The sequence below is a fragment of the Phyllobates terribilis genome, unplaced genomic scaffold, assembly GCF_046119375.1.
Source record: "Phyllobates terribilis strain yellow unplaced genomic scaffold, ASM4611937v1 Scaffold_2__4_contigs__length_985480577, whole genome shotgun sequence".
NCBI lineage: Eukaryota > Metazoa > Chordata > Amphibia > Anura > Dendrobatidae > Phyllobates > Phyllobates terribilis.
Window position 1 is genome coordinate 231,885,283 of NW_027362762.1, and position 72,089 is coordinate 231,957,371.

Below are 72,089 nucleotides of genomic sequence, written 5' to 3' on the forward strand. Positions count from 1 at the left end.
CACCCGGCCGTGGGGCGGCTGAGGACCGAGTGTGGACACCCGGCCGCCCCTTTGCGGCTGGGGACCGTGTGTGGACACAAGGCCGAGGGGCAACTGGGGACCGAGTGTGGACACCCGGCCGCCCCCTGGTGGCTGGGGACCGTGCTTGGACACCCGGCCGCCTGGCGGCTGGGGACTGAGTATGGATACCTCGCTGCCAAAGCAGCCATGAGGTAGTGGCCAGCTTTGGCCTCCTCAAAACTAAAAGGCCCCATTTCAAATTCAAGCTAGCAGTATGGTATTGCATCCTGGGAGTGGGTGGGTGGTTGGCTGCATATTTGCGCTTGCATTGCAAGGAATGGGGGAGATACAATTGAACACTGCCCTGAGACAAGGACTTGCACGGGGATAGTTGCAAGTCTGCATCTTCTGATGCGGCAAGGATCACTTCTGATGGGCACACTTTTAGGCAGTGACCTGGGAGTCAGACATGCTTCCAGGGGTCTTCCCCATGCTGTCCCCATGTCTTTTCAGCACTGTATGCATGTGTCACACAGCACATGGCCAGATAAGGTTGTAAAATGTTAAAATGACATTTCCCAGTGAATGCATTTGTCACAGTTGAAAGCAATACAAAAGTGCAAAACTGCATAAAAAATGCTACTTGTGAACATAGCCCAAGGTGTGGAGGAGTATTTTTGTTTTTGGTTATTTATTTTACCTTATACACAAGTCTTTACCCTGGAAAAGAAATTCCTTAACATATTTCACAGGAAAAAAGTTTCACTTTCGTTTTTGAATGTTTTATTATGAGCCTGTAAAAGTGGCTTAATACCTCTGAACACGTTGTTAACAACAGTGACCTGGGGGTCAGAAATGCTTCCTTGGGCGATCCCCATGCTGTTCCCATGTCATTTGAGCACTGTCACTATCTTTTTGGGCACTTTTTAGGCTTTCTACAGACTGCCAGGGGGTGCCGCCGCAAAAATGCTCGGGTCTCCCATTGACTAACATTGGGCTCGATGCTCGGGTCGAGCACCCGAGTATCACGGCGAGCTCGGGTGGAGCTTCGAGCGCCCAAGCATTTTAGTGCTCGCTCAACACTAGTATTCAGTAATGCAGGCAAAAGTGGCTTCAACGTGACCTAGATAAACCCTGAAGGTAAAAACTAGAGAAGACAACTTGGATCTAGCTCCCTGAAAGTTGTCGAGTGTATCACGTATCCTCCTAGGGAAACGAGGGAGAGGGCAGCATAACAAAGAAATCCCAGCAATACACTTATCTAAATGGCCTAGATACTCAGTAGAAGGACTAGAACTCCAAGCAGAATCTACTAAAGATTATCACCAGCTGAGAAGACCAGCAGGGGGTAGATTTAAATAGTAACACCTGCAGTGTAATAGGACAGGCTAGATAACAAATGAAAAACACCTTCTGTCTTAAAAGAATGGACAATAGCACGCGGACAGCGACAGAACCTGCTGTGGCTCAGCGGGCAGAGATGCCGACAGAAGAGCACCGGACCGCCGGATGTAATCCCGAGCCATGACAAAAATTTTGCTTTGGCCCCCAAGTTTTTAATTTTCAAAAGGGATTATAGTAGAAAATGAACCATACAATTTGTTATGCATTTTTTCCTGAGTATTCCAATACCCCATATGTGATCAGAAACTAATTTTTAGCAACAGTGCAATGCTCAGAAGGGAAGAAGTGCCATATTGGAGTTCAGATTTTGCTGGAATGGTTTGAGAGTGCCATGTGACATTGGCAGAGCCCTTGAGGTGCCAGAACAGCAGAACCCATCCATAAGTAATCCCATTTTACAAACTACACGCCAATGAATTCATCTAGGGGTGCAATGAGCATGTTGACACCACATGTGCCCCACAGAATTTTATCCCATTGGGTGGTGAAGAAAGAATAATTACATTTTCACCACCAAAATGTTGTTTTAGCCCCAAGTTTTTAATTTTTAAAAGGGAAAAAATGGACCACACAGTTTGTTGTGCAATTACACCTGAGTGCGCCAATTCCCTACATGTAATTGGGAAATACTTTTCAGACACAGCGGACAGCTTAGAAGAGAAGGAGTGTCATATTTTAGTGCAGATTTTGTTGTTATGGTTTGAGGGTGCGATGACCCACTGGAAGAGGCCCTGCGTTGCTAGAACGGCAGTAACCCCCCCTTATAAGTGACCTCATTTTACAAACTACACCTCTCAATAAATTAATCTAACAGTCAGTGCAATGATCATATTAAAACCAGGAGTGTGTCACAAAACTTTATACATTTTTACCAAAAAAAATTTATTTTAACCCCAAATTTTACATTTTCACACTGGGAAACTGGTAAAAATCTTACCAAAATTTGTCACACAATTTCTGCTAAAATGTCAATACCCCATATGTACAGTACTGCTTAGCCACATGATGAGACTTGGGCCAGAAGGAGCACTATTTGACTCTTGGAGAACAAATTATAATAGTATAGTTTGCAGAATTCATATACAGAGCCTTTAAGTGCGTGCCAGAGTAGCAGAATTCCCTCTCACAAGACCCCATTTTGAAAATTACTGTCCTCTTGCAGTTAATCTACAGGTTTTTTGATGATTTTGACTCCATGTGTGTTTTCCAGAAACAAGCAGCAGTGGATATTGCCTTGTGAAAATTGCAAATCTGCCAGTGCAGTGCCCAGCACATTGCAGCTCAGTACCTTATGCCAAGCTTGTGCTTTTGGAGACATGTAACCATAAATTAAGAGGGCTCAATGTGGTTTAGGCACACTGTGGGGCTCAGAAGGGAGAGGGATATTTCGGAGTGCAAAATTCACTGGATTTCCTTTGGGGAACGAGGAGCCATAGCGTAGTTCTAGAGCCTTTGTACTACCAGTAATGTGGAAGGCCCCTATATTTCCTTTGATGGATGATGGACCTGAGGGGGACTTGCATTTTTTTGTGGATTGAATTGAAGCTTTTATTGGGAACATTATACTTAACATTTTGGATCACATTTATCCTGCACTGAGCACTTACATTGAGGCTTCCATCTAAATCACTGAAACCCCTGAGGGATCCCTTCACTATAATGAAGCAGCAGAATTACTCTGGACTCCGTCTGGCCTCTGTTCAGCGGTGTCCTTCTTTTCAAAATTATGGCTGACTATAGTTTTATGCATAATTAAAAAGACGGACACTGCTGGATCATATGCCAAATGGCATTCACAGTGTCTCCATCTGCCTCATTACAGAGAATCTTCTGCTAGAAGTTCCGTCGGAATCACGTGTTTCTGAGATTTTCACAGAAATCCTGATGTAAGAGCTCAGTGTAGAGTGCAGTATAAATATGCGCCGAGCCTTACTGTGATCTTTGGGAGACAGAATTAACAAATCAACAGCAGATCAATAATTTCTATTATTTATTTTTTACGCTGATCCTTGTGCGGTATAAGTGATTAAAAGGCTTTATTCTTTGGGTCGGTGCAATTGCAGCGATGCCAGATTTATTACAGATTTCAGTCTTTTTTATGTTTGGCCCTCTCCTTCTTACAGCCTTCTATGTATTTTGATTGCTATTGATTGCAGAATTTAGAGGGTTAAATCCCCCAGGGCAGTGCTATAGCTTACACTGAGCTCCCAGCGGTGATCGTGTGGGCAGCACTCCTATGTCCACATGATAACCATGACATAAATTTACATAATTTTAATGCAACCCCTTCCCGACCATGATGTAAACTTACGTCAAATGCTGTGAAGGTGTTAAGGACAAATTGACTAAAAATTCTTTATTTTGAGGTAAGAGGGGGCCATATCATAGGAATAAGAGGAGTGGGAAAATAAAAAATTACCACCAGATTCAAGAGAACAGTGACATTTACATCAGTTAAAAAAATCCACATTTATGGCAAGTGACAGGTCCTCTTTAAGCCTTTTGTTTAAGACAGCAATGTCATTCAGTGAGAAAAAAAAACACTTGGAACTATAGCGCTTGTACTTAGAACTGAGCTGAGAATACAGTATGCCATATATTTCAATTCCTTACAGACAGCTGAAGTGGCTTAGTGTTTAAACCTATTGCAGTTGTCTTAAGGAGCTTTCAGCTACTTAGCTGATTAAGTCTTAACAAAGTTAAGAAATAGGTTAGAAATTTTCAATAGTATCTGACAAAAGTAGGAGGAGATGTTGTCTAAAATTTCTTCAAAGAAAGGTTTGACCTGACCAAATTAAATTAAGCTGTAACACAGAGGGATCAAAAACACTCAGAACCCTAGTACAACTAGCCTAGGATGAAAAAGTAAGACAGTTTTATTTATTTCAAAGTAGAATATCAGTTTTGAGGGTCATCAGCCCTAAATGTCACATAAAAGGATATTAGGCATGACTGATCAGTAATTCTTTGTAATAATGTACTTTTAATGTATTGTGCCTGAGTACTGCAATATAATATTTAATTCTTATTGAATAGAAATGTTACTTTATATATTAAAGTACAAATCACTTAAAAAGGCAAAATACAGTTCTCAGAATTTATGGAGTTTTCCAGTTTATATAAACGATGTTTACTAATGTAACACAGCTTTCATGTTGTTATTATTATTATTATTATTTATTATTATAGCGCCATTTATTCCATGGCGCTTTACATGTGAAAAATAGGTATAACACAAGAACAATTACAACTTTGAACACAATGTTACAGCGACTGGTACAGGAGGAGCGAGGTCCCTTCCCGCGAGGGCTCACAATCTACAAGGGATGGGTGAGGATACAGTAGGTGAGGGTATGTTAAATCACTATAAGTTTGTAAAAGAGAAACCTTTGCCTTGTTTTCCTTAATTAAAAGTATGTTATTGAGCAATTACCTGTAAAAATATCAGAAACATGATCTCCCAAGAAATAATTTATCATTACGAATTTGCAATGCATGTAAAAGATAAATGAAATTTGGGGTCACATGAGCATATTAAAATTGGTCAGATTTTCATCCAATAAAGCGGGATGATTTTTTTTCTTGCTTGTCATCCATGTGCTGTCTGTATGCAATCCATTTTTTTTTACTCAGCAGCTATTAATGGTTTACACGATCATTTACAGCTTCCTATGATACAGAAATGTAATGTATCTGTAAAAATCGGTTGCTTTACTGTGGCTTTATATGGCATTCGATTTTTTTCTCGCGCTCATCTGATTTCAAAGTGAAATCTCAGCATTCTGCGATTTTTTTTTTCACATTTGTGAACTGATTCACAGGAAAACAGATATATGTGTACCAACAATATATTTACAGTTATGGCCGAAAGTGTTGGCAGCATTGAATTTGTTCCAGAAAATGAAGTATTTCTCCCAGGAAAATTATTGTAATCACCCTTATTGCAAATTAATGCATGCTTTTATTGAATACATATAAAACATTAATTCATCATTAGAAAATAAATTAATATACCAGGGAAATATACACACGAGAATTGACATTAAATAGTGATAGACATGGGGGATATCATCTCCAAAATCAAGAAAATGTTACATGCATGCTGTATAAACCAAAAAACAGACTGCTATGAAGTAAATCATGCAGTATACATTACAGACCAACAGTTTGGACACACCTTCTCATTTAAAGATTTTTCTGTATTTTCATGACTATAAAAATTGTACATTCACACTGAAGGTATCAAAACTATGAATTAACACATGTGGAATTATATGCTTAACAAAACAGTGTGAAACAACTGAAAATATGTCTTATATTCTAGGTTCTTCAAAGTAGCCACCTTTTGCTTTCATGACTGCTTTGCACACTCTTGGCATTCTCTTGATGAGCTTCAAGAGGTAGTCACCGGAAATGGTTTTCACTTCACAGGTGTGCCCTGTCAGGTTTAATAAGTGGGATTTCTTGCCTTATAAATGAGGTTGGGAACATCAGTTGTGTTGTGCAGAAGTCTGGTGGATACACAGCTGATAGTTCTACTGAATAGACTGTTAGAATTTGTATTATGGCAAGAAAAAAGCAGCTAAGTAAAGAAAAGTGAGTGGCCATCATTACTTTAAGAAATGAAGGTCAGTCACTCCGAAAAATTGGGCAAACTTTGAAAGTGTCACCAATAGTGTTGAACCACCCCCGTAGTGTTCGAGTTCGGTTCGGTTCGTCGAACTGTTCGTCGAACACCGTTAAAACCAATGGCAGGCAAACAAAAACACATAGAAACACATAGAAAACACCTTCAAAGGTGTCCAAAAGCTGACAAACTGCTCTGAAGACATAACTAACACATGGTAAAGTGACAAGTGCATATAGTCATGCGAAAAGAAAAGAGGTGGAGGAGTAAAAGGAGGGGGAGACACAGATATAGGCATGTCATGCCCTTCTAAAACCCAAAAAGTGAGAAGCCGACACGGCCTGTCCGTTCCTGCTCGTGCGACCTCCGTGAGGCCGGGTTTGTGCCAGAGCTGCGGTGGACCCTGATGGCCAGCCCCCCTCTCCCAATACTGGTGCCTGTCCGCTGGTGGGTCGAGTGAGCCCCCCTGTGGTGGAGGCAGGTCTAAGCTTTTTAATTTAAATTGTCTCTCTAATTTGAATGAATACACTTTAAATCCTTTTACAAGGATCTATTGGAGGGCAAGTCTCATGCCAGCAGCCGCATAATTCCAGCTCCAGTAGCGTCCACTAAAGCTGCTGCAGTTAAAAAGCTTTTATAAGGATCGAGCTTGGCGGTCCACCGCAAGGCGTCCTACCGCCAGTCGGAGCCCCTATGCCTTGGGGTGCCTCCTGATGCTCTTCACTGATTATTCCGGGGTCCCGAAGCATTTCCTTAGAAAAAATTAAGTGTCCAAACTACAGGTGGTGTAGCTTGCTTAACAGCTGGGATATTCCGCTGTCTAGCAGACACTGCTACTAGGCACAAAGTATTTCCTGGGCTAGATGCAGTTAAAAATTTGTAATTAGATACTCTCGTTGGATGCTGAGAAAGCATTCCATAAAGTCTCCTGGCACGCCATATATTATTCTCTTAAAAAGCTTGGGGTAGGGGTCTAGGGGACCCTTTTATAGCCAAAATCATGGCCCTGTATTGCAATACGTCACCTAGGCTGAAGATAAATGGAACTGTAGCACCCTGAGGGCTCGGTTGCTACAGAGGTATTGCACCTCACCCAGAGGTGTGATATCTCACTCTCAGGTAAGGATGGAGTGTGGATCAGGACCCCGACACCTGCATGCATTACACCACATTGCCGTGGGGCAGGGTGACCAATATGCCCCTGAGATGGGCACGACAGTCCCTGTCCCTGGCTGGAGTGGGGGGAGGGAACACTGAGGAAGGGAACCCTGTAGTGCAGGAGCAGGGAGGAAGCAGTTCCTGGGTGCATTGAGAAGGGAGTATAATAGGTGGACACCATCTTAGTTCAGTGCAGAGAAGTCTGAGCAGAAGTGACAGGGAGCAGGGGCTCTGCATGAGCTCTGCTCCAGAGGCGGGCATAGTAGCAGAGGCCCAGGCCTGGAAGAGGGAGAAGGAAGGAAGAAGAGCGGAGAAGGATCCAGGAACGAGGAACGAAGGGATCCTAGGGGTGCGGATGGGCGAGTCACCACCGCACGCCCGAATCCACCTGCTTGGAGGGGTCAGGTCAAAGGGGGAGACCGGTCCCCGAAACTAGTGGAGGCGGGAAATGACCCTCAGCTACAAACCGGAGGCTGTGACATTTTATGTGGCGCAGCCCCTCGCTACACCCGCTAGGAAGGCACCAAGGGTCAGGGAAACTGGCGCCAAGTTTACCAATTGGAGGCCCGAGGCAGCCGGACAGAAGCGTTGGTAAGAAAGGCCAGACAAAGGACACACAAAGGGGGTCCTGTGAAGCACTCCAAAGTTATCAGGGAGTTGTCTGAGCCCCTCACCTGGTGAGCACACTACGACGTGGGCAGCCGTTACCTGCAGAAGTGGTCTGGATAATAAGAACTGTGAGTAAAGGCCCTGGACTGCATCACTGACTCCGTGATGTTACTTCTGCTGCCCTGCACCATCACCCCCATCCTCCGCATACACTGCCCTGAGGATACACTCTTCCCGTGGGGAGTTATACTACGCTCTGCTGCACCCACAACACCAGCCTCAGCGGTCTGCCCTGCAGCGGCGGTTCACTCTGACCGCAATCCACGGGTGGCGTAGTCGGACATTTAAACATCAAAACCACATAAATAGTTCCGCCACTGGTTTGACCGCCCTGAGACACGGAACCGGGTCGCCGCCACGGAGACTACAACCACCAGCATCCACCAAAAAGGGTCCGGCTCCGGGTGTCCCAAGGCCCAGGGGGCGCGTCAGAACATTTTCATCACCTTTCATAATCACCAATGAGACAAGGCAGGGATGTCCTCTATCCCCTCTCTTATACATCCTAGTGACGGAGCACCTGCTCTCATCAATTCGCCATAACCCCAATATTAGGTGGATTGAGGTGGGAGGCACCGAGTACAAGTGCTCTCTATTTGCTGATGATGTCCTAGTATATATCACTCAATCACATATATCCATCCCTGCTGTTATGGCTGAAATAGATCACTTTGTTACATGGTCAAATTTTAAAATCAATGCAGTGAAGTCTGAGGCCCTCGATGTCTCCCTCCCCAATCCATACAGGATTCCATCCAGTCCAACTTTCCCTTTGCCTGGCCCTCACAGGGTATCAAATACTTAGGAATTCCTATTCATAGAGACCTCTCCTGTCTATGTTATCTTAATTTTGGGCCCTTTATTGAACAACTCCATACAGACCATGGTTGGCAAGTTAGAACTGTCAGATTCACTACGTGAACCACTGGTGTTTTGTGGAAAAGCACATGTACACTGTGTTCCAAATTATTATGCAAAAAGTGTTTAGGAGTGATAAGGTAAGAATTTTTTTGTTTGTCAGTTAAACTCATTGATGGTGATGTGTGTCAGGGCACTTTATATCACTGTAAGCAATTGGAGACACCTGTGCTGATTAGTTTGGCAGGTGTGTCCAATGAAAAGCAAGACTACTTAAGAAGGCTGTCCCACATTATTAAGCAGCCTACATTTTCTGCCAAAATGGGAAAGAAAAAGGATGTGTCAGCTGCTGAGAAGCAACAAATTGTGGAGTGTTTAGGTCAAGGCATGACTACAATCAACATTGTGCGATGATCAGGATGAAGTATCTTTGCAATCAAGAAGTATGTAGCTGATTCACAGTACACATGTGTGCGTGCTGATAAGGGAAAATTGAGGACTCTTTCCTACAGGCAATTACATCAGGTTAAAAGAGCAGCGGCAAAAAGCCTTGTCATAGCAGCAGACAAGTTTATGAAGCTGCTGGTGCCTCCAACGTCCCCCGAACAACAAGATGCAGGGTCCTTCAGAGGTTTGGAGCTGTGCGTAAGCCATCCTGTCTACCTCCTCTATCCACTGCACACAAGCAGAAACGGCTCCAGTGGGACAAACAATACATGAAGACTGACTTCAAAACTGTTTTGTTCACGGATGAGTGCCGTGCAATGCTCGATGGTCCAGATGGATGGAGTGGAGGATGGCTGGTTGATGGTCACCCCATGCAAACACAGCTACAGCGCCAACAAGGAGGTGGAGTAATGTTTTGGGCTGGAATCATGGGGAGAGAGATTGTCGGCCCCTTTAGGATCCATGAAGGGGTAAAGATGAACTCCATAATGTATGTGGAGTTTCTCAAACAGCACTTCCTGCTATGGTTCAAGAAGAAGAACCTTGTATTCCACAGCAACATCATTTTCATGCATGATAATGCCCCGTCTCATGCTGCACATGACACATCTGCATCTCTGGCTGATATGGGCATAAAAGGGGACAAACTTATGGTGTGACCCCCATGCTCCCCTGACCTCTACCCCATTCAGAACCTCTGGAGCATCATCAAATGGAGTGTCTATGATGGCGGGAGGAAGTTCACATCTAAGCAACAGCTCTGGGAGGGTATTCTGTCCTCATGCAAAACAATTGAAGCAGAAACCATCCAAAACCTGACAAATTCAATGGACGAGAGAGTTCAGAAGCTCCTTTCGAACAAGGGGTCCTATGTGCAAATGTAACATCACCTAGAATAAAGTTTTGAGTTGAAAACTGTTTGATTTCAGTTTCTAATAACCTGCTAATGCTTATAATTTCAAAAATGACCATTTTTTTGTTCTTTATTAAAATTAAAAGGTTGATCGAAGAGTGTGGGGGATCTAAGAGTGTGTCAACCCAGTAGTCAGGATTACTTCGAATTCTGAGAATCTGAGGGTCATGTTGCAGGTAGTGCAGCAAGAAGGCACTCATGTGTCTTGCGCATCTAGGAGCCCCAAAATTATTTTCCGGGCTAGATGCAGCTAAAAATTATTATTAATTTTAAATCTGGTGGAGCTTAGTATAGATGGCCTAATAGAATCAGTACTGCACATTGCTACAAAGCCCAAATTATTTTCCAGCCAAGATACAGATAAACATGATTAGTAATTTTAAATCTGGTGGAGCTTAGTATAGATGGCCTAATAGAATCAGTACTGCACACTGCTGCAAAGCCCAAATTATTTTCCAGCCAAGATACAGATAAACATGATTAGTAATTTGAAAGCTTAAAATGGTTGGTGAGGTGATTTTAACAAATCATCAAGCTTTTACTCTCCCCAGGATGACACAGGGGTAGAAAAGTCGTTTCGGATCCATGATTTGTTCATCTTTATGAACGTGAGTCTGTCTACATTATCAGTGGAGAGCCGCGTGCGCTTATCTGTCAGCACACCAACAGCAGCGCTGAACACACGTTCAGACAGAACGCTGGCTGCAGGGCATGACAAGATCTCCAAGGCGTAAGTGGTGAGCTCCGGCCATTTATCCAGATTGGAAGCCCAAAAAGAGCAAGGGTCCAGTGACACAGTCATGGCTTCTATGTTTTCTTGGAGATACTCCTGTACCATCGTCTCTAGGCGTTGACTATGTGTCAGACTTCTTGTCTCCTGTGGCCTTGCAAAGGATGGGCTAAAAAAGTGGTGAAATGATTCCGCAAAATTGATGTTACCAGCAGTTACTGTGTTTCTGTTATGGTTTGAGTGCTGAACACGGTGGCAAGTTGGAACTGTGAGGTTCACTACGTGCACCACTGGTGTTTTGTGGAAAAGCACATGTAAGATTCTGCAACAGTCTCTGCTGATACTCCTGCATGCGTGCATCCCTTTCTATGGCAGGAATAATTTCTGCAAATTTACTTTTGTACCGGGGATCTAACAGTGTGGCAACCCAGTAGTCAGGATTATTTCTAATTCTCACAATTCGAGGGTCATGTTGCAGGTAGTGCAGCAAGAAGGCACTCATGTGTCTTGCGCATCCAGGAGCACCAAGTCCCTGTTGTGTTGGTAGCGAGGTAACAATCATGCTTCTTTCCTCTGTCCTCTCCCCCCAACCTCGCACAACAGAAATGTGATCAAGTTCTCCCTCATCTGATGAGTATTCCATCAGTTCGTCCTCCACTTCTTCCTGGGCTCCTGCACCTTCCTCACTAGTTTGGCTGCTACCCTGCACCCTGGTAAAACCATCTCCCCCACCCTCACATGCCTGCCGCCTTGGTGCTGCCAACCGTCTGGACCTTGCAGATGTTAGCCCTTCCGCATACAACTCCTCCTCCTCTACTTCCTCCACCTCCTCTTGTGCCACGACCTGACTTCGAATTCTGTTTAACATGTGCTCCAGCATGTAAATCACCGGAATAGTCATGCCGATAATGGCATCGTCAGCACTAAACATTTCAAAACTGCGCAGAAGGGTGCATAGGTCCCTGATCTGAGACCACTCCTCCAGCATGATTTGCCCCACCTCTGGATCTCGTTGGCCCAGGCTATACGTCACAACGTATTGCACCAGGGCTTTCGATGCTGCCACAGTCGCTGAAACATGTGCAGAGTTGAATTCCACCGGGTAGGCACATCGCATTTTAGCCGGTGAAGTGGCAAGCCCAACGACTTCTGTAGAGATGTAAGTCGCTGAGCTGCGGGATGCGAACGGCGGAAGTGAGCACACATCGACCGTGCCCTCTGCAGAAGGCCATCTAGTCTGGGATAGTGGGCTAAAAATTGCTGGACAACCAGGTTCAACACGTGAGCCATAAAAGGCAGGTGTGTGACATTGCCCCAGTGAAGGGCCGCACCCAGGTTTACAGCATTGTCGCACACGGCCTTCCCTGGTTTCAGGTCCAGTGGAGACAACCATTCATGAAATTGGTTCTCCAGAGCTGACCACAACTCCTCAGCTGTGTGACTCACATTTCCCAGACATTTCAAAGTAAAAACCGCCTGATGACGTTGAGCCCTGCTGCCAGCATAGTAAGGAGGTGTGCAGGATCCCTTCTGCGCAGTTAGAAAGCTTGTGGCATGACCAGACAGGCTTTGGTTGCAGGTGGAGGACCGAGAGGAGGTTGAGGAGGGAGAAGCAGTGGAGGAACTTTGAGATAAAGAGGATTGACGCACAACTCGTGGGGACGGCAAGACTTGGACAGCAGCCAATTGTCCTGCTGTCACCATAGTTACCATAGTTACCCAGTGCCCAGTCAGCGACATGTAACGCCCCTGTCCATGCCTACTCGTCCAAGTGTCTGTGGTGAAATGCACCCTGTCACACACAGAGTTTCTCAAAGAAGCGGTGATGTTGTGTGCGACATGCTGGTGGAGCGCAGGCACACCTTTCTTTGAGATGTAGTGCCGACTGGGCATCTGGTACTGGGGCACTGCAACAGATATAAGGTCTCGAAAATCCTCTGTGTCCACCATGCGGAAAGGAAGCATTTCTGTAGCCTAGAGCTTGCAGATGGTGAAATTCAACCTCTTAGCTTTCTCCTGGCTAGGAGGAAATGGTCTTTTACTTGTCCACATCTGAGGGACCGAGGGCTGGCTGTTGTGCTTAGACGGGGTTGAGAAGGGTGTACCCGGCAAACTGCCGGTCTGTGAGGAAGATGCAGGCGGACATGTTAGGTTGCCTTGATCCAAAGGTGGTGCTATCGATGTCAGACAGCGCTCAACACCAGCTGGTGTTTCCACCTTCAAAGAAAATGATGACCTGCCAATCACGCTGGCTGTTGCGGGTAAAGAGGTGGCAGGTCTGCGTCCCAAAACAGGTGTGACTTCTGTCCCCCCAGTTACAGAGGATGAAGAGGCTGCGGATGCACAAGATGTGGCAGACGGTGGTTTGCCCGGCCGGCTAGGCCGCATTGTAGCACAGTGAGCTTCCCACTGCAACTTATGCTTCATGTCCATGTGCCGATTCATGCATGAAGTACTCAAACTATGTATTTTTTGGCCTCTACTTAGCTTTTGCTGACAAATGTTATAGATAACACGATTTGGGTCATCTTTATCGATCTGAAAAAATGCCCAGGCTATGCAAGGCTTAACACCCATGTGACCTGAAGAGCCACCACGACTTGTGGTCAGAGGCAGAGTTGTGTTTGAGGATGCAGTTGTTGACGTGCTTCCAGTACTACGTCTCTGTCCAGGAAGGCACAACCTGACCTCGTCGTCACTAGCATCCTCCTCCTCTGCTGACCTCTTCTCTTGGCTGACTGTGGGTTGACAGTAAGTGGGATCTCCAACCTCATCATCATCACCCTGTGTGTTATCACACCCATCGTCCTGAGAGCCAGCCTGTTCCTACACTGACAAAAAACTAAAGTTGTCGCTCCAATCAGGTATTTGAGTCTCATCATCATCTTCCTCATTGTTTCCACCAACAGGAGTTACAGTTTGGGAATCAGGGTCTACATTATGGTCAGAACCTTCTGCGTCTGGTCCTGGATCCGACTCATAAAGATTCTGGGCATCAGTGCAGATCATTTCCTCGTCTGGATTCGCAGAAGCTCTGGAGCCGACCTCTGATTCCCAGACTATAGTTTGAGCAAACAGCTCTGCAAACTCAACCATCTGTTCTACCCCATACTCACACGGGCAGCTGGAGATTTGGGAGCTGTGAGTAAGCAAGTGCGATTGGGGTGACTCCTCTGAGGACTGGAGTATTTGTGATGGTGAAGTTGAGGTGGAGGAGAGCCCACTTAAAGGAGCACTTGATATCCGTTGAAGCACCTGCTGTTTTTGTTCCTCATCTGGAATTTGTAGCGATTGGCGTGGCCGTAAGAAAGGGATCTTATCACATTGTCCGCTAAAAGAAGTAGACATTTTAGCTTGGCTGGAAGATGGTCTTTCTTCTGCAGATGTTAATGTTGCTTTAACACCTACCCCACGGACACAACCTTTTTTCCCCTTCCCAACACGCCTATTCCCCTTTCCACCAGCAGCAGGCCTTTTTCCACTCATTTTGGTGGTTAACTAATTCACAACTCTGGAGTTGTTTGAACAAAAAAACAATGGATTGGAACCGAGCAGAGCTGAGTGGCCAAACTGTGGTATTAGGTTAAAAGTATTGGCTGGGTTAGATGCAGATAAAAATTATATTGAATTTGCAACCTGATGGAGGTTAGTATAGATGGACTAATAGAACAAGTCCCACACACTGCTAGAAGCCGAAATATTTTTTCAGAGCTAGATGCAGAAAAAAATTATATTGAATTTGCAACGTGATGGAGGTCAGTATAGATGGACAAATAGACCAAGTCCCACACATTGCTAGAAGCCAAAATATTTTTTCAGAGCTAGATGCAGATAAAAATTATTTTTAATTTGCAACCTGGCGGAGGTTAGTATAGATGGACTAATAAACCAAGTCCCACACACTGCTAGAAGCCCAAATATTTTTTCAGAGCTAGATGCAGAGAAAAATTATATTGACCTTGCAACCTGATGGAGGTCAGTATAGATGGAGCAATAGACCAAGTCCCACACACTGCTAGAAGCCCAAATACTTTTTCAGAGCTAGATGCAGATAAAAATAATTTTTAATTTGCAACCTGGTGGAGGTTAGTATAGATGGACTAATAGACCAAGTCCCACACCCTGCTAGAAGCCCAAATATTTTTTCAGATCTAGATGCAGATAAAAATTATTTTTAATTGGCAACCTGGTGGAGGTTAGTATAGATGGACTAATAGACCAAGTCCCACACACTGCTAGAAGGCCAAATATTTTTTCAGAGCTAGATGCAGAAAAAAATTATATTGAATTTGCAACCTGATGGAGGTCAGTATAGAAGGACTAATAGACCAAGTCCCACACACTGCTAGAAGCCCAAATATTTTTTCAGAGCTAGATGCAGATAAAAATTATTTTTAATTTGCAATCTGGTGGTGGTTAGTATAGATGGACTAATAGACCAAGTCCCACACACTGCTAGATGCCCAAATATTTTTTCAGAGCTAGATGCAGAAAAAAATTATATTGAATTTGCAACCTGATGGAGGTCAGTATAGATGGACTAATAGACCAAGTCCCACACACTGCTAGAAGCCGAAATATTTTTTCACAGCTAGATGCAGAAAAAAATTATATTGAATATGCAACCTGATGGAGGTTAGTATAGATGGACTAATAGAACAAGTCCCACACACTGCTAGAAGCCCAAATATTGTTTCAGAGCTAGATGCAGATAAAAATTATTTTTAATTTGCAACCTGTTGGAGGTTAGTATAGATGGACTAATAGACCAAGTCCCACACACTGCTAGAAGCCCAAATATTTTTTCAGAGCTATATGCAGATAAAAATTATTTTTAATTTGCAACCTGGTGGAGGTTAGTATAGATGGACTAATAGACCAAGTCCCACACACTGCCAGACGCCCAAATATGTTTTCAGAGCTAGATGCAGAAAAAAATTATATTGAATTTGCAACCTGATGGAGGTCAGTATAGATGGACTAATAGACCAAGTCCCACAAACTGCTAGAAGCCGAAATATTTTTTCAGAGCTAGATGCAGATAAAAATTATTTTTAATTTGCAATCTGTTGGAGGTTAGTATAGATGGACTAATAGACCAAGTCCCACACACTGCTAGAAGCCCAAATATTTTTTCAGAGCTAGATGCAGAAAAAAAATATATTGAATTTGCAGCCTGATGGAGGTCAGTATAGATGGACTAATAGACCAAGTCCCACACACTGCTAAAAGCCCAAATATTTTTTCAGAGCTATATGCAGATAAAAATTATTTTTAATTTGCAACCTGGTGGAGGTTAGTATAGATGGACTAATAGACCAAGTCCCACACACTGCCAGACGCCCAAATATGTTTTCAGAGCTAGATGCAGAAAAAAATTATATTGAATTTGCAACCTGATGGAGGTCAGTATAGATGGACTAATAGACCAAATCCCACACACTGCTAGAAGCCGAAATATTTTTTCAGAGCTAGATGCAGATAAAAATTATTTTTAATTTGCAACCTGGTGGGGGTTAGTATAGATGGACTAATAGACCAAGTCCCACACACTGCTAGAAGCCGAAATATTTTTTCACAGCTGGATGCTGAAAAAAATTATAATGAATTTGCAACCTGATGGAGGTCAGTATAGATGGACTAATAGAATGATGCTATGCCCAAAAGTTTTTACTTCACTAGGTGCAGTAAAAAAATTGGTATTCTATACACAGGTGGTGTAGCTGGCAACACATATAGGCTACTCCACTGACTAACACACTCTGCAATAGGCCAAAAAGGATTAGCTTTGCTAGATTTAGCCAAATGCTGTGAAAAAAAACTTGCACAGCACTGGCACAGACCTGCCTGGCAAAAACTGATAGGAACTGATGTAACTTAGTCCTGAAAAGGACTGCAATTACAATTAGCCTTTACTCCCAACCTATCTATTTAAGAGCACAGACCTGCCGGATAAAAATCATAGGAAATGATGTAACCTAGTCCTTAAAAGGACTGCAATCACAATTCTTCCCTACTCCCAAGCTATCTGTAGATTTGTGCAAAAATTGGCTTGAAATTAACAAGGTATAGCGCACACAGCAACAGCGGTGCCGTCTAACACGCAGCTGCAGCAGTGAGAAAATGGTGGTGATGGGGAAAATGGCTGGGTCTTATAGGGCAAGGACTAGTGTTGAGCCACCCCCGTAGTGTTCGAGTTCGGTTCAGTTCGTCGAACACCCGTGTGTTCGCCGAACTGTTCGTCGAACTGTTCGTCGAACACCTTCGAACACCGTTAAAACCAATGGCAGGCAAACAAAAACACGTAGAAACACATAGAAAACACCTTCAAAGGTGTCCAAAAGCTGACAAACTGCTCAGAAGACATAACTAACACATGGAAAAGTGACAAGTACATATAGTCATGCGAAAAGAAAAGAGGTGGAGGAGTAAAAGGAGGGGGATACACAGATATAGGCATGTCATGCCCTTCTAAAATCCAAAAAGTGAGAAGCCGACACGGCCAGACCGCTCCTGCCCGTGCCACCTCCGTGTCGCCGGGTTTGTGCCAGAGCCGCGGTGAACCCTGATGGCCAGCCCCCCTCTCCCAATACTGGTGCCTGTCCGCTGGTGGGTCGAGCGAGCCCCCCTGTGGTGGAGGCAGCTCTAAGCTTTTTCATTTAAATTGTCTCTCTAATTTGAATGAATACACTTTAAATCCATTTACAAGGATCTATTGGAGGGCAAGTCTCATGCCAGCAGCCGCGTAATTCCAGCTCCAGTAGCGTCCACTAAAGCTGCTGCAGTTAAAAAGCTTTTATAAGGATCGAGCTCGGCTGTCCACCGCAAGGCATCCTACTGCCAGTCCCAGCCCCTATGCCTTGGGGTGCCTCCTGATGCTCTTCACTGAGTATCCCGTGGTCCCGAAGTATTTCCTTTGAAAAAATGAAGTGTCCAAACTACAGGTGGTGTAGCTTGCTTAACAGCCGGGATAATCCGCTGACTAGCAGACCCTGCTACTAGGCACAAAGTATTTCCTGGGCTAGATGCAGTTAAAAATTTGTAATTAGATACTCTCGTTGGATGCTGAGAAAGCATTCCATAGAGTCTCCTGGCACGCCATATATGATTCTCTTAAAAAGCTTGGGGTAGGGGTCTAGGGGACCCTTTTATAGCCAAAATCACGGCCCTGTATCGCAATACGTCACCTAGGCTGAAGATAAATGGAACTGTAGCACCCTGAGGGCTCGGTTGCTACAGAGGTATTGCACCTCACCCAGAGGTGTGATATCTCACTCTCAGGTAAGGATGTAGTGTGGATCAGGACCCGACACCTGCATGCATTACACCACATTGCCGTGGGGCAGGGCGACCAATATGCCCCTGAGATGGGCACGACAGTCCCTGTCCCTGGCTGGAGTGGGGGGAGGGAACACTGAGGAAGGGGAACCCTGTAGTGCAAGAGCAGGGAGGAAGCAGTTCCTGGGTGCATTGAGAAGGGAGTATAAACCGTGGGCACCATCTTAGTTCAGTGCAGAGAAGTCTGAGCAGAAGTGGCAGGGAGCAGGGGCTCTGCATGAGCTCTGCTCCGGAGGCGGGCCTAGTAACAGAGGCCCAGGCCTGGAAGAGGGAGAAGGAAGGAAGAATCCACCTGCGTGGAGGGGTCAGGCCAAAGGGGGAGACCGGTCCCCGAAACTAGTGGAGGCAGGAAATGACCCTCAGCTAGAAACAGGAGGCTGTGACATTTTATGTGGCGCAGCCCCTCGCTACACCCGCTAGGAAGGCACCACATAGGGTCAGGGAAACTGGCGCCAAGTTTACCAAGAGGAGGCCCGAGGCAGCCGGACAGTAGGGTTGGTAAGAAAGGCCAGACAAAGGACACACAAAGGGGGTCCTGTGAAGCACTCCAAAGTTATCTGGGAGTTGTCTGAGCCCCTCACCTGGTGAGCACAGTACGACGTGGGCAGCCGTTACCTGCAGACGTGGTCTGGATAATAAGAACTGTGAGTAAAGGCCCTGGACTGCATCACTGACTCCGTGTCATTACTGCTGCTGCCCTGCACCATCACCCCCATCCTCCGCATACACTGCCCTGAGGCTATACTCCTCCCGTGGGGAGTTATGCTACGCTCTGCTGCACCCACAACACCAGCCTCAGCGGTCTGCCCTGGAGCGGCGGTTCACTCTGACCGCAATCCACGGGTGGCATAGTCGGACATTTAAACATCAAAACCACATAAATAGTTCCGCCACTGGTTTGACCGCCCTGAGCCACGGAACCGGGTTGCCGCCACGGAGACTACAACCACCAGCATCCACCAAAAAGGGTCCGGCTCCGGGTGTCCCAAGGCCCAAGGGGCGCGTCAGAACATTTTCATCACCTTTCACAATCACCAATGGGACAAGGCAGGGATGTTCTCTGTCCCCTCTCTTATACATCCTAGTGACGGAGCACCTGCTCTCATCAATTCGCCATAACCCCAATATTAGGTGGATTGAGGTGGGAGGCACCGAGTACAAGTGCTCTCTATTTGCTGATGATGTCTTAGTATATATCACTCAATCATATATATCCATCCATGCTGTTATGGCTGAAATAGATCACTTTGTTACATGGTCAAATTTTAAAATCAATGCAGCGAAGTCTGAGGCCCTCGATGTCTCCCTCCCCAAATCCATATAGGATTCCATCCAGTCCAACTTTCCCTTTGCCTGGCCCTCACAGGGTATCAAATACTTAGGAATTTCTATTCATAGAGACCTCTCCCATCTATGTTATCTTAATTTTGGGCCCTTTATTGAACAACTCCATACAGACCACGGTTGGCAAGTTAGAACTGTAAGATTCACTACGTGAACCAATGGTGTTTTGTGGAAAAGCACATGTACACTGTGTTCCAAATTATTATGCAAAAAGTGTTTAGGAGTGATAAGGGAAGAATTTGTTTGTTTGTCAGTTAAACTCATTGATGGTGATGTGTGTCAGGGCTCTTTATATCACTGTAAGCAATTGCAGACACCAGTGCTAATTAGTTTGGCAGGTGTGTCCAATGAAAGGCAAGACTACTTAAGAAGGCTCTCTCACATTATTCAGCAGCCTACATTTTCTGTCAAAATGGGAAAGAAAAAGGATGTGTCGGCTGCTGAGAAGCAACAAATTGTGGAGTGTTTAGGTCAAGGCATGACTACAATCAACATTGTGCGATGATCAGGATGAAGTGTCTTGGCAATCAAGAAGTATGTAGCTGATTCACAGTACACACGTGTGCGTGCTGATAAGGGCAAATTGAGGACTCTTTCCTACAGGCAATTAAGTCAGGTTGAAAGAGCAGCGGCAAAAAAGCCTTGTCATAGCAGCAGACAAGTTTTTGAAGCTGCTTGTGCCTCCAACGTCCCCCGAACAACAAGATGCAGGGTCCTTCAGAGGTTTGCAGCTGTGCATACGCCATCCTGTCGACCTCCTCTATCCACTTCACACAAGCAGAAACGGCTCCAGTGGGCCAAACATTACATGAAGACTGATTTCAAAACTGTTTTGTTCACGGATGAGTGCCATGCAGCGATCGATGGTCCAGATGGATGGAGTGGAGGATGGCTGGTTGATGGACACCCCACGCAAACACGGCTACAGCGCCAACAAGGATTAGGTGGAGTAATGTTTTGGGCTGGAATCATGGGGAGAGAGATTGTCGGCCCCTTTAGGATCCCTGAAGGCGCTAAAGATGAACTCCATAATGTATGTGGATTTTCTCAAACAGCACTTCCTGCCATGGTTCAAGAAGAAGAACCGTGTATTTCACAGCAACATCATTTTTCTGCTTGATAATGCACCATCTCATGCTGCACATAAAGCATCTGCATCTCTGGCTGATATGGGCATAAAAGGGGACAAACTTATGGTGTGACCCCCATGCTCCCCTGACCTCTACCCCATTCAGAACCTTTGGAGCATCATTAAAAGGAGTGTCTATGATGGCGGGAGGCAGTTCACATCTAAGCAACAGCTCTGGGAGGGTATTCTGTCCTCATGCAAAACAATTGAAGCAGAAACCATCCAAAACCTGCCAAATTCAATGGACGAGAGAGTTCAGAAGCTCCTTTCGAACAAGGGGTCCTATGTGAAAATGTAACATCACCTAGAATAAAGTTTTGAGTTGAAAACTGTTTGATTTCAGTTTCTAACAACCTGCTAATGCTTATAATTTCAAAAATGACCATTTTTTTGGTCTTTATTAAAATGAAAAGGTTGATCGAAAAGTTTGGGGGATCTAAGAGTGTGGCAACCCAGTAGTCATGATTACTTCGAATTCTGACAATATGAGGGTCATGCTGCAGGTAGTGCAGCAAGAAGGCACTTATGTGTCTTGCGCATCTCGGAGCCCCAAAATTATTTTCCGGGCTAGATGCAGCTAAAAATTATTTTTAATTTTAAATCTGGTGGAGCTTATTATAGATGGTCTAATAGGATCAGTGCTGCACACTGCTACAAAGCCCAAATTATTTTCCAGTCAAGATACAGATAAACATGATTAGTAATTTGAAAGCTTAAAACGGTTGGTAGGGTGATTTTAAACAATCATCAAGCTTTTACTCTCCCCAGGATGACACAGGGGTAGAAAAGTCGTTTCGGATCCATGATTTGTTCATCTTTATGAACGTGAGTCTGTCTACATTATCAGTGGAGAGCCGCGTGCGCTTATCTGTCAGCTCACCACCAGCAGCGCTGAACACACATTCAGACAGAACGCTGGCTGCGGGGCATGACAAGATCTCCAAGGCGTAAGTGGCTAGCTCCGGCCAATTATCCAGATTGGAAGCCCAAAAAGAGCAAGGGTCCAGTGACACAGTCGTGGCTTCAATGTTTACTTGGAGATACTCCTGTACCATCGTCTCTAGGCGTTGACTATGTGTCAGACTTCTTGTCTCCTGTGGCCTTGCAAAGGTTGGGCTAAAAAAGTGGTGAAATGATTCCGCAAAATTGATGTTACCACCAGATACTGTGGTTCTGTTACGGTTTGAGTGCTGAACACTTGACGGTCCCACGGTTGGCAAGTTGGAACTGTGAGATTCACTACGTGCACCACTGGTATTTTGTGGAAAAGCATATGTAAGATTCTGCAACAGTCTCTGCTGATACTCCTGCATGCGTGCATCCCTTTCTATGGCAGGAATAATTTCTGCAAATTTACTTTTGTACCGGGGATCTAACAGTGTGGCAACCCAGTAGTCAGGATTATTTCTAATTCTCACAATTCGAGGGTTATGTTGCAGGTAGTGCAGCAAGAAGGCACTCATGTGTGTTGCGCATCCAGGAGCACCAAGTCCCTGTTGTGTTGGTGGCGAGGTAACAATCATGCTTCCTTCCTCTGTCCTCTCCCCCCAACCTCGCACAACAGAAATGTGATCAAGGTCTCCCTCATCTGATGAGTCTTCCATCAGTTCGTCCTCCACTTCTTCCTGGGCTCCTGCACCTTCCTCACTAGTTTGGCTGCTACCATTCGCCCTGGTAAAACCATCTCCCCCACCCTCACATGCCTGCCGCCTTGGTGCTGCCGACCGTCTGGACCTTGCAGATGTTAGCCCTTCCGCATACAACTCCTCCTCCTCTACTTCCTCCACCTCCTCTTGTGCCACCACCTGACTCTGAATTCTCTTTAACATGTGCTCCAGCATGAAAATCACCGGAATAGTCATGCTGATAATGGCATCGTCAGCACTAAACATCTTCGTCGCCATTTCAAAACTGTGCAGAAGGGTGCATAGGTCCCTGATCTGAGACCACTCCTCCAGCGTGATTTGCCCCACCTCTGAATCTCGTTGGCCCAGGCTATACGTCAGAACGTATTGCACCAGGGCTTGTCGGTGCTGCCACAGTCGCTGCAACATGTGCAGAGTTGAATTCCACCGGGTAGGCACATCGCATTTTAGCCGGTGAAGTGGCAGGTCCAACGACTTCTGTAGAGATGTAAGTCGCTGAGCTGCGGGATGCGAACGGCGGAAGTGAGCACACAGCGACCGTGCCCTCTGCAGAAGGCCATCTAGTCTGGGATAGTGGGCTAAAAATTGCTGGACAACCAGGTTCAACACGTGAGCCATACAAGGCACGTGTGTGACATTGCCCCGGCGAAGGGCCGCACCCAGGTTTGCAGCATTGTCGCACACGGCCTTCCCTGGTTTCAGGTCCAGTGGAGAAAACCATTCATGAAATTGGTTCTCCAGAGCTGACCACAACTCCTCAGCTGTGTGACTCACATTTCCCAGACATTTCAATGTAAAAACCGCCTGATGACGTTGAGCCCTACTGCCAGCATAGTAAGGAGGTGTGCAGGATCCCTTCTGCGCAGTTAGAAAGCTTGTGGCATGACCAGACAGGCTTTGGGTGCAGGTGGAAGACCGAGAGGAGGTTGAGGAGGCAGAAGCAGTGGAGGAACTTTGACATAAAGAGGATTGACGCACAACTCGTGGGGACGGCAAGACTTGGACAGCAGCCCCTTGTCCTGCTGTCACCATAGTTACCCAGTGCCCAGTCAGCGACATGTAACGCCCCTGTCCATGCCTACTCGTCCAAGTGTCTGTGGTGAAATGCACCCTGTCACACACAGAGTTTCTCAAAGAAGCGGTGATGTTGTGTGCGACATGCTGGTGGAGCGCAGGCACACCTTTCTTTGAGAAGTAGTGCCGACTGGGCATCTGGTACTGGGGCACTGCGACGGACATAAGGTCTCGAAAATCCTCTGTGTCCACCAGGCAGAAAGGCAGCATTTCTGTAGCCAAGAGCTTGCAGATGGTGAAATTCAACCTCTTAGCTTTCTCATGGCTAGGAGGAAATGGTCTTTTACTTGTCCACATCTGAGGGACCGAGGGCTGGCTATTGTGCTTAGACGGGGTTGATAAGGGTGTCCCCGGCAAACTGCCGGTCTGTGAGGAAGATGCAGGCGGACATGTTAGGTTGCCTTGATCCAAAGGTGGTGCTATCGATGTCGGACAGCGCTCAACACCAGCTGCTGTTACCACCTCCAAAGAAAATGATGACCTGCCAATCACGCTGGCTGTTGCGGGTAAAAAGGTGGCAGGTCTGCGCCCCAAAACAGGTGTGACTGCTGCCCCCCCAGTCACAGAGGATGAAGAGGCCGCGGATGCACAAGATATGGCAGACGGTGGTTGGCCCGGCCGGCTAGGCCGCATTGTAGCACACTGAGCTTCCCACTGCAACTTATGCTTCATGTCCATGTGCCGGTTCATGCATGAAGTACTCAAACTATGTATTTTTTGGCCTCTACTTAGCTTTTGCTGACAAATGTTACAGATAACACGAGTTGGGTCATCTTTATCGATCTGAAAAAATGCCCAGGCTATGCAAGGCTTAGCACCCATGCGACCTGAAGAGCCACCACGACTTGTGGTGAGAGGCAGAGTTGTGTTTGAGGATGCAGTTGTTGACGTGCTTCCAGTACTACGTCTCTGTCCAGGAAGGCGCAACCTGACCTCGTCGTCACTAACATCTTCCTCCACCTCCTCTGCTGACCTCATCTCTTGGCTGACTGTGGGTTGACAGTAAGTGGGATCTCCAACCTCATCATCATCACCCTGTGTGTTATCACACCCGTCGTCCTCAGAGCCAACCTGTTCCTGCCCTGACAAAAAACTAAAGTTGTCGCTCCAATCAGGTATTTGAGTCTTATCATCGTCTTCCTCATTGTCTCCACCAACAGGAGTTACAGTTTGGGAATGAGGGTCTACATTATGGTCAGAACCTTCTGCGTCTGGTCCTGGATCCGACTCATAAAGATTCTGGGCATCAGTGCAGATCATTTCCTCGTCTGGATTCACAGAAGCGCTGGAGTCGACCTCTGATTCCCAGGCTATAGTATGAGTAAACAGCTCTGCAGACTCAACCATCTGTTCTACCTCATACTCAGACGGGCAGCTGGAGATTTGGGAGCTGTGAGGAAGCAAGTGCGATTTGGGTGACACCTTTGAGGACTGTAGTATTTGTGATGTTGAAGTTGATGTGGAGGAGAGCCCACTTAAAGGAGCACTTGATATCCGTTGAAGCACCTGCTGTTTTTGTGCCTCATCTGGAATTTGTAGCGATTGGCGTGGCCGTAAGAAAGGGATCTTATCACATTGTCCGCTAAAAGAAGTAGACATTTTAGTTTGGCTGGAAGATGGTCTTTCTTCTGCAGATGTTACTGTTGCTTTAACACCTACCCCACGGACACAACCTTTTTTCCCCTTCCCAACACGCCTATTCCCCTTTCCACCAGCAGCAGGCCTTTTTCCACTCATTTTGGTGGTTAACTAATTCACAACTCTGGAGTTGTTTGCACAAAAAAACAATGGATGGTAACCGAGCAGAGCTGAGTGGCCAAACTGTGGTATTAGGCCAAAACTATTGGCTGGGTTAGATGCAGAAAAAAATATATTCAGTTTGCAACCTGATGGAGGTCAGTATAGATGGACTAATACAACAAGTCCCACACACAGCTAGAAGCCCAATATTTTTTCAGAGGTAGATGCAGAAAAAAATATATTCAGTTTGCAACCTGATGGAGGTCAGTATAGATGGACTAATACAACAAGTCCCACACACAGCTAGAAGCCCAATATTTTTTCAGAGGTAGATGCAGAAAAAAATATATTCAGTTTGCAACCTGATGGAGGTCAGTATAGATGGACTAATACAACAAGTCCCACACACAGCTAGAAGCCCAATATTTTTTCAGAGGTAGATGCAGAATAAAATATATTCAGTTTGCAACCTGATGGAGGTCAGTATAGATGGACTAATACAACAAGTCCCACACACAGCTAGAAGCCCAAATATTTTTTCAGAGGTACTGTAGATGCAGATAAAAATTAGTTTTAATTTGCAACCTGATGGAGGTCAGTATAGATGGACTAATAGAGAAAGTCCGACACACTGCTAGAAGGCCACATATTTTTTCAGAGCTAGATGCAGAAAAAAATTATATTCAGTTTGCAACCTGATGGAGGTCAGTATAGATGGACTAATACAACAAGTCCCACACACAGCTAGAAGCCCAAATATTTTTTCAGAGGTAGATGCAGAAAAAAATATATTCAGTTTGCAACCTGATGGAGGTCAGTATAGATGGACTAATACAACAAGTCCCACACACAGCTAGAAGCCCAAATATTTTTTCAGAGGTACTGTAGATGCAGATAAAAATTATTTTTAATTTGCAACCTGATGGAGGTCAGTATAGATGGACTAATACAACAAGTCCCACACACAGCTAGAAGCCCAAATATGTTTTCAGAGGTACTGTAGATGCAGATAAAAATTAGTTTTAATTTGCAACCTGATGGAGGTCAGTATAGATGGACTAATAGAATGATGCTATGCCCAAAAGATTTTACTTCACTAGGTGCAGTAAAAAAATTGGTATTCTATACACAGGTGGTATATCTTGCAACACAGATAGGCTACTCCACTGACTAACACACTCTGCAATAGGCCAAAAAGGATTAGCTTTGCTAGATTCAGCCAAATGCTGTGAAAAAAACTTGCACAGCACTGGCACAGACCTGCCTGGCAAAAACTGATAGAAACTGATGTAACCTAGTCCTGAAAAGGACTCCAATTACAATTAGTCTTTACTCCCACAACCTATCTATTTAAGAGCACAGACCTCCCTGATAAAAGCCGTAGGAAATGCTGTAACCTAGTCCTTAAAAGGACTGCAATCACAACTATTCCCTACTCCCAAGCTATCTGTATATTTGTGCGAAAATTGGCTTGAAATTAACAAGGTATAGCGCACACAGCAACAGCGGTGCCGTCTAACACACAGCTGCAGCAGTGAGAAAATGGTGGCGACGGGGAAAATGGCTTGGTCTTATAGGGCAAGGACATGTGACATACACTGCCAATGACACATGCCCTTGCTTGTGTGAAAAAAAGCACTTCGCTCCGTGTGTGCGCTGCTGATAGGCTGACAGATTGCACCTCCCCACTGCAAATGCGGGAAAGAGAAAAAAAAATGGAGATCTTCATTGTTCCTGCAGAGATCCATCCCCTGCCCCTCCCCCCACCCCGCTGTACACTCAAACTGCGTATTAACATTAATTTTCATCATTACTGAGAAAAAATCCAGTTATGATTTTGGTGCACGAACAGTTATCGAACATAACCTCGAACAGCCGAATTTTTATCAAATTGTTCGTGCTCGCCGAACGGCTCGAACACCGCCCAAAACAGCTCGAATTTGAGATTGGCGAACAGTTCGAGTAGAACAACGCTCATCTCTAGCAAGGACATGTGACATACACTGCCAATGACACATGCCCTTGCTTGTGTGAAAAAAAGTACTTCGCTCCATGTGTGCGCTGCTGATAGGCTGACAGAGTGCACCTCCCCACTGTAAATGCGGGAAAGAGAAAAAAAAATGGAGATCTTCATTATACCTGCAGAGATCCATCCCTGCCCCTCCCCCCGCCCCGCTGTACACTCAAACTGCGTATTAACATTAATTTTCAGCATTACTGAGAAAAAATCCAGTCATGATTTTGGTGCACGAACAGTTATCGAACATAACCTCGAACAGCCGAATTTTTTTCAAATCGTTCGTGTTCGCCGAACGGCTCGAACACCACCCAAAACAGCTCGAATTTGAGATTGGCGAACAGTTCGAGTAGAACACCGCTCATCTCTAGTCCCCAAGTGCTGTTGCAAAAACCATCAATCGCTACAAAGAAACTGGCTCACATGAGGACCTCCCCAGGAAAGGAAGTCCAAGAGTCACCTCTGCTTCAGAGGATAAGTTTATCCAAGTCACCAGCCTCAGAAATCGCAGGTTAACAGCAGCTCAGATTAGAGACCAGGTCAATGCCACACAGAGTTCTAGCAGCAGACACATCTCTTCAACAACTGTTAAGAGGAGACTTTGTGCAGCAGGCCTTCATGGTAAAATAGCTGCTAGGAAACCACTGCGAGGGACAGGCAACAAGCAGAAGAGACTTGTTTGGGCTAAAGAACACAAGGAATGGACATTAGACAGGTGGAAATCTGTGCTTTGGTCTGATGAGTCCAAATTTGAGATCTTTGGTTCCAACCACCGTGTCTTTGTGCGACGCAGAAAAGGTGAACGGATGGACTCTACATGCCTGGTTCCCACAGTGAAGCATGGAGGAGGAGGTGTGATGCTGTGGGGGTGCTTTGCTGGTGACACTGTTGGGGATTTATTCAAAATTGAAGGCATACTGAACTAGCATGGCTACCACAGCATCTTGCAGCGGCATGCTATTCCATCCGGTTTGCGTTTAGTTGGACCATAATTTATTTTTCAATAGGACAATGACCCCAAACACACCTCCAGGCTGCGTAAGGGCTATTTGTCCAAGAATGAGAGTGATGGGGTGCTACGCCAGATGACCTGGCCTCCACAGTCACCAGACCTGAACCCAATCGAGATGGTTTGGGGTGAGCAGGACCTCAGAGTGAAGGCAAAAGGGCCAACAAGCGCTAAGCATCTCTGGGAACTCCTTCAAGATTGTTGGAAGACCATTTCCGGTGACTACCTCTTGAAGCTCATCAAGAGAATGCCAAGAGTGTGCAAAGCAGTCATTAAAGTAAAAGGTGGCTACTTTGAAGAACCTAGAATATAAGACATATTTTCAGTTGTTTCACACTTTTTTGTTAAGTATGTAATTCCACATGTGTTAATTCATAGTTTTGATGCCTTCAGTGTGAATGTCCAATTTTCATAGTCATGAAAATACAGAAAAATCTTTAAATGAGAAGGTGTGTCCAAACTTTTGGTCTGTATTGTATATAGATACTGATATTAAAGCGCATGTGCATGAAGCAGCACCTTGAGCAAGTATGTAAATAAATGAAAATATTCTACAAGAACAGAAAAGTATTGCATACATGATTACAACCACAGATGGGCTAGTGGTTCATATGACATTATAATATAATAGATATAGATACTGATGTTAAATTGCATGTGCATATTGCAACATCTAGCCAAAATATAATTAATTAAACACCAGTTATACCTATAAGAGGATATGTTTTCATGGAAACATGGTCATCACCATGTCACAATAATAGTTACCCCAATGATTCACATGAACTGTCCATGCCCCGACGTGCATTTTGCACCGCTTTTTCTAGCGGATGCCTTGGAGTTCCAAAGAGCCATGAGTTTATAACAATTCTCAGCCAATCCTGAATAGAATAAGCACCTGCATCTAATGAATATGCCTCATGTAATGAGCATCCGATATACACATAATGCCAAATCATGATCATTTCTGTATCAGAATAAATAAGAGCAGGGATTCATCTTCCTTCTGGGAACTGCATTATGGAGACATCATAGGACCTTTTTTCTACACACTAATTCAGATAAAATTGATATTTGAAGACATAGCCTGCAGAGTGGAAAATTTTAGAAAATGACACGATACAAGTCATATAATGTCCAGAAATAGTTTTATTCCTCATGTATACACAGATGACAAAGTATTTTGAATTGATACCTGAAATGAAAAGTTCACTATAAAGCACCACTTCTGCATTTTTTCTATTACACCACTGGAGTGGTGCTTTAAATTTACTTCCCCTGCCTCATACTCACCTGATGCCACCGTCATCATTTTCCAGCGTCGCTCCCGGCTGATTCCAGTGAAAAGTGAAGTGCCTGCAGCTCCAGGGTTTCATGGAGCGGCGTAGAAGTCACTTTTCAATACAAGTCTATGAGAGCCTCATTCTGGCCTCGTTCTGGCTCTCATAGACTTATATTGAGAGCTTGTGTCGTAGCATCTGACTACCGGACAGTCAAAAGCTGCGCTCACAATATGTCACTGTATGACCAAATTGAGTGTGAGTATATGACCGGGACAAGGGACTTACATTTAAAGCGCCACTCTTGCACTAAAAAAACACTGGAGTGGTGTTTTAAGGTCTACGCATAAGATACTAAATAATTCTGTAAGGCAAAGTTCACATATTCAGTATTTGGTCAGCATTTTACCGCAGTATTTGTAAGCCAAAACCAAGAGTGGAACAGTCAGAGTAAAAATATAACAGAAAATGTGCACCACTTCTGCATTCATCACCCACTTGTGATTTTGGCTTACAAATATTGATGTAAAATGCTGACCAAATTCTGGACATGTGAATGTGGCATAAGTCTGATTGTGAGTCTTATAGTACAACAAGGGATTGAAATTGGACACTTCAAAAACTATTCTGAGAAATCACTAGTATTTTTATGCAGAGCAAACAGTCAATACAATACAAAATTTTCAGGGAGTTCTATTTCAATAGCATTCTAAGAGGTAGGCGCTACCTAGAATAGAGTATTTTTTTTTTTTTTTGGGGGGGATATTTTTTTTTACAAATGATATGTGACTTGTAAACTGCAGAATTTTCCTGGACGTTATAAATACAGAAGTGGTCCAGGAGTTTCTTTTATACTTTTCCTCTGATTATTCCACTCCTGATTTTGGATTTCAAATGTTGATGTAAAATACTGTCCGAATACCAGACCTATGAAAGTGGCCTTAGGCTCATATTATATCTAATTAGTTGCAATAATAATTTTTTATGGGAAGCAGAGTATGTTTGGCAGGTCATGATCCTAATTTTGTATTTTATAATACATGTGTTCACATTTGTATACTGAGTTATAACTTTATATGACTCAATCTATTTGACTTCATTTTCATTTTCCATTTTGTACATTAAAATTTAAGTTTTTGTGATTCTCGTTCATTATTGTGCACCAGCGTTTACAAGCCAAAACCAGGAGTGGTTTTGGCTTTTAAAAACACTGAAGAGGTGCCAATCTTTCTATTATACGTTGTTTTCTGTTTTCCACAACTAATTTTGGCTTGCAAATACTGATTAAAATATGTGTGTGTGAAAGTGGCCCAAGTTGTCCAGAAAAAGAAGATTACACCCCTGCTAAAATTGAAAAATCAGTCAAGCAACTACAGTGAAATATCTTCTAAATTAAAAAAAAAAAAACAATTCAGACCTAACCAACTATAAAACTAAAGAAATGTAAAATATAATTAAACTTTTACACGTTTTGGTGTTAAAGCTTCTTAAAAGCCCAATTGTGTGATGGTGAGACCCTTACTGAATGCTAGAACCTTAAGGAAGAAGCACTCATATAATATATGAGTGGCAGTGCTTGCACAGTGGAATACTGTGTGTGTATATATAAATATATATATATCATATATCTATATATATATGTATATATATATAAATATGTACAGTATATGTAAATATATATATATATATATATATATATATATATAGAGGTGCTTCTCACAACATTATATCATAAAAAAGTTTATTTATTTCAGTTCTTCAACTCAAAAAGTGAAACTCATATTATATAGAGTCATTACAAACAGACAAACAGAGTGATCTATTTCAAGTGTTTATTTCTGTTAATGTTGATGATTAGGGCTTATAGCCAATGACAACACAAAACTCATTATCTCAGTAAATTAGAATACTTTATAACAACAGCTTGAAAAATGATTTTAAAATCCAAAATGTTGGCCTACTGACATGTATGTTCAGTAAATGCACTCAATACTTGGTCGGGGCTCTTTTTGCATCAATTACTGCATCAATGTGGCTTGGCATGGAGGCGATCAGCCTGTAGCACTGCTGAGGTGTTATGGAATCCCAGGTTGCTTTGATAGCAGCCTTCAGCTCGTCTGCATTGTTGGGTCTGGTGTCTCTCATCTTCCTCTTGACAGTAAGGTCAGGCGAGCTTGCTGGCCAATCAAACACAGTGATGCTGTTGGTTTTAAACCAGGTATTGGTACTTTTGGCAGTGTGGACAGGTGCCAAGTCGTGCTGGAGAATGACATTTCCATCTCCAAAAAGCTTGTTGGCAGAGGGAAGCATGAAGTGCTCTAAAATTTCCTGGTAGATGGCTGTGCTGACTTTTGCTTTGATAAAACACAGTGGACCTTAACCAGCAAATTACATGGCTCCCCATACCATCACTGATTTTGGAAACTTCACACTAGACCTCAAGCAACTTGGATTGTGTGCCTCTCCACTCTTCCTTCAGACTCTGGGACCTTGATTTCCAAATGAAATGCAAAATTGACTTTCTTCTGAAAACATTACCTTGGGCCACTGAGCAACAGTCCAGGTCTTTTCTCCTTGGCCCAGGTAAGACGCTTCTGGCATTGTCTATTGGTCATGAGTGGCTTGACACAAGAAATGCGACACTTGCAGGCCATGTCCTGAATTCGTCTGTGTGTGGTGGCTCTTTAAGCAATGACTCCAGCAGCAGTCCACTCCTTGTGAATCTCCCCCAAATTTTTGAATGGCCTTTCCCTTTTCGTAACAATTCTTTCAAGGCTGTAGTTATCCCGGTTGTGTGTGCACCTTTTTCTACCACACTTTTACCTTTCACTCAACTTTCCATTAATACACTTGGATGCAGCACTCTGTGAACCACCTGCTTCTTTAGCAATGACCTTTTGTGGCTTACCCTTCTTGTGGAGTGTGTCAATGACTGCCCCATGATTGTGGAGCCTACTGAAACAGGCTAAGGGGTCTTTTTAAACACATAAGAAGCCTTTGCAGGTGTTTTTTGTTAATTATTTTAATTTACTGAGATAATGACTTCTGTGTTTTCATTGGCTGTAAGCCATAATCATCAACATTAACAGAAATTAACACTTGAAATAGATCACTCTGTTTGTAATGACTCTAAATAATATATAAGTTTCACTTTTTGGATTGAAGTACTGAAATAAATTAACTTTTTGATGTTATTCTAATTTTGTGAGAAGCACCTGTATATATATGTCAAGAAAAAAAAAATATATTATAGAAAATCAATTAGATTCTTTTAATAGATTACCTAATCAGTGTGAATAAATATAGAGATGATGGAATAATCTATGTGTATGTATGTATGCAAATGAGTATATGCACATGGATTATGTTAATAGTTAATCAATATATAACTAACAGCTTCTGTTCTAATTTGTAGACACGAACAACTAAATGATTTCCTGGGAATGACGTATGCATGTGCACGGCTGATAACAGAGAGATTTATGTCGAGTTGGCAAAGATGGCGCTGAGAAACGAACTCACCCCTCCCATCGGAATTCCTAAGGCGTTACTGAGTGCAAGAGATACATAGATGAACAAATTACTGCGTGCCGAGTTATCAGAAAAGAGCAATAAATTTTACTAATCCCACCTAGAAGGAGAATGCTATTTAACCCCATGTCTAAGTAATGAAGTATGCCATTTGCGTGGTTCAGTCTCTGAGTGAAGTTTATCAACCAGATGAGCAGATTTGGTTAATTAGCTTCTCTGCATGCACTCGGACATCTTTAATTTGGAGGAGAGCAGTTATCTAGTATATCTTAAATTGGTGAAACCTTCACATATATATATATAATTGTTAATAACTAGCGCTGGACCCAGGCGTAAACGGATAAAGGATACAGTAATGGATATAAAACCAAGTAAATTTATTGATAGAATTGATTAAAACAAGCTATTTTAAAATGCAACCAAATAGGGTGGGAAGAGATAATTAATAATAAGCATAGGAATAATTATGGTGGTAGAAGAATGGTAGTCTTCTGTAATTCTCCTCAGGGTAGGTCCAGGTTCACTGAGGTTAGGGGGAGCTATTTCAGAGAGTACAGAGTATATTCTTAGGAAATACAAAGCATATTCTTAGGAATGGGAATTGTACCTGGTGTTACCAATCCTTGGTGTCACCGATAGAAGTAGGAAACCAAAGAGGTATAGGGAGGTCTAGTGAGGACCTGAAAGGGGTGATCAATGTAATATAGGGTAATAGTCACTGTTGAGAGGTCTGAAATAGCTCCCCCTAACTTATTTCTGACCCTCTTCCTAAGAGTGATCCTCATACCAATCAACAACCAAAATGCACACCAGAGCCATCTGCATCATTTCTATGAGATTATATCTACTTCCTCCCTTCACCAGGACATCCACCCATCCATTCTGGGACTAATTAGCAGGCAAATTTCAAATACCCATTTGAGATCAGTAACCACCTAATCTCCTCCTAAACTCTTGACACTTTTTTCCTTAGTGAACCATCACCCTTGGTCGCTCACAACTTCCCTGGACTCCCCTGACTTACTCCTTCTCACCTTCAGGAAATTATCTCGATCTAGAACCCAACAATCAGTGGACCTACCCTGATGAGAATTACAGAAGACTACCATTCTTCTACCACCATAATAAACCCTATGCTTATTATTAATTATCTCTCCATACCCTATTTGTTTTCATTTTAAAATAGCTTGTTTTGATCAATTTTATAAATAAATTTACTTGTTTTTATACCCATTACTGTATCCTTTATCTTGGGTCCAGCGCTAGCTATTACCAATTTTATATTAACCTCCCAGACATACTGTGTTTTTTTGTCCTAACTTGGTGCAGGACCCTCTAGGCAGACCTACCAGACCAAAAGTTTGGACACACCTTCTCATTTAAAGATTTTTCTGTATTTTCATGACTATGAAAAATGTACATTCACAATGAAGGCATCAAAATTATGAATTAACATATGTGGAATTATATACTTAACAAAAAAGTGTGAAACAACTGAAAATATGTCTTATATTTTAGGTTCTTCAAAGTAGCCACCTTTAGCTGTGATGATTGCTTTGCACACTCTTGGCATTCTCTTGTTGAGCTTCAAGAGGTAGTCACTGGAAATGGTCTTCCAACAATCTTGCAGGAGTTCCCAGAGATGCTTAGCACTTGTTGGCCCTTTTGCCTTCACTCTGCGGTCCAGTTCACCCCAAACCATCTCGATTGGGTTCAGGTCTGGTGACTGTGGAGGCCAGGTCATCTGGCATAGCATCCTATCATTCTCCTACTTTGGCAAAGAGCCCTTACTCAGCCAGGAGGTGTGTTTGGGGTCATTGTCCTGTTGAAAAATAAATGATAGTCCAACTAAACGCAAACCAGATGCAATAGCATGCCGCTGCAAGATGCTGTGGTAGCCATGCTGGTTCAGTATGCCTTCAATTTTGGATTAATCCCCAACAGTGTCACCAGCAAAGCACCCCCCACACCATCACACCTCCTCCTCCATGCTTCATGGTGGGAACCAGGCATGTAGAGTCCATCCGTTCACCTTTTCTGTGTCGCACAAAGACACGGTGGTAAGAACTAAAGATCTCAAATTTGGACTCATCAGACCAAAGCACAGATTTCCACTGGTCTAATGTCCATTCCTTGTGTTCTTTAGCCCAAACAAGTCTCTTATGCTTGTTGCCTGTCCTTAGCAATGGTTTCCTAGCAGCTATTTTACCATGAAGGGCTGCTGCACAAAGTATCCTCTTAACAATTGTTGTAGAGATGTGTCTGCTGCTATAACTCTGTGTGGAATTGACCTGGTCTCTAATCTGAGCTGCTGTTAACCTGCGATTTCTGAGGCTGGTGACTTGGATAAACTTATCCTCTGAAGCAGAGGTAACTCTTTGTCTTCCTTTCCTGGGGCGGTCCTCATGTGAGCCAGTTTCTTTGTAGCGCTTGATGGTTTTTGCAACTGCACTTGGGGACACTTTCAAAGTTTGCCCAATTTTTCGCACTGACTGACCTTCATTTCTTAAAGTAATGATGGCCACTCGTTTTTCTTTACTTAGCTGCCTTTTTCTGTCTATTTAGTAGGACTATCAGCTGTGTATCCACCTGACTTCTGCACAACACAACTGATGGTCCCAACCCCATTTATAAGGCAAGAAATCCCACTTATTAAACCTGACAGGGCACACCTGTGAAGTGAAAACCATTTCCGGTGACTACCTCTTGAAGCTCATCAAGAGAATGTCAAGAGTGTGCAAAGCAGTCATCAAAGCAAAAGGTGGCTACTTTGAAGAACCTAGAATATAAGACATATTTTCAGTTGTTTCACACTTTTTGTTAAGTATATAATTCCACATGTGTTAATTCATAGTTTTGATGCCTTCAGTGTGAATGTCCAATTTTCATAGTCATGAAAATACAGAAAAATCTTTAAATGAGAAGGTGTGTCCAAACTTTTGGTCTGTACTGTATATATATATGTGTATATATTTATATATATATATATATATATATATATATATATATATGTACAGTGGGGAAAATAATTATTTGATAGACTACAGATTTTGCAAGTTTTCCCACCTGCAAAGAATGGAGAGGTCTGTAATTTTTATCATAGGTACACTTCAACTGTGAAAGACAGATTCTTAAAAAAATACATAAAATAATTTTTACAAAATTAATTAGCATTTTATTGCATGACATAAGTATTTGATACAATACAAAAACAGAACTTAATATTTGGTACAGAAACCATTGTTAGCAATTACAGAGGTCAGATGTTTCCTGTAGTTCCTGACCAAGTTTGCATACACTGCAGCAAGGATTTTGGCCCACTCTTCCATACAGATCTTCTCCAGATCTTTCAGGTTTTGGGGCTGTCACTTGGCAACATTGAGTTTCAGCTCCCTCCAAAGCTTTCTATTGGTTTCAGGTCTGAAGAATGGCTAGGCCACTTCAGGACCTTGAAATGCTTTTTACGGAGCCACTCTTTAATTACCCTGGCTCTGTGTTTCGGTTCATTGTCATTATGGAAGACCCAACCATGACCCATCTTCAATGCTCTTACTGAGGGAAGGAGGTTGTTGGCAAAATTCTTGTGAAACACAATCCCATCCATCCTTCCTTCAATATGGTGTAGTCGTCCTGTCTCCTTTGCAGAAAAACACCCCGAAAGTAAGATATTTCCTCCACAATTCTTCACAGTTGGGATGGTGTTCTTGGGGTTGTACTAATCCTTCTTTTTCTTCCAAACACAGCGAGTGGAGTTGATTCCAAAAGTTCTATTTTGGTCTCATCTGACCACATGACCTTATCCCATGCTTCCTCTGGATCATCCAGATGGTCATTGGCTAACTTCAAATAGGCCTGGATATGTGCTGACGTGAGCAGGGGGGCCTTGCATGCCCTGCAGGATTTTAATCCATGACGGCGTAATGTAGTACTAACATTAATGTTTGAGACTGTGGTCCCAGCTCTCTTCAGGTCATAGACCAGGTCCTCCTGTGTAGTTCTGGGCTGATTCGTGACTTTTTTCAGAATCATCCTTATCCCATAAGGAGAGATCTTGCATAGAGCCCTAGAGTGAGGAAGATTGACTGACATCTTGTGTTTCTTCCATTTTATAATAATTATGCCAACTGTTGTTGCTTTCTCACCAAGCTGCTTGCCTATTGTCCTGTCTACAATTTTGTCCCTGGTGTCCTTAGACAGCTCTTTGGTCTTGGCCATGGTGGATAGGTTGGAGTGTGATTGATTGAGTGTGAATGGTGTCTTTTATACAGGTAACAAGTTCAAACAGGAGTAATTTATACAGGTAATGAGTGCAGAGTAGGAGGACTTCTTAAAGAAAAACTAAAAGGTCTGTGAGAGCCAGAGGTCTTGCTGGTTGGTAGCTGATCAAATACTTATTTCATGCAATAAAATGCTATTTAACAGAGAAGTATTGCTGGGTGACTGATGCATTGTATGTTGCCCCGCATATAGTAAACGTGCACTTACTTAATTTGACTGATATACAGTATTATGTAATTATGGCATTCCACCAATCCCATTCTGTTCTAGATTGCCAATATTCATAAACATAGCTGCATGGTATGAGCGAAAATAGACTAAACCTCCTCCCTCCCATGTAGTCCTTCATGTGCTCATTGGCCACTTATGAGCTTCTGCTTGATTGACGTCTGGAAATGTGTCTGCCAGCATTATTGTATTGAATTAATAAAAAATTAAAGCGACAATCTCTTGTTCCAGCAAAGACGCCATGATGACATTTCATACTCAGAGATTCTCTCTCCAGACTTGCCTGTTCTTCGTCTTCGGAAGCACATCCCAACATGGTGCCCTTAAATATAAAATCATCATTATACTGTTTCATGAATAAAAATATCTCCCATGCTCTGCCCGTGAATAAGTAATTCCCCCTCACTGTGCTTCCTGCACAAAATAACCCCCCACACAATGCCCTTCTCTGAAATATCCCCCACACTGTCCTTTCCAAAATATCCCAACTATACTACCCCTCTCTATAATATCCCACACACACTGCCCCTCTCCAAAACACTCCCCCACACTGCCCCTCTCCAAAATACCCACATACACACACTACCCTTCTCCAAATTATCCCCCACGCTGCCATCTGTATCCTATCCCACGACACTGCACCTCTTTAAAATATTCTCCACATTTTCCCTCTATATAGTATCTCCCCAATATAATATCTCCCACACAACCACTCTCCATAATGTCCCCCCCCTCATACTGCCCCTTTCCAAATCTCCCCAAACTGCCTCTTTCCAAGTCCCCCCACCCACTGCCCCTTGCTATACTATGCCTCTTTTCACAATTAGCCTAATAGCCTCATAATGGCCCCCTTAATGTCTGAAATTTCCCAAAAATGTCCCTAAAAATGTTCAAAATTGCCCCATAATCTCCCCCATAATGTTCCAAATTGTCTCATAAATGTCCCAAATTACACCATAATGTCCCCCATAATGTCCCAAATTGCCCCATAATATCTTAAACTACCCCCATAATGTCCTAAATTGCCCATTATGTCTCAAATTTCCCCATAATGTCCCAAATTGCCACATGTGACCTTGTAGTAACAATACCCTTTCCTCCCCCGGCCCCTCATCCAAAATAACATAACACTTAATCTTTGGCTCTTTCATGGAGCGCTTACCAGTGCTCAACATCTTCTCTGCCTGTGCAGCCCCGGAGCTGGCAGCAGTGTGATGTCATCAGCAGCGTGCTGAATATCGGGGCGTGGGCTGATGAGCGCTTTCTCTGCCCCTGTCCTGGCACTGCAGTGTTCAAATGTATTTGAGCCTGAAAGATGCAAATACATTTGAATATGTGAAGAAGGAGCAGTGTCATACACAACATCGCCCGGCGGGCCACATACGGCATGCAGGTCTGAGCTGAGGCAAACATGTAGATTAGAGCTGCTCTACATTATACTGTTGAGTGCAGTGCAAAGAGAACAATGGAGTGAGTTTGGATGAGACAGCTTCATTCTTCCCATCTCTGCTTGCTACCACCCACATCATGCTGTACATTCGTGTATAGTTGTATAGTGCTTCGATTTTGGCTCTGACTGTGAGTGTAGCCAGATCGGCTCTCTTCTACACTGGTGTGTGATGTGGAATAATTCTCCCTCAACTTTCAACCCCCAGCTGGTCAGTGCCACAGCGTCATCTACAGTATAAACAATTAGGTGTCAAGTCCTCGTCTATTGGCCCACATATATAAATGCCTTAGCATGTCATGGGGTCAGCCGACCAAATGGAGGCAGTATTTAAGTTACAAACCAAGACAGGACACAGTAAGGCACATATATTAAATATGCAGCGATAATCCTAGAACTCCATCTCTAGTCTACACAAACTCCTTTTCACTATGATTGTGCTGCTGAGTTGGCATGAGCGTTTCAAGACCTTTGCACAAATCAATGGGGATTCTAGTAGTCCAGCATTTATCACTTATCCTAATACCATTACTAAGCACTCCTTCATCCAAGCAGCATGCCTAAAATAAGCAAATAAAACAAACTAACTTAGGGAATGCGCCAAGCAGTTCTGTGATTTGTGGGCATGTGCGTTACAGCTATTCTGCTAGTTTCTCCTCTAACATGAACAAATCTCTAGCATTTTTAGTGTGTAAGCACCAGTAGAACAGAAGCTATTGAATGGTAAAAGTTCACATCAATCAGTTTAAGTGATGTGACTGTGCTAGTGTTAATTTGTTTAAGTGACTTTTATATTGTTCATTAAATTGGTACCACTCAATCTAAGCTTTTTCTGGAATTGAAATCAATGAATGAAATGATGTTCTGAAAAAAAAGTGTGTGTACTACATTCCATTTCCATTGCATCACATATTTTCAATCTAGGCATTTTTCATTTCTGAAATGGATTGTTTACTATTTGTTGGACACATTTTTTGCCATTTTTTTCTTGATCAATTAAAAAAATTATTTTATATCCCTTCATAGTCTTTTCTCTTAATCAACCATATTCATTCAGCCCAGAAATACGACCATTCAGAATAGCTTCTTATATCATTTTCCTATTCCTTCCTCCCCAACTGTATGTTAGTATTTTCCATTATATAATGAAAGTCATTCATGCATTAGCCATCTATTTTCATAACTAATTGTTCAAAGCACCCAGATAAACATGTATTCATTTAATATCTGTGGAAAATGGATTTACAAAACTTTAATGGGTTAAGTTTAAGTAAAATCACTAATTGTCATAGCAATTATTTAATTGGTCTAGTGACCCTTTGGTTGTATTGCTTCTTCTTGTACTACTATTATCCCATCAATAAATAATGTCATAATTAATCTTTCAAAATATAATTCAATTAAAAGATAATTCAATAATAAGGGTTGTAAATAGCGAAGATGGAATGTTTTGAAATTTTGAAATTCTCCAGCTTGAGAAACTTTTCCCAAAAATGTAATTTTGAGATACTTAAATTGCACTGAAAAGATATGAATAATAATATTAGGTATCCTAGGATTTTATGCAACCCCATTCAAGCCCTTCAATGAAAAGACAGCCTTTTTGTGGGGTTTACACCAACTGACCACCAAAACGAACATTGATTTGTAATTTTTATTGTTTAGCCAATTTACACAGGCAGATCACGCCTAATGCTGCTGAGCTTTCTGTAATAGATCATTCAGTGTAAATAGGATTCCCTTGTTCTCAGCAGTACACACAATGGTGTGCTGTCGAGAACGATGATTTTTTCGGCAGCACAAAAGATAATTTTACCCGACAAATGAATGTTTTGCTTGTTTATCAGCCAATTGTCAGCCTGTTTAGACTGCTAGAGTATCAAGAAAGGAGTGCTCCTAGAAACACTCATTTGTTATAATCTTGCAGTGAAAATCAACCCTTTATTATGTCAAATGACCTCCATATAGATGGCCATGGGTAAACTGAGGGTAACTGTTCTTCACTATTGTTTTGTCACATATTATCTGTCCAGTAATTTTTTTTTTTATCTCCAAGTTCCTTGTGCTAAACTCTGAGCTGTAACATCATCTCACTAAACAGATTCATACCAAAATGATAGCTATGCTTTTATACAAGCTATGATAGCCTGTGCTGTACTACAGTTCTCACCAAAGCCAACAAAGGAGTGCACTGTCACTGTGCACTGAGAAGAACAGTGCACAGTGACAAGATCCTACTGAGCATACATCAGAATTAACAATCAACACATGATCAGCAGAACAAGGAAGAGCCTAGCCCCAGAAAAGGATAAAAGTAATTGGAATTGCTTTACTGCTCTAGAAAATAGAAAAAAAAATAAGATACTTAACTAGTGATTAGTGAGCACTAAAATACTCGGGTGCTCATTGCTCGAGTCGAGAAAATCATAATACTCGGGTGCTTGACCCGAGTAACGAGCCCAATGTAAGTCAATGGGAAACTCAAGCATTTTTCCGGCAGGTCTGGTGGGGGCCTAAAAATTTGTCAAATCCATGGAAACAGTGCTCAAATTACATGGAAACAGCATAGGAAGACCCCTGGGTGCATATCTGACTCCCAGGTCACTGCTGTCAACAATGTTGTCAGAGTATTACACCACTTTTACGGACTGACAATAAAACATACAAAAACGAAGCAAATATGGATTTTACTGGAAAAAATGTTAAGAAACATTCTTTTCAGGGTAATGACTTATATATAAGGCAAAATAAATAACCAAAAACAAAAATACTCCTCAACACCCTAGGCTATGTCCACACATAGAGTTTTTGATACATTTTTGCACTTTTGTATTTCTTTCAACGGTGAAAAATACATTCACCAGTAAATAAAATTTTAACATTTTACTACCTTATCTGGACATGTGGTGTGTGAGACATGATCAGACACATCCAGAATGAACACTCATTTCCAGCTGATAATGCCATCTAGCATCTGTCCCTATTTTAAAAGCAGTTAACAGCTTTAACAACGGTGACTAGATTTTTATTTAGATTTTTTTTTCAGCACGGAGTATAATACAATAATCCCTGACTTGATGCTTGTAAGACGCCATCCCAATTGCTATAGGTCACCCATATATGAATCTCAGATAAGAGAAATAATCTAGTACAATAAAAAATACAGTTTAACCAGCTCCGAAGAGGTTTATTTGGTACGTTGCACCACCAAACTGTGAATGAATGCAAGCAACACTGTCTGCTTTTATCAATTTCTAATTGCAGATCATTATTCAAAATTATGAATTCATCAATGAATGCATGGAAGAAATTTATCAAGTTATGGATTCTTGTAGGGATATATGCGACCAGAATGAACACGCATTTCCAGCTGATAATATCATCAATCCAGAGTTATCAATAGGGAATAGATTTTTTTTTTCAGCACAGAGTATAATACAATAATCCCTGACATGATGCCTGTAAGATGTTATCTCAACTGATATAGGTCACCCTTAAGCAAATCTCAGATGAGAGAGGTTAGTACAATAGAAAATAGAATTTAACCGGCTCCAAAGAGGTTTTTTTGGTACGTTGCACTACCAAAATGTGAGGGAACGCTAGCAACCCTGCCTGCTTTCATGAATTTGTGAGCAAAGATCACCGTTAAAAAATATGAATCGTCAATGAGTGCATGGAAAATATCAAGTAATGCACTGTTGAAGAGATATATTTGACGACAATGAACAACACTCATCTGCAGATGATGATATCTTGCATCTGTCCTATTGTAAATGCAGCAACAGGGAATAGAATAGAATTATTTTTGCAGTACGCAGTATGAGGCAATAATACCTGGCTGGATTGCTGCAATACGCTATCCATACTGCGATAGCTCATCCGTAAACGCATTTCAGATAAGAGAGGTAATATTGGAGAATATGGTGGCACTAAAAACCACCTCTGACAAAGCGCTAGCGGGCAGGAAATCCAAGGAGTAGAAAGACCGTTCATGCCACGTGTTCAGCTTGGATGCCCAATAGTTGTAAGCCACAGAGGAATCACGGAGGATTCTGGCACGGTCACCAAGGTAATCCTTCAGCATCTTCAAAAACTTTTCCCTCCTTGTTAAAGTAACCCACGCATAAAGGCCTGGGCACCGGGAGGGTCTGAGAAAACTGTCCCAGACCTTTGACAGTATTCCCGTGCCTCTGCTCCCTCGCCTGTACTCCTTGGTTGTCCAAGAAACTGTGACTTCTGCTGCCAGTGTTGTCGGATGGGATTTTTTAAAATAATTCTTCAACAAGGGCCATCTGGTACTGCAACATACAACATATGAGTGGGTCTGCTATATTGTTATTGCATATGCAGCAAGATCAATAACTGCTCAAAATTAGGACAAACTCCAATTCCCCCTTTGAAGACAAATAGTGGAGGGCCTCATTAAAAAAATGTTACCATTGTAAAGGAGTGGGTTTCCTATACTGTTATTGTGTATGCAGTGACTGCAAGGGCTGACAAAAATTAGGACACACTCCAATACCCCTTTGAAGAGATGTAAAGGAGGGCTTCATTCAAAAAAACATTCCCATTATAAAGGAGTGGGTCTTGTATACTGTTATTGTGCATGCAGTGACTGCAAGGGCTGCCAAAAACTAGGACGCACTCCAATACCCATTTGAAGAAATGTAGAGGAGGGCCTCATTAAAAAAAAGCATTCACATTATAAAGGAGTGGGTCTCCTATACTGGTAATGCCCATGCATTAAGTGCATGGGCTGAAAAACATTTACCCTTGGGGGCTATACATGAACATACTGTATAACATAGGGAATGTTAGAGGTAGGCCTCTCAAAATATTTCCTACAGGCATCATAAACACCCTTAAAAAAATTATGTGGGTGTTGCATGATGGTCACCCTATTGATATGGTGGTGGAGGATGAGGAGAAGGAGGAGGGTGACGTAAAATTGACAAAATCATGAAGCGTATATCCATGTCTGGGTGTGAAGAGGTGCATGGGAATAGACCCCCCAAAAAAACACTGATTTGACTTTATGTTCAGCTGTTATCATCCGGTGGTGTCGAGAATTCTGGCTCAATCCAGTCCTTGTTCACTTTGATAAGAGTCAGTCTGTCAGCATTTTCAATTGACAGGCGGATGTACGTATCAGTTATTATACTCCCAGCGGCACTAAAAACCCACTGTGACAAAATGTTAGTGGCAGGGCAGGCCAGGACCTCCAAGGCATAGAGAGCCAGTTCATGCCATGTATTCAGCTTGGATTCCCAATAGTTATAAGGCACAGAGGATGCTGGTACAGTCGGCAAGCTACTCCTTTAGCATCTTCCAAAACTTTTCCATCCTTGTCAGAGTAACCCACGCATCATAGCCTGGGTGCTAGGAGAGTCTGAGAAAACTGTCCCAGACCTTTGACAGTGTTCCCTTGCCTCTGCTGCATCGTATTTGTGTCTCCTTCCATAGTTGTCCAACAAACTGTGACCTTTGCCGCCAGTGTTTTCAGATGGGAATTTTTTTAATAATTCCTCAACAAGGGCCTTCTGGTACTGCAACATTTTATTAGACCTCTCCACCACGGAAAGGAGATATAGAAAGTTCTCATTGTAGTGTGAGTCTAGAAGTGTGACCCACAAGTAATTACTGTTGCCCAAACTTCATACAATGAGAGGATCACGGGAATGGCAGTGGAACATAAAGTAAGCCATGTGTGCCAGACTGCTAACAGCCAAGACTTCCTTGTCTTGACCAAGAGGATGACTGTCCATGCTCTCCTTCTCCTCATCCTTTTACTGGTCTTCCTCCTCATTCTCACTCTATTCAGGCCCTCCACGCTGAAGAGACGGTATGAATTTTTTGTGTGTAGTACCATCTGTAGTGCAGGAAAATAGCTCCTGTTCCTCCTTATTATCACCCAATCCACTTTGAGATGAGATGAGGCTGGGCTCTGTAGCATCACCCTGTATACTTCCTTGCTCAATCTCATCGTGCTCTGCCTGCAATGCCTCCTCTTTAATTGCGAGCAGCGAGCGTTTCATTAGACAGAGAAATGGGATGGTGACGCTAATTATGGCATCATCACCGCTCACCATCTTGGTCGAGTCCTCAAAGTTTTGGAGGATGCCACAGATGTCAGACATCCATACCCACTCATCAGCTCTTATGTGCGGAGGCTGACCTGAATACCAATGGGTGTGCTGAAGCTAGTTCTCAACAACTGCCCTCTGCTGCTCACAAATCCTTCCCAACATATGCAATGCTGAGTTCCAACGTGTGGTGATATTGCACACCAGTTGGTGAGCTGGAAGCTGGAAATGCTGCAGCACGGAGAGGGCGGTGGAAGCTGTAGCTGACTTTCTGAAAAGGGCACACACACGGCATACTTTCAAAGCAACTCAGGCAGATCCAGGTAGGTTTTGAGAGACCGCTGAACCATTAGGTTGAGCATATGGGCCAGGCATGGTACATGTGCGAGGTTACCAAGCCTCAGAGCTGCCAACAGGTTCCGGCCATTGTCACACATGACCATGCCTGGCTGTAGGTTCAGCGGTGACAGCCACAGATCTGCCTGCTCTGTTACAGCTTTCAACAACTCTGCAGCCTTGTGTGTTTTGTCACCTAATCTTAGTAGCTTCAGCACAGCCAGTTGCCGCTTGGCCAAGGCAGTGCTACAGTGCTTCCAGCTTCCGACTGATGTGGTCATTTCAGAGATGGAGGCTGAAGAGGATGAAGAGGAGGAAAAGGTTCATGAGCTGTAGAATGCGGGCCAACCCTGATTGACCCAGGGCCCGCAATCCTCAGCATCGGGAGGACATCTTCCGTCCCAGGGTCTGACTGGGTCCCGGCTTCCACAATATTAAACCAGTGTGCCATCAGTGAGATATACCTTCCCTGCCAACAAGCACTTATCCACATGTCTGTGATTAAATGGACCTTCCCAGTAACTGCTTTGGTGAGGGCATGGCTAATGTTCTGGGAAAGGTGCTTCTATAAGACAGGGATGGCATATTGGGAAAAATAGTGGTGGCTGGGGATGGCCGCCGCCATGAGGTTGCGGAAAGCTTCTGTCTCCACGAGCCTTAAAGGCATCATTTCCAGTACAAGCATTTGAGAAATGTGGCAGTTTAGTATTGTGGACTGTGGGTGGGTGGCTGCATATTTGCACTTGTGTTCAAAGTACTGGGGTAGGGACAACTTAATACTGTGCTGGTACAAAAACATGGACATAGTTGCTGATGGTGGTGGTTGGAAGTGTACAATGACAGGTGCAGGGTGGGAGAACTCTTTGCCTGCGCCATGGATGGGCGATTGACGTGCACATACAACAGTGGAACAGGCAGTGGTGTCACCTGCAGACACTGTTTCTGGACCCTGGCGTTTGACCCAACTAGTCAGGTGCTTTGCTGTCATGTGCCTGAGCATGCTGATGGTGGTCATGGTGGTCATGCTGGTAGTTTTGCTGCCCCTGCTGATGCTGGCATGGCAGATGTTGCAAATGACCTTTTTGGGGTTAACTGGACAGTCTTTAATAAAGCCAGACTCCGGGAGACCTTATAGTTGGACAGGCAACTTCCCACATGTTGGTGTTCTGGGGAACAGTTGCCTGCCTTGTTTCTGAGGTGACCCCACTGCTTGTTCCTGCCTGTTGTAGTGCTATGCCTCCCTCCCCCTCTGAACTTCTGCCCTCGCTATGCATAGAAACATGTGAACCGAACAATATGGCGGGGAAAATTAACCATAGTTCAAGGGATCAATACATATGGATACTCTTAATATAAGTAAGGCCTACAACAGAATGGAGTAATAATACCCTAAATGAAATCATATCAATAACAAACTGATTTGTGAGTAAAAAATCAACTTTATTAAATATCAATAGTTCTAAAAACAAGTCAATGTCAATAAAATAGCAGGTCGTTAGTGAGGACTACACGCCTTGTCAGGTTGTGTCAGTGACTTCATCGTTCACCACTTCGACTTCCACGTATGCACCCTGGGCCTCCTCCTAACTTGCTGGCAATTCATCATGATCCACCTCTTGCGACAGTAATGGTGCTTTCCCTTAGGCTGCTCAAATATTTGGGCATCGGTACATGCGATCTCCTCTTGCACTTCTTGAAGTGGACCGAGTGAGATGCCAGAATATAAATGGAAAATTGAACAGCTCTTCAGAGTGTCCAAGTGTGGGATCACTTGTCTCCGGGCACTCGGCATGGTGGGAGGAAGGAGGATCAGGGTGAGGAATATGTGGTCCAGACTCACAGTTGCTGAGACTGGACCGTGTGGAAGAAGCAACCTTTTCACACTGCTCTGACTTCAAGAGTGGTGTTCCTTGGCCCCATACAAAGTGGGATAGGAAGGTAGAGCGACATGATGTGGGTGCTTGTTGTGCTCCCTCAGCAGGCACAATTTCAGCTTGCCCACGACCTCGGCCTCTGCGTGCACCATCACCATCACATTCACTTCCCCGTCCCTTGCCACGCGCCTTGCCCATTTTAAATGGAGTAAAATATTTGTCACGTTCCCAAAAATGTCAGAATTATTATTATTAGTAATAAAAGATCACGTCTAATGACCATGGTTTTAGGCAGTGGCATAATAGATATGGTATTGGTCAGCGACGAAATGTGAATAGGTTTAAATACACAACCGGCAGACTTTAAATGGAGTAAAATATTTGTCACGTTCCCAAAAATGTCAGGATTATTACTGCAGTAATATAGGATCATGTCTGATGACCACGGTTTTAGGCAGTTGCATAATAGATATGTTATTGGTCAGCGACCAAGTGTGAATAGGTTTAAACACACAACTGGCGGACTTTAACCCCTTTGTGACCAGAGCATTTTTTGTTTTTGCGTTTTCGTTTTTTGCTCCCCTTCTTCCCAGCCATAACTTTTTCATTATATGGTCAACATGGCAATGTGAGGGCTTATTTTTTGCGGGACAAGTTGTTCTTTTGAACGATACCACTGGTTTTACCATATCATGTACTGGAAAACGGTAAAAAAATTACAAGTGCGGTGAAATTGCAAAAAAAGTGCAATTCCGCAGTTGTTTATTTTTTTTACAATGTTCACTGAATGCTAAAACCTGACCTGAGATTTTTATTTTGCAGGTTATTCCGAGTTCGTAGATACCAAACATGTATAGGTTCTTTTTTATTTAAGTGGTGAAGAAAAAAATCCAAAGTTTGCTAAAAAAAAATAAATGGCGCCATTTTCCAAAACTCGTAGAGTCTCCATTTTTCATAATCTGGGGCCGGATGAGGGCTTATTTTTTGCGCGTCGAGCTGATGTTTTTACTGATACCATTTTGGGGTACATACGATGTTTTGATCGCCCGTTCTTGCATTTTATTGCAATGTTGCAGTGACCAAAAAAAACGTAATTCTGGTGTTTAGAATTTTTTTCTCAATACGCCATTTACCGATCAGATTAATTACTTTTTTATACTGATAAATTGGGCGATTATGAATGCGGCCATACCAAATATGAGTATGTGTGTTTTTTTTTACTGTTTTATTTTCAATGGGGCAAAAGGGGGGTGATTTCAACTTCTAGATTTTTTTATATTTTTAAAAACTTTTTTTAACACTTTTTGCATGCTTCAATAGTCTCTATGGGAGACTTGAAGATGCACTTGTCTGATCTCCTGTGCAGCACACAGGCGATGAGAAGATCACCTGTGTGTAGCAGATTTGCTCACTTGCTATGCGTGCCGACCGCTGGGTTGCACTCAAAGCCATCTGGCAGTGACAACCACAGCGGTCTCCTGCAGACCCTGGGTTGTCATGCCGACCCATCGTTAACCCGTGATCATGTGACGGGGTCGCCGATGGGTGGGGCCAATGACGTGCCTCCCGGAAGCGCAAGTTAAATGCCTCTGCCAGAGATTGACAGCGGCATTTAACTGGTTAACAGCCGTAAGTGGATTGCGATTCTACCCACGGCTGTTGCAAGCACATGTCAGTTGTATAGATCAGCTGACATGTGCCCGGAAAGGTGCGGTCTATGGCAGGGGGAGATCTGACGTGGGGAGTACTGTTACAGTCCACATCAGAAAGAGGTTAAATGGGGTAGAAAATTTGTCACGTTACAAACAATGTCAGGATTATTACCGCAATAATATAGTATCATGTCTGATGACCACGGTTTTAGGCAATGGCCTTATAGATATGGTATTGGACAGCGACCAAGTGTGATTAGGTTTAAACACACAACTGGCAGACTTGAAATGGAGTCGAATATTTGTCAGGATGGGCAGGAATATTACCACAGTAATATAGGATCACGTCTGATGATGGACAAGTTTCTCTGCTTCCACAATACAGCAATGCTATTAGTATCATGAAATCTGGCTGTATGCTGCTAACAAGCAAATGGAGCAGTAAAAATGCTGTATTATATTGCTTTTCACCATTATAATCAGGATTTAAAGCAAAAGGATTATTAGTCCTGATATCTAGAGCTATGGATATGAGTGACGGCAGCAGATCGTGCAATGGACCCTATTTTGTTATATAAGTTCTCCACAAACTGCCTGCCTAACTTCTGCTATCACCACAATTGATATGCATCTGAATTAGTCATTAGAAGGACTGTTAGACCACGGCCCCACTATCAGTATTTGGTCAGTATTTTTTCTCAGGAGTGGGTAATAAATGCAGAATTGGTGCACTTGTTTCTATTATACCTTTTCTCTGATTATTCCTCACCTGGTTTTGGCTCCCACTCCTGAGAAAAAATACTGACCGAATACTGACCAAATACTAATAGTGGGGCCATGGCCTTAGAGTAGATTTCTAACAGTGGTGTGGAATCTCTGTTTGAAATAACTGCTAATACTCTCCCGCGCTCAGCTGCTGCTCTCCCTACTCTGTGTCTCTGACCGGTAGACTGTGAGGAGCATAGGGTCCCGGGTCTTATATAGGGGCCAGCCAATCACTGTAATGCCACAACCAACTTAGCTGCGGCATTACACTTTAATTCGCTGTCTGCACAGCGCCAAACATGCATAAATTGGCCAATCCATGAATGCCCACTAGCCACGACAAGGTCATCCTCTTTGCTGGGAACCTAACCTAATGTGATTCCTCTCCTGGGCTGATAGCCTACATTTATATGGATAGGTAGGATCCTGCTGTGATTAAAACCACCAGAGGCTGATGGGTGGAGTGTTCAGGCAAAGAGTCTGTGTATACAAATATCAAAGATTGACCATCACTTCCAAAAGGAGAACAGGTGTGAACAGGGGCATACTAAGAGTAGCCATCTCCACATATAACTAACACATAAAGTTGTACTGGCCAATCTATGCACAGGACATCAATCCACTCTGACAGTTAAGGATGGACATTGTTCACCCTGACCTTTGAGACATCTTTTTGATTGACTGGTAAACAACACTGAACTCTAAAAGGTAAGTATCAGCGGGGTCACACATAAAACGTCTTGATGAAAATAGAGTATGTTCTCCTGTTGAACCTACCTAGGTCAAACGCATTGAGACTAATACATACGTCTAGGTTTTTCATGTAATGTTATGCCCCAATATTTTTTTCCTTATGTGACCATTTGTATCTATTTGGTGATGCACATTAACTATAACTATAATTATTCATTTTTCTGGCTGGGAATATTAATTATTTGTGCTGGGAGTTTCCTTTGAAGATATCATTTTGTTACAGGCTACTGAGCATATTCACCAGGGGTATAGTTTATTGAATTTACACTGTGTGCCGAATTATTAGGCAAATGAGTATTTTGATCACATGATACTTTTTATACATGTTGTCCTACTCCAAGCTGCATAGACTTGAGAGCCAACTACCAATTAAGTAAACCTGGTGATGTGCATCTCTGTAATGAGGAGGGGTGTTGACTAATGACATCAACACCCTTTATAAGGTGTCCAAAATTGTGAGATGTCTTGCAGAGGGATGCAGCAGTCTTGAAATTTCCAAACTTTTGAAGCTTGATCACCGAACAATCAAGCGTTTCATGGCAAATAGCCAACAGAGTCACAAGAAGCGTGTTGGCCAAAAAAGGCGCAAAATAACTGCCCATGAATTGAGGAAAATCAAGCGTGAAGCTGCCAAGATGCCATTCGCCATCAGTTTTGCTATATTTCAGAGCTGCAACATTACTGGAGTATCAAAAAGCACAAGGTGTGCGATACTCAGGGACATGACCAAGGTAAGGAAGGCTGAAAAACAACTACCTTTGAACAAGAAACATAAGATAAAACGTCAAGATTGGGCCAAGAAATATCTTAAGACTGATTTTTCAAAGGCTTTATGGACTGATGAAATGAGAGTGACTCTTGATGGGCCAGATGGAATGGCCAGAGGCTGGATCAGTAAAGGGCAGAGAGCTCTACTCCGACTCAGACACCAGCAAGGTGGAGGTGGGGTACTGATATGGGCTGGTATCATCAAAGATGAACTTGTGGGACCTTTTCGAGTTGAGGATGGAGTGAAGCTCAACTCCCAGACCTACTACCAGTTTCTGGAAGACAACTTCTTCAAGCAGTGGTACAGGAAGAAGTCGGTATCGTTCAAGAAAAATATGATTTTCATGCAGGACAATGCTCCATCACATGCATCCAACTACTCCACAGCGTGGCTGGTCAGTAAAGGTCTAAAAGAAGAAAAAATAATGACATGGCACCCTTGTTCACCTGATCTAAACCCCATAGAGAACCTGTGGTCCATCATAAAATGTGAGATCTACAGGGAGGGAAAACAGTACACCTCTTGGAACAGTGTCTGGGAGGCTGTGGTGGCTGCTGCACGCAATGTTGATCGAAAACAGATCAAGCAACTGACCGAATCTATGGATGGAAGGCTGTTGAGTGTCATCATAAAGAAAGGTGGCTATATTGATCACCTGGGGATCAGATCAGGTGAACAAGGGTGCCATGTCATTATTTTTTCTTCTTTTAGACCTTTACTAACCAGCCACGCTGTGGAGTAGTTCGATGCATGTGATAGAGCATTGTCCTGCATGAAAATCATATTTTCCTTGAACGATACCGTCTTTTTCCTTTACCACTGCTTGAAGAAGTTGTCTTCCAGAAACTGGCAGTAGGTCTGGGAGTTGAGCTTCACTCCATCCTCAACTCGAAAAGGTCCCACAAGTTCATCTTTGATGATACCAGCCCATATCAGTACCCCACCTCCACCTTGCTGGAGTCTGAGTCGGAGTCGAGCTCTCTGCCCTTTACTGATCCAGCCTCTGGCCATTCCATCTGGCCCACCAAGAGTCACTCTCATTTCATCAGTCCATAAAACATTTGAAAAATCAGTCTTAAGATATTTCTTGGCCCATTCTTGACATTTTATCTTATGTTTCTTTTTCAAATGTAGTTGTTTTTCAGCCTTCCTTACCTTGGCCATGTCCCTGAGTATCGCACACCTTGTGCTTTTTGATACTCCAGTAACGTTGCAGCTCTGAAATATAGCAAAACTGGTGGCGAATGCCATCTTGGCAGCTTCACGCTTGATTTTCCTCAATTCATGGGCAGTTATTTTGCGCCTTTTTTGACCAACACGCGTCTTGTGACCCTGTTGGCTATTTGCCATGAAACGCTTGATTGTTCGGTGATCAAGCTTCAAAAGTTTGGAAATTTCAAGACTGCTGCATCCCTCTGCAAGACATCTCACAATTTTGGACTTTTCAGAGCCCGTCAAATCTCTCTTCTGACCCATTTTGCCAAAGGAATGGAAGTTGCCTAATAATTAAGCACACCTTATACAGTATAGGGTGTTGATGTCATTAGTCAACACCCCTCCTCATTACAGAGATGCACATCACCAGATTTACTTAATTAGTAGTTGGCTCTCAAGCCTATGCAGCTTGGAGTAGGACAACATGTATAAAAAGTATCATGTGATCAAAATAATCATTTGCCTAATAATTCTGCACACAGTGTAGTTACACTGTGTGTGTAATTATTAGGCAATTTGTATTTTTGATGATTAATTTTATTATTAAACAACTACAGTGCTGTCGGTCAGTCCAAGAGGTTAACAAACCTGAAACCTAAATATTTTAAAAGTAAGGTTTTGTTTTTCTTACTAGATTATCTATGTCTGCACAGTTATTGGGCAACTATTAATTTGCAGAATTATTATGGAACTAAATGAAAAACATTCATTTTCCCATCTCAATTGTTAATTTTAATATATTAAAGTGAGAATAATAACCAAACTCAAATTGTGCAATAATACATTTTTGACATTTCAAAAAAATATATCAGAGACCAATATAGCCACGATTCTTTTCAATAACAGTCATAAGTAGTGTTGAGCATTCCGATACTGAAATATCGGGTATCGGCCGATATTCGCAGTATCGGAATTCCGATACTTAATTCCGAAACTTTTGCAATATCGTATACCGGAATCGGAAGTTCCCATAATGCAATGAGCCATTTTCATTTTATTCAGCCAATGAGGATCCTAAGAAGTGTGGGCACATCCTGTTAGGCATGTAGGCATCTTAACTAATGGCATGGCTGTGATTGGCTGCTGAAATGATGTCATGATGCACTATAAAAGCCGCCGCCGCCATTTTGAGCTCACTCTGCTGTGAATTCAGTTAGGGATAGGACGCTGTTGTTCTGAGGGACAGTTTTAGCTACCTATTTGGTCTATTCTGCTTTACCTAAGCTACTTTATAAATCGCTGTGCCTTGCAGTGCTAGTGCACAGTTCTCTGTGCTGTTCACCGCTTTCTGCAAGGTCTCTGTGTGTGAGTGCAGCTCACCCTGTAGTGTGTGCTTCAACCACGTCTGGTTGTAGTGCACTCAGTGTGTGTCACTGCCTCATACATTGTCCTTTTTTGCCAATTCATAATTTTTCCTGATATCTCCTATTAGTGTGGTGGTTCCATCCGTATTCAGCTAAATTGGTTCCAAACACACTATATAGGAGTAGATAGAGAAATTTTTTTGGTCTTGCAGCGCTAGTGCACAGTGCTCTGCATCTGTTCTGTTCACCGCTGTCTGCAAGGTCTGGTGTGTGAGTGCAGCTCACCCTGTAGTGTGTGCTTCAATCCCGTCTGGTTGTAGTGCACTCAGTGTGTGTCACTGCCTCATACATTGTCCTTTATTGCCAATTCATAATTTTTCCTGATATCTCCTATTAGTGTGGTGGTTCCATCCGTATTCAGCTAAATTGGTTCCAAAAACACTATATAGGAGTAGATAGAGAAATTTTTTTGGTCTTGCAGCGCTAGTGCACAGTGCTCTGCATCTGTACTGTTCACCGCTGTCTGCAAGGTCTGGTGTGTGAGTGCAGCTCACCCTGTAGTGTGTGCTTCAACCCCGTCTGATTGTAGTGCACTCAGTGTGTGTCACTGCCTCATACATTGTCCTTTATTGCCAATTCATAATTTTTCCTGATATCTCCTATTAGTGTGGTGGTTCCATCCGTATTCAGCTAAATTGGTTCCAAACACACTATATAGGAGTAGATAGAGAAATTTTTTTGGTCTTGCAGCGCTAGTGCACAGTGCTCTGCCTCTGTACTGTTCACCGCTGTCTGCAAGGTCTGGTGTGTGAGTGCAGCTCACCCTGTAGTGTGTGCTTCAACCCCGTCTGGTTGTAGTGCACTCAGTGTGTGTCACTGCCTCATACATTGTCCTTTATTGCCAATTCATAATTTTTCCTGATATCTCCTATTAGTGTGGTGGTTCCATCCGTATTCAGCTAAATTGGTTCCAAACACACTATATAGGAGTAGATAGAGAAATTTTTTTGGTCTTGCAGCGCTAGTGCACAGTGCTCTGCATCTGTACTGTTCACCGCTGTCTGCAAGGTCTGGTGTGTGAGTGCAGCTCACCCTGTAGTGTGTGCTTCAACCCCGTCTGGTTGTAGTGCGCTCAGTGTGTGTCACTGCCTCATACATTGTCCTTTATTGCCAATTCATAATTTTTCCTGATATCTCCTATTAGTGTGGTGGTTCCATCCGTATTCAGCTAAATTGGTTCCAAACACACTATATAGGAGTAGATAGAGGAGCCTTTCTGCAGCATTGGGCCCTGCAGCCCCAGCCAGATTAGTATTAGCCTATTTTTTGCAGCCTCATCTATTGCATTGTAGGTTACCTTCCTACATTGTAATAGCTACAAAAAGTTTGTGATACTATCGTTATTACATCTTTAGGCACATCCAGTGTCTTTTTGTGACAAAAAAAACCTAAATAAAGTTCACCAAACACTCCACTTTACAGTTGTGTAGGCCACATTAGCTCATATTAAAGTCTAGTCCACACTTTATAAAATTAGTGTTTCTTATACCTGTTAGCAGCTGTTCAGGAATAAGCACACTAAGCCCTTAGTACTTTTCTGCCTATCTTTATCAGTCTACCAAGATGAAGAAGGCGGGGAGTAAGGCATGTGGTCGTGGGCGTGGGCGTGGGCGTGGAGTTTCTGCAGGGAGAGGACGTGAGGATTCTTTGCCTGCAGGGAGAGGACGTGGGGATTCTGTGCCTGCTGCGGGCACCAGTGACTCAGCATCCCCCAGTTTTACCAGGGAACAGTCCTTTATGCGCAGCTTTGTAGGAGCTAGCCGTACCCCACTGCTGCGCGAGGACCAAATTGAAGCCGTTGTCGGATGGATGGCAGCTAACGCATCGACTTCAATTAGTTCCAGATCCTCTCAGGTCCTGAGCACTGAAGAGCACCCATCTGTCTCTTCACCACCTGCCAAATTGCCCAGGCAGTCAGAGAGCCCTGGACAGGAGCCATCTCTACTTCTGTTCTCTGAATCTCTTGGCTTGGAAAGAGGGGGCCAGCCAAGCAGAATTCGAGAATTTGAAGAAGAGGTAGTATGCAGTGATGCGCAACCGTTTTGTCTCTCTGAATCTGAAGAGGCGGATGGGCCAGTGCCTATGGTCAGCAGCACACCTCAGTACGCATCTGATGATGAGACTCAGGTGCCACTTTCTGGTGCGCACTGTGCTGTCGAGACTACCCAGGAGAAGCAGTTGTTTGAAGAGGGTGGTGTAGATGATGAGGTCCTTGACCCATCATGGCGTGAGGGACAGGAAGGTGGTGGGAGCAGCTCTGAGGAAGAGATTCCCCGAACGGCCCAAAAAGGAGGGAGAGGGAGGGGGCAGACTTGGTTGCCTGTAGCCTCCACTTCGGCACCCATTAGGAGCATGGCTCTTCCAAAATCCAAAGCGGGAGCTCCCAAGACTTGCTGTGCCTGGTCCTTTTTTGACACAGTTGCAGATGACATTTGCTTTGTCAAATGCAAGCTGTGTAATCAGAAGGTGAAAAGAGGGAAAAGTGTCAGCAACCTCAATACCACAAATATGTGGAAACATGTGCGGACCAAGCACGTGGTGGAGTTACAAAAACACACTGAAGACCTAGGCCAACCTACAGCGCCACCTACCACCTCTTCAGCTCGTGTTGTAGCCTCTTCCTCCAGCTCACACACAGCTAATTCGGCTTCCTCACAGGATCGCCATGGAAGAATCTCTGGCACTGTTGTACAGAGACACAGTGTAATTCCACCCACAGCACCACTTTCCCAGTCATCCTCACACTCCCAGGCCAGTCTACAGCCATCGTTAGCACAGGCATGGGAGAAAAGGCGCCCATACTCGGCAAACCACCCCCGAGCACAGGCTCTGAATGCTGGCATTGCTAAACTACTGGCCCTTGAAATGCTATCATTCAGGCTGGTGGAGACTGACACATTCCGTAACTTTATGGCATTGGCAGTCCCACAATACAACGTGCCCAGCCGCTTTTATTTCAGCAGGCAAGCCGTCCCTGCCCTGCAACATCATGTGGAGGGAAAAATTAAACATGCGCTACAAAACGCCGTCAGTAGCAAGGTCCACCTGACCACCGATGCGTGGACCAGTAAGCATGGACAGGGACGATACCTTTCCCTCACTGCCCATTGGGTAAATGTTGTGGAGCCGGGTACAAATCTTGAGAGTGGCGCTGTACCTATTCTGCCAACTCCAAGGATTGCAGGAATCCAGTCTGTACACATTGACTCCTCCTCATACTCCAGTTCCTCTGAATCAGCGCTGCAGGAGCCGTCACGGTCTACCTCCACATCGACCCGTGAACGGTTACCTGTTATGATGACCGATATGAGCACAGCCGTGGCCAAACGTCAACAGGCCGTATTAAAATTAATTTCTTTGGGGAATCAAAGCCACACAGCGCAGGAGCTCTGGAATGCCATCAAGCAGCAGAGCGATGTGTGGTTTGTGCCAGCGAATCTCCAGCCAGGCATGGTAGTGTGTGACAATGGCCGAAATCTGGTGGCAGCTCTGGGCCTAGGCAACCTCACTCACATCCCATGTCTGGCACATGTGCTCAACTTGGTCGTGCAGAGTTTTTTGAGGGACTATCCGGATCTTGATGCACTGCTTTACAAGGTCCGCATAGAGTGCGCTCACTTGCGGCGTTCCAGAAATGCAAGATCACGCATTGCAGCTCTGCAGCGCCGATTACATCTTCCGGAACATCGCATCATATGTGACCTACCGACCAGGTGGAATTCAACGTTACATATGTTGGAGAGGTTGTGTGAGAAGCAGGCAGCAGTAATGGAGTACCAGCTGCAGCAGGCGCAAACAAGTCGCAGTGCGCGCCGTTCACACTTCACCACCACTGAGTGGGCCTCTATGAAGGACATTTGCCACGTTTTGCGTGCCTTCGATTATTCCACGCGGATGGCGAGTGCAGATGATGCATTAGTCAGCATGACTATCCCCCTTATCTGCCTGCTTGAAAAATCACTGCAAGCACTAAGGGACGAGGTTTTGGAAGAGGTGGAGGATGAGGAGTCACAAATGCCATCTGCTTCTCTACAGTCTGCGCAATGTGGTTCCTCACAAAGGCCTAGGCAGGGGACACTTTGTGAGGAGGATGAGGAGGAGTCAATGGATGAGGAAGACATCTGTCCAGAGGAGGGAGGTACACAATGCTCTAGTAGTCAGTATCTAGAGCGAGGGTGGGGTGATGCAGAGCAGGCAGAGATCACGCCTCAAGCAGGGGACAGTGTTTCTTGGCTAGTTGGAAGTCTGCAGCACATGGTTGATTTCATGCTGCAGTGCCTGAGAAACGACCGCCGCATCGCCCACATTCTCAACACGGCTGATTATTGGGTGTCCAACCTCCTAGATCCTCACTACCGGGACAACTTGCAAAGCCTCATAACACCGTTGAACCGGAAGCGTAAAATGCGGGAGTACCAAGATGCACTGGTGTATTCCATCATGTTCTCCATTCCAACCGAGAGCAGTGCTGCTAGTGCTTTACAAAGCAGCTCAGTGCGTCGAGGCAGTGGAGGAAGCTCTGCACAAAGAGAGAGCAGAAGCAGCGCCTCAGCACAAGGCAAGACCAGTATGGCCGAAATGTGGCAAAGTTTTGTGTCCCCGCCGCCACAAATGTCTACACCATCACAGACGGCTCCAGTCAGCAGGAGGCAACGTTTCCGTCAGATGGTGACAGACTACATGTCTTGCCCTCTTAGTGTACTCCCAGACGGCTCTTCTCCCTTCAAGTTTTGGGTCTGTAAGCTGGATACATGGCCAGAGCTTAGTCAGTATGCATTGGAGGTGCTAGCTTGCCCTGCTGCTAGTGTATTATCGGAACGTGTCTTTAGTGCCGCAGGTGGTGTACTAACAGACCGTCGCATGCGACTATCCTCCGATAACGTTGACCGGCTTACTTTTCTCAAAATGAACAAGGCCTGGATCTCTCATGAATTTGCCAGTCCTCTTCCAGAATAAATAATTGGTTGGCAACAGTATCCAGGTCTCCTGTTCTGTTCATGTTTCTACCACCTGAACTGTAATCCCTGAGCTCCAACACCGCCAGTTGGCGCTCGGAAGTGCCGTCTGCACAGTCAACACTTGCTGCCGTGTTATTGGGGTTCAGTAACGTCAGCTGTTCCCCTGCTGTGCGGACGGCAATTTCTCCTGCTCTGTCCACATTCTCACTACTACAGATTTGAAAGTTTCTCCAATTACACCTCTGGCTCCTCTGTTTTCAGCATTATCCCTGAGCTCCAACACCGCCAGTTGGCGCTCGGAAGTGCCGTCTGCACAGTCAACACTTGCTGCCGTGTTATTAGGGTTCAGTAACGTCAGCTGTTCCCCTGCTGTGCGGACGGCAATTTCTCCTGCTCTGTCCACATTCTCACTACTACAGATTTGAAAGTTTCTCCAATTACACCTCTGGCTCCTCTGTTTTCAGTATTATCCCTGAGCTCCAACACCGCCAGTTGGCGCTCGGAAGTGCCGTCTGCACAGTCAACACTTGCTGCCGTGTTATTGGGGTTCAGTAACGTCAGCTGTTCCCCTGCTGTGCGGACGGCAATTTCTCCTGCTCTGTCCACATTCTCACTACTACAGATTTGAAAGTTTCTCCAATTACACCTCTGGCTCCTCTGTTTTCAGTATTATCCCTGAGCTCCAACACCGCCTGTTGGCGCTCGGAAGGGCCGTCTGCACAGTCAACACTTGCTGCCGTGTTATTGGGGTTCAGTAACGTCAGCTGTTCCCCTGCTGTGCGGACGGCAATTTCTCCTGCTCTGTCCACATTCTCACTACTACAGATTTGAAAGTTTCTCCAATTACACCTCTGGCTCCTCTGTTTTCAGTATTATCACTGAGCTCCAACACCGCCAGTTGGCGCTCGGAAGTGCCGTCTGCACAGTCAACACTTGCTGCCCTGTTATTGGGGTTCAGTAACGTCAGCTGTTCCCCTGCTGTGCGGACGGCAATTTCTCCTGCTCTGTCCACATTCTCACTACTACAGATTTGAAAGTTTCTCCAATTACACCTCTGGCTCCTCTGTTTTCAGTATTATCCCTGAGCTCCAACACCGCCAGTTGGCGCTCGGAAGTGCCGTCTGCACAGTCAACACTTGCTGCCGTGTTATTGGAGTTCAGTAACGTCAGCTGATCCCCAGCTGTGTGTCCGGCAAATTCTCCTGCTTTGTCCACATCCACTGTACTACGGATTTAAAACCTCCTCCAAATACACCTCTGGCTCCTCCGTTTTTGGTATTTACCCTGGGCTCCAATACCGCTAGTTGCTGCTCAGAAGTGCCGTCTGCACAGTCAACGCTTGCTCCAATGTTATTGGGGTTCAGTAACGTCAGCTGATCCCCAGCTGTGTGTCCGGCAAATTCTCCTGCTTTGTCCACATCCACTGTACTATGGATTTAAAACCTCCTCCAAATACACCTCTGGCTCCTCCGTTTTTGGTATTTACCCTGGGCTCCAATACTGCTAGTTGCTGCTCAGAAGTGCCGTCTGCACAGTCAACGCTTGCTCCAGTGTTATTGGGGTTCAGTAACGTCAGCTGATCCCCAGCTGTGTGTCCGGCAAATTCTCCTGCTTTGTCCACATCCACTGTACTACGGATTTAAAACTTGCTCCAATTACACCTCTGGCTCCTCCGTTTTTAGTATTTACCCTGGGTTCCAGCACCGCCAGCTGGTTCTCGGCAGTTCCATTTGCTCTTGTACCTTCTACTACCCATCCGGGTTCCAGTACCGTCAGCTGGTTCTCGGCAGTGCCTTTGGATTAGGTGCCTCCTTCTCGGTATCCAAGTTCCACCAACGTCTGCTGGTCCTTGGTAGTGCTTTCTGGCACAGGTACCTCCTGCTTAGTAACCGAGTTCCAGTACCGTCAGCTGGTGTTCGGCAGTTCCATTGGCTCTTGTACCTTCTGCTACCCATCCGGGTTCCAGTACCGTCAGCTGGTCCTCGGTAGTTCCATTTGCTCTTGTACCTTCTACTACCCATCCGGGTTCCAGTACCGTCAGCTGGTTCTCGGCAGTGACTTTGGCACGGGTACTCCCTCCTGCCCAGCCTGGTTCCAGCACGCCAGCTGTTTCCGGGTAGTGTCAACGTCACTTTGCCTCCAATGCGTTGTCCTGTCGTGTTGCGGTCGGGTTAGCCGACTCTATGGTGCCTGCAGTTTAGGTGACTCCTATGTGGGCTGCGGGATCTGGCAATGAAGGCTGGTTCCATAGTGCCAATAGGACAAGCACCCCCTGTAGGACTGTGGGTTTTGGTAACTGCGGCCGGCTCGCGGCCTTGAACTTTTTTTTACATGGGTACCTTCTGCTACCCATCCGGGTTCCAGTACTGTCAGCTGGTTCTCGGCAGTGCCTTTGGATTAGGTGCCTCCTTCTCGGTATCCAAGTTCCACCAGCGTCTGCTGGTCCTTGGTAGTGCTTTCTGGCACAGGTACCTCCTGCTTAGTAACCGAGTTCCAGTACCGTCAGCTGGTCTTCGGCAGTTCCATTGGCTCTTGTACCTTCTGCTACCCATCCGGGTTCCAGTACCGTCAGCTGGTCCTCGGTAGTTCCTCAGCTTTCTTGTACCTTCTGCTACATTTTCAAGTTCAAGCTTTTTGAAATGGTTCTTGGTAATCACTCTAGATCTCCCTGACGAGGACCCTGAAGACGAGGACCCTGAAGACCAACCCTAAGAAGACGAGGACCCCGAAGACGACGACCCTGAAGACGAGGACCCTGAAGACCACCCCGAAGAAGACGAGGACCCTGAAGACCACCCTGAAGAAGACGAGGACCATGAAGACCACCCCGAAGAAGACGAGGACCCCGAAGACGAGGACCCAGAAGACCAACCCGAAGAAGACGAGGACCCCGAAGACAAGGACCCCCGAAGACGACGACCCTGAAGACCACCCCGAAGAAGACCAAGAAGATGACCCTGAAGAAGTTGACCAAGAGGACAAAGAAGAGAAGACAAGCACCAAGATGCAGAAGAACAAGAGACAGAAAACCAAGAAGCAGAAATACAAGAAGCTGCAGAACAAAAAGCGGAAAAACATTAAGCATAAGATTAAAAAATCAGAGCAAAAGATAATATCTAAATTATAAGCAGAAGATGACTAAGCAGTGTATGGGGGTGAGTCCGTTCCTCCTCGTGGTGCCCCTGGAAAAGACCTGCTGCTGCAGGCCAAACTGAACGCGGACAAATCCTGTTGTAAATCTTTTGTGACGGGCAGAACGAAAGGTGTAATGTCCAACCTTTTAGAGATAACAACTACAGGAATGCCTGCCACAAATAAGAATATGATGAAGAAGAAGAAGATGAAGAAGATGAAGAAGTAGAATATGAAGAATGTAAAAAAAAAGAATAATACGAAGAAGGTGAAGAAGAAGAAGAAGATGAAGAAGAAGTGGATGAAAAAGATGCTGATGCTGAGGATGATGAAGGAGAAAGTGTGGGAGAAGTAAAAAAGAAGGTGAAGAGCATGGAAGTAGTGAAACATAAATATCTGACAAAATATAAAAATACTTAACATAGTCAATATTTCCGTAACTCAGAACGTCTTAAAAAAAATATTAATTCCTGCTATTCCATTTGATTGGGCTAAACCTCTATGCCTTTATTGTCTCCCCCACCTCCCCCAATACATTCTACATTATTCTTAGTTGTTTTCCTTCATGTAGAATTAACCTACAAGGAAAGAAAGGGTTTATTTTCATTCCGATATTTCTGTCCCATTGACTTGCATTGGTTTCCGGTATCGGAATCGGCGATATCCGATACTTTTTCGGTATCAGTCCGATCCAATCCGATCCGATATTTCCCGATATCGGAAGGTATCGCTCAACACTAGTCATAAGCCTTCCATCTATGAGTTGTCAGTTTCTTAATTTGTTGACAATCAAATTTTTGGGCAGCACCAACCACAACCTCCCAGACACTGTTCGGGTATACTCTTTTCCTTATCCTTAAATCTATAGTTTAACAAAGACCTATAAGTTCTCAACAAGGTTAAGGGCAGGTGAGGAAGTGTGCTAATGTCATTATTCTATTATCTTTAAGGCCTTTACTGGCAAGCACAGATGATTGCACTGAAATGCAATTTAATTTCCTGGATGAAAACTGCTAAAGCATTGCGAACACAGTCTGAAAGCATGTAAGAGCTTGTTAAGTAATTAGTCCAGCAGCAGAGTCTAACAAACTCCTAATACAGCAGGTTCAACAGCAGCATAAGTTTCAGCAGCAGCAATAGTTTCAACGGCAGCAGGCGTTGAAGCAGAAGCTACAAAAGCAGCAGCAGCAGATTTCTCTCCTGGCAGAAACTGTCTGGGCCAGGGAGATGGCCTCAACTGCCAGCCAAAGTGACGGTATCCAGGTGAGATGAACAGTACGGGAGTTCTTAGAGAAGATGACTTTGGAGGATGACATTGAGGCTTTCCTAACTGTATTTGAGAGGTTGGCAGACAGAGAGAAACTGCCTCCAGAGCAATGGGCAGTGGTCCTAGCTCCATATCCTACAGGGAAACCTCAGAAAACATGCTAAAACCTTGCCCTGCAGGGAGCCAAGGAGCTGGAGGTGGAGATTATGGCACGTTTGGATGTCACCCTGGCAGTCTGAGCACAATGGGTGCACCTCTGGCACTATCAAAGGGACAAACCTCCCCGTTTCAAGATGCTCGACCTGTTACACCTGGTGCAAAATGTCTGCAGCCCAAGAACTGCTCTCCAGCACAGATGGTAAAAAGAGTGGTAGTGGAGTGATTTATCCATTCACTATGGAAATCCATGCAAATCTGCGTTTTCCAAGGAGATTCCCAGAACGAAGTTGACCTAGTAAGCCTGATGGAAAGATACTTGGCCATGGAGATCTCCCTGAAAATTTAAGGGAGCCTACCGTAAAATTTCTGAGAGACCCAAAAGAAGGGGTCCAAGGCCACCTCTGAGGGGTGCACAAAGACCCAGGAAAAGTCATAGCTGGGTTCAAAGGACACATCTTACACCATTATCTGTTGGCGGCGTCGAATCCCGGGTCATATATCAGCCATTTATACTTTGACCTTGGAGCCGATGGACTGCAGCATAGGCCGGCACTACTCCTACTTCGCTTACCCTATCTGCAGTGCTGTACCTCATCCTGGCGAGGGGCCTCAGGAATGTCAGGTGACTGTGAATGGTGTCTAATAGAGATGAGCGTTGTTCTACTCGAACTGTTCGCCAATCTCATATTCGAGCTGTTTTGGGCGGTGTTCGAGCCGTTCGGCGAACACGAACAATTTGAGAAAAATTCGGCTGTTCGAGGTTATGTTCGATAACTGTTCGTGCACCAAAATCATAACTGGATTTTTTCTCAGTAATGATGAAAATTAATGTTAATACGCAGTTTGAGTGTACAGCGGGGTGGGGGGAGGGGCAGGGGATGGATCTCTGCAGGAACAATGAAGATCTCCATTTTTTTTTCTCTTTCCCGCATTTACAGTGGGGAGGTGCAATCTGTCAGCCTATCAGCAGCGCACACACGGAGCGAAGTGCTTTTTTTCACACAAGCAAGGGCATGTGTCATTGGCAGTGTATGTCACATGTCCTTGCCCTATAAGACCAAGCCATTTTCCCCGTCGCCACCATTTTCTCACTGCTGCAGCTGCGTGTTAGACGGCACCGCTGTTGCTGTGTGCGCTATACCTTGTTAATTTCAAGCCAATTTTCGCACAAATATACAGATAGCTTGGGAGTAGGGAATAGTTGTGATTGCAGTCCTTTTAAGGACTAGGTTACAGCATTTCCTACGACTTTTATCAGTCAGATCTGTGCTCTTAAATAGATAGGTTGTGGGAGTAAAGACTAATTGTAATTGGAGTCCTTTTCAGGACTAGGTTACATCAGTTCCTATCAGTTTTTGCCAGGCAGGTCTGTGCCAGTGCTGTGCAAGTTTTTTTCACAGCATTTGGCTGAATCTAGCAAAGCTAATCCTTTTTGGCCTATTGCAGACTGTGTTAGTCAGTGGAGTAGCCTATCTGTGTTGCAAGATATACCACCTGTGTATAGAATACCAATTTTTTTACTGCACCTAGTGAAGTAAAATCTTTTGGGCATAGCATCATTCTATTAGTCCATCTATACTGACCTCCATCAGGTTGCAAACTGAATCTAATTTTTTTCTGCATCTAGCTCTGAAAAAATATTTGGCCTTCTAGCAGTGTGTGGGACTTGTTCTATTAGTCCACCTATACTGACCTCCATCAGGTTGCAAACTGAATATATTTTTTTCTGCATCTACCTCTGAAAAAATATTGGGCTTCTAGCTGTGTGTGGGACTTGTTGTATTAGTCCATCTATACTGACCTCCATCAGGTTGCAAACTGAATATATTTTTTTCTGCATCTACCTCTGAAAAAATATTGGGCTTCTAGCTGTGTGTGGGTCTTGTTCTATTAATCCATCTATACAGACCTCCATCAGGTTGCAAACTGAATATAATTTTTTTCTGCATCTAGCTCTGAAAAAATATTTGGCCTTCTAGTAGTGTGTGGGACTTTCTCTGTTAGTCCATCTATACTGACCTCCATCAGGTTGCAAACTGAATATATTTTTTTCTGCATCTACCTCTGAAAAAATATTGGGCTTCTAGCTGTGTGTGGGTCTTGTTCTATTAATCCATCTATACTGACCTCCATCAGGTTGCAAACTGAATATAATTTTTTTCTGCATCTAGCTCTGAAAAAATATTTGGCTTTCTAGTAGTGTGTCGGACTTTCTCTATTAGTCCATCTATACTGACCTCCATCAGGTTGCAAATTAAAAATAATTTTTATCTGCATCTACAGTACCTCTGAAAAAATATTTGGGCTTCTAGCTGTGTGTGGGATTGTTGTATTAGTCCATCTATACTGACCTCCATCAGGTTGCAAACTGAATATATTTTTTTCTGCATCTACCTCTGAAAAAATATTGGGCTTCTAGCTGTGTGTGGCACTTGTTGTATTAGTCCATCTATACTGACCTCCATCAGGTTGCAAACTGAATATATTTTTTTCTGCATCTACCTCTGAAAAAATATTGGGCTTCTAGCTGTGTGTGGGTCTTGTTCTATTAATCCATCTATACAGACCTCCATCAGGTTGCAAACTGAATATAATTTTTTTCTGCATCTAGCTCTGAAAAAATATTTGGCCTTCTAGCAGTGTGTGGGACTTGTTCTATTAGTCCACCTATACTGACCTCCATCAGGTTGCAAATTCAAAATAATTTTTTGTATGCATCTAGCTCTGAAAAAATATTTGGCCTTCTAGCAGTGTGTGGGACTTTCTCTGTTAGTCCATCTATACTGACCTCCATCAGGTTGCAAACTGAATCTAATTTTTTTCTGCATCTAGCTCTCAAAAAATATTTGGCCTTCTAGCAGTGTGTCGGACTTTCTCTATTAGTCCATCTATACTGACCTCCATCAGGTTGCAAATTAAAAATAATTTTTATCTGCATCTACAGTACCTCTGAAAAAATATTTGGGCTTCTAGCTGTGTGTGGGACTTGTTGTATTAGTCCATCTATACTGACCTCCATCAGGTTGCAAACTGAATATATTTTTTTCTGCATCTACCTCTGAAAAAATATTGGGCTTCTAGCTGTGTGTGGGACTTGTTCTATTAATCCATCTATACAGACCTCCATCAGGTTGCAAACTGAATATATTTTTTTCTGCATCTACCTCTGAAAAAATATTGGGCTTCTAGCTGTGTGTGGGACTTGTTGTATTAGTCCATCTATACTGACCTCCATCAGGTTGCAAACTGAATATATTTTTTTCTGCATCTACCTCTGAAAAAATATTGGGCTTCTAGCTGTGTGTGGGACTTGCTGTATTAGTCCATCTATACTGACCTCCATCAGGTTGCAAATTGAATATAATTTTTTTCTGCATCTAACCCAGCCAATAGTTTTGGCCTAATACCACAGTTTGGCCACTCAGCTCTGCTCGGTTACCATCCATTGTTTTTTTGTGCAAACAACTCCAGAGTTGTGAATTAGTTAACCACCAAAATGAGTGGAAAAAGGCCTGCTGCTGGTGGAAAGGGGAATAGGCGTGTTGGGAAGGGGAAAAAAGGTTGTGTCCGTGGGGTAGGTGTTAAAGCAACAGTAACATCTGCAGAAGAAAGACCATCTTCCAGCCAAACGAAAATGTCTACTTCTTTTAGCAGACAATGTGATAAGATCCCTTTCTTACGGCCACGCCAATCGCTACAAATTCCAGATGAGGCACAAAAACAGCAGGTGCTTCAACGGATATCAAGTGCTCCTTTAAGTGGGCTCTCCTCCACATCAACTTCAACATCACAAATACTCCAGTCCTGAAAGGTGTCACCCAAATCGCACTTGCTTCCTCACAGCTCCCAAATCTCCAGCTGCCCGTCTGAGTATGAGGTAGAACAGATGGTTGAGTCTGCAGAGCTGTTTACTCATACTATAGCCTGGGAATCAGAGGTCGACTCCAGCGCTTCTGTGAATCCAGACGAGGAAATGATCTGCACTGATGCCCAGAATCTTTATGAGTCAGATCCAGGACCAGACGCAGAAGGTTCTGACCATAATGTAGACCCTCATTCCCAAACTGTAACTCCTGTTGGTGGAGACAATGAGGAAGACGATGATAAGACTCAAATACCTGATTGGAGCGACAACTTTAGTTTTTTGTCAGGGCAGGAACAGGTTGGCTCTGAGGACGACGGGTGTGATAACACACAGGGTGATGATGATGAGGTTGGAGATCCCACTTACTGTCAACCCACAGTCAGCCAAGAGATGAGGTCAGCAGAGGAGGTGGAGGAAGATGCTAGTGACGACGAGGTCAGGTTGCGCCTTCCTGGACAGAGACGTAGTACTGGAAGCACGTCAACAACTGCATCCTCAAACACAACTCTGCCTCTCACCACAAGTCGTGGTGGCTCTTCAGGTCGCATGGGTGCTAAGCCTTGCATAGCCTGGCCATTTTTTCAGATCGATAAAGATGACCCAACTCGTGTTATCTGTAACATTTGTCAGCAAAAGCTAAGTAGAGGTCAAAAAATACATAGTTTGAGTACTTCATGCATGAACCGGCACATGGACATGAAGCATAAGTTGCAGTGGGAAGCTCAGTGTGCTACAATGCGGCCTAGCCGGCCGGGCCAACCACCGTCTGCCATATCTTGTGCATCCGCGGCCTCTTCATCCTCTGTGACTGGGGGGACAGCAGTCACACCTGTTTTGGGGCGCAGACCTGCCACCTCTTTACCCGCAACAGCCAGCGTGATTGGCAGGTCATCATTTTCTTTGGAGGTGGTAACACCAGCTGGTGTTGAGTGCTGTCCGACATCGATAGCACCACCTTTGGATCAAGGCAACCTAACATGTCCGCCTGCATCTTCCTCACAGACCGGCAGTTTGCCGGGGACACCCTTATCAACCCTGTCTAAGCACAATATCCAGCCCTCGGTCCCTCAGATGTGGACAAGTAAAAGACCATTTCCTCCTAGCCATGAGAAAGCTAAGAGGTTGAATTTCACCATCTGCAAGCTCTTGGCTACAGAAATGCTGCCTTTCCGCCTGGTGGACACAGAGGATTTTCGAGACCTTATGTCCGTCGCAGTGCCCCAGTACCAGATGCCCAGTCTGCACTACTTCTCAAAGAAAGGTGTGCCTGCGCTCCACCAGCATGTCGCACACAACATCACCGCTTCTTTGAGAAACTCTGTGTGTGACAGGGTGCATTTCACCACAGACACTTGGACGAGTAGGCATGGACAGGGGCGTTACATGTCGCTGACTGGGCACTGGGTAACTATGGTGACAGCAGGACAAGGGGCTGCTGTCCAAGTCTTGCCGTCCCCACGAGTTGTGCGTCAATCCTCTTTATGTCAAAGTTCCTCCACTGCTTCTGCCTCCTCAACCTCCTCTCGGTCTTCCACCTGCACCCAAAGCCTGTCTGGTCATGCCACAAGCTTTCTAACTGCGCAGAAGGGATCCTGCACACCTCCTTACTATGCTGGCAGTAGGGCTCAACGTCATCAGGCGGTTTTTACTTTGAAATGTCTGAGAAATGTGAGTCACACAGCTGAGGAGTTGTGGTCAGCTCTGGAGAACCAATTTCATGAATGGCTGTCTCCACTGGACCTGAAACCAGGGAAGGCCGTGTGCGACAATGCTGCAAACCTGGGTGCGGCCCTTCGCCGGGGCAATGTCACACACGTGCCTTGTATGGCTCACGTGTTGAACCTGGTTGTCCAGCAATTTTTAGCCCACTATCCCAGACTAGATGGCCTTCTGCAGAGGGCACGGTCGCTGTGTGCTCACTTCCGCCGTTCGCATCCCGCAGCTCAGCGACTTACATCTCTACAGAAGTCGTTGGGCCTGCCACTTCACCGGCTAAAATGCGATGTGCCTACCCGGTGGAATTCAACTCTGCACATGTTGCAGCGACTGTGGCAGCACCGACAAGCCCTGGTGCAATACGTTCTGACGTATAGCCTGGGCCAACGAGATCCAGAGGTGGGGCAAATCACGCTGGAGGAGTGGTCTCAGATCAGGGACCTATGCACCCTTCTGCACAGTTTTGAAATGGCGACGAAGATGTTTAGTGCTGATGATGCCATTATCAGCATGACTATTCCGGTGATTTACATGCTGGAGCACATGTTAAACAGAATTCGGAGTCAGGTGGTGGCACAAGAGAAGGTGGAGGAAGTAGAGGAGGAGGAGTTGTATGCGGAAGGGCTAACATCTGCAAGGTCCAGAAGGTCGGCAGCACCAAGGCGGCAGGCATGTGAGGGTGGGGGAGATGCTTTTACCAGGGCGCATGGTAGCAGCCAAACTAGTGAGGAAGGTGCAGGAGCCCAGGAAGAAGTGGAGGACGAACTGATGGAAGACTCATCAGATGAGGGAGACCTTGATCACATTTCTGTTGTGCGAGGTTGGGGGGAGAGGACAGAGGAAGGAAGCATGATTGTTACCTCGCCACCAACACAACAGGGACTTGGTGCTCCTGGATGCGCAACACACATGAGTGCCTTCTTGCTGCACTACCTGCAACATGACCCTCGAATTGTGAGAATTAGAAATAATCCTGACTACTGGGTTGCCACACTGTTAGATCCCCGGTACAAAAGTAAATTTGCCGAAATTATTCCTGCCATAGAAAGGGATGCACGCATGCAGGAGTATCAGCAGAGACTGTTGCAGAATCTTACATGTGCTTTTCCACAAAACACCAGTGGTGCACGTAGTGAATCTCACAGTTCCAACTTGCCAACCGTGGGACCGTCAAGTGTTCAGCACTCAAACCGTAACAGAACCACAGTATCTGCTGGTAACATCAATTTTACGGAATCATTTCACCACTTTTTTAGCCCATCCTTTGCAAGGCCACAGGAGACAAGAAGTCTGACACATAGTCAACGCCTAGAGACGATGGTACAGGAGTATCTCCAAGTAAACATTGAAGCCACGACTGTGTCACTGGACCCTTGCTCTTTTTGGGCTTCCAATCTGGATAAATGGCCGGAGCTAGCCACTTACGCCTTGGAGATCTTGTCATGCCCCGCAGCCAGCGTTCTGTCTGAACGTGTGTTCAGCGCTGCTGGTGGTGTGCTGACAGATAAGCGCACGCGGCTCTCCACTGATAATGTAGACAGACTCACGTTCATAAAGATGAACAAATCATGGATCCGAAACGACTTTTCTACCCCTGTGTCATCCTGGGGAGAGTAAAAGCTTGATGATTGGTTAAAATCACCCTACCAACCGTTTTAAGCTTTCAAATTACTAATCATGTTTATCTGTATCTTGACTGGAAAATAATTTGGGCTTTGTAGCAGTGTGCAGCACTGATCCTATTAGGCCATCTATAATAAGCTCCACCAGATTTAAAATTAAAAATAATTTTTAGCTGCATCTAGCCCGGAAAATAATTTTGGGGCTCCGAGATGTGCAAGACACATAAGTGCCTTCTTGCTGCACTACCTGCAGCATGACCCTCATATTGTCAGAATTCGAAGTAATCATGACTACTGGGTTGCCACACTCTTAGATCCCCCAAACTTTTCGATCAACCTTTTCATTTTAATAAAGACCAAAAAAATGGTCATTTTTGAAATTATAAGCATTAGCAGGTTGTTAGAAACTGAAATCAAACAGTTTTCAACTCAAAACTTTATTCTAGGTGATGTTACATTTTCACATAGGACCCCTTGTTCGAAAGGAGCTTCTGAACTCTCTCGTCCATTGAATTTGTCAGGTTTTGGATGGTTTCTGCTTCAATTGTTTTGCATGAGGACAGAATACCCTCCCAGAGCTGTTGCTTAGATGTGAACTGCCTCCCGCCATCATAGACACTCCTTTTAATGATGCTCCAAAGGTTCTGAATGGGGTAGAGGTCAGGGGAGCATGGGGGTCACACCATAAGTTTGTCCCCTTTTATGCCCATATCAGCCAGAGATGCAGATGTTTTATGTGCAGCATGAGATGGTGCATTATCATGCAGAAAAATGATCTTGCTGTGAAATACACGGTTCTTCTTCTTGAACCATGGCAGGAAGTGCTGTTTGAGAAAATCCACATACATTATGGAGTTCATCTTTAGCGCCTTCAGGGATCCTAAAGGGGCCGACAATCTCTCTCCCCATGATTCCAGCCCAAAACATTACTCCACCTCCTCCTTGTTGGCGCTGTAGCCGTGTTTACGTGGGGTGTCCATCAAGCAGCCATCCTCCACTCCATCCATCTGGACCATCGAGCGCTGCACGGCACTCATACGTGAACAAAACAGTTTTGAAATCAGTCTTCATGTAATGTTTGGCCCACTGGAGCCGTTTCTGCTTGTGTGAAGTGGATAGAGGAGGTCGACAGGATGGCGTATGCACAGCTGCAAACCTCTGAAGGACCCTGCATCTTGTTGTTCGGGGGACGTTGGAGGCACAAGCAGCTTCAAAAACTTGTCTGCTGCTATGACAAGGCTTTTTTGCCGCTGCTCTTTCAACCTGACGTAATTGCCTGTAGGAAAGAGTCCTCAATTTGCCCTTATCAGCACGCACACGTGTGTACTGTGAATCAGCTACATACTTCTTGATTGCCAAGACACTTCATCCTGATCATCGCACAATGTTGATTGTAGTCATGCCTTGACCTAAACACTCCACAATTTGTTGCTTCTCAGCAGCCGACACATCCTTTTTCTTTCCCATTTTGGCAGAAAATGTAGGCTGCTTAATAATGTGAGAGAGCCTTCTTAAGTAGTCTTGCCTTTCATTGGACACACCTGCCAAACTAATTAGCACAGGTGTCTGCAATTGCTTACAGTGATATAAAGAGCCCTGACACACATCACCATCAATGAGTTTAACTGACAAACAAACAAATTCTTCCCTTATCACTCCTAAACACTTTTTGCATAATAATTTGGAACGCAG